The sequence below is a fragment of the Phyllostomus discolor genome, chromosome 9 (assembly GCF_004126475.2).
Source record: "Phyllostomus discolor isolate MPI-MPIP mPhyDis1 chromosome 9, mPhyDis1.pri.v3, whole genome shotgun sequence".
NCBI lineage: Eukaryota > Metazoa > Chordata > Mammalia > Chiroptera > Phyllostomidae > Phyllostomus > Phyllostomus discolor.
In genome coordinates this window covers 88,679,234-88,749,017 of record NC_040911.2, presented here as the reverse complement: position 1 = coordinate 88,749,017, position 69,784 = coordinate 88,679,234, and the positions used below count along the sequence as shown (strand labels likewise).

At 57.2% G+C, this 69,784-nt stretch overlaps 1 protein-coding gene and 2 pseudogenes across 4 annotated transcripts; 1 reads left to right on the top strand and 2 right to left on the bottom strand.

The window, feature by feature from the left end:
* Nucleotides 1-14,635: 14,635 nt before the first annotated feature.
* Nucleotides 14,636-69,525, bottom strand: SRC (SRC proto-oncogene, non-receptor tyrosine kinase). 4 transcript variants are annotated; one of them, XM_036009810.1, is made up of 16 exons: nucleotides 69,281-69,417; nucleotides 48,240-48,304; nucleotides 35,703-35,873; nucleotides 34,437-34,697; nucleotides 32,522-32,621; nucleotides 31,506-31,523; nucleotides 26,006-26,038; nucleotides 25,034-25,132; nucleotides 24,749-24,852; nucleotides 22,678-22,827; nucleotides 20,960-21,115; nucleotides 19,285-19,464; nucleotides 18,279-18,355; nucleotides 17,428-17,581; nucleotides 17,184-17,315; nucleotides 14,638-16,896 (listed from the first exon to the last, which is right to left on the bottom strand). In XM_036009810.1, the coding sequence occupies exons 4-16, from the start codon at nucleotides 34,687-34,689 to the stop codon at nucleotides 16,688-16,690; spliced, it is 1,665 nt and encodes a 554-aa protein (XP_035865703.1). In that variant the 5' UTR covers nucleotides 34,690-34,697; nucleotides 35,703-35,873; nucleotides 48,240-48,304; nucleotides 69,281-69,417; the 3' UTR covers nucleotides 14,638-16,687. The 4 variants fall into 4 exon arrangements, with proteins under 4 accessions (XP_028380052.1, XP_035865703.1, XP_028380051.1 ...); XM_028524250.2 differs by lacking the exon at nucleotides 26,006-26,038; XM_028524251.2 differs by lacking the exons at nucleotides 26,006-26,038; nucleotides 31,506-31,523 and having other exon boundaries at nucleotides 14,636-16,896; nucleotides 69,281-69,525.
* LOC114506116 lies at nucleotides 41,719-42,083 on the top strand (annotated as a pseudogene).
* On the bottom strand, nucleotides 48,311-52,740 carry LOC114506115 (annotated as a pseudogene).
* Nucleotides 69,526-69,784: the final 259 nt, after the last annotated feature.

Below are 69,784 nucleotides of genomic sequence, written 5' to 3'. Positions count from 1 at the left end.
GGGCATGTTCTCCCACAGACACACACACGCCGGGTCCGTCGCCTTCGGAACGGGTTTTATGAATGAATGGGTGAAAGCGAACGTGCGTGGGAGCCCCCGGGGGGGAGCAGGGCCCGTGCAGGCAGAGGCGGGCGCCCGGACACGGGGCAGTGGGAGACAGACCAGGGCGCTGGTGGCAGGGACGGAGAGGAGCAGGCTGTGCAAGACGAAGAAGGAGGCAGGAGAGGGTTTGGGAGGACGCGCACGGGTGCATGCCCGCGCTCTAGAATCCAGCCCACCCCCTGGCACGCTGCCAGTGTCCCCTCCTCTTGGGAGTGAGACCAGCGGGGGACGTCCAGTGCCCTCTCCCTGCTTCTCTGTGTTTTCTACGTGTCATACCGTAAAGATGGATGTGTCACCTTTGGGGTCAGGGGGAAAGAAAAGTGGCACAGAGAGTGGAGATGAAGCCACAGACAGCAAGGTAGGGAGTGATCAGACACTCTTGCACACGCACTTGCACACATGCACACTCGTGGGCCCTGGGGCTGAGGGGAGACTTGGGGAGGCGGGAGGCGGGGGAAGTGGGCTGACGGAGGCACAGAGCCCCGGGCCTCCAAACACACCCCGCCCCTCCGGGAAAGCGGACCCCGACGAAGCCTGGGAGCCCTTTTGGGTCCCCTGCCTGCACGGCCCCCAGGGGCAGGGCAGGGCGCCGCGGGGAGCCTACTGCAATGTTGAATGGCACATTGGGGCTGACTCAGAGGCCGGGCCAAGGTGGGGTCTCCCAGAGGAGGCTCCCAGGGTCCGGGAGCTCAAAGCAGGGCCCTAGAGGTGGAAGGGGACTTCGCCAAGCGGGTGCGCAGGGGAGGAATGTGGGCCTCCTCACCAGGCAGGGATGAGGCTCGAGGACAAAGGTCTGGAGAAGCAGAAGTGCATGAGACAGACAGACAGACAGACAGGGAGAGAAGCAGAGCCTGAGTGGAGAGCCTGGGAGGCTCTGGAAGGTGGCCATGTTGTTTGTACAACAGACGTTGTCCGGGTTAGGGTTTGGGGAGGGAGTTGACCTGTGATGGCGAGCAGAAGCCTTGGGAGCACAGACCACGCCATGGAGACTCCCTCCTTCCAGGGAGGGACGGGGCGGCCTGACTCCGGAGGGAGAGTGGAGGGGGGATCGGGAACTGCTCAGGGGAGAGTCCAGGCATCTTCTTGGCAGTTCTCTGTGCGGGGAAAGGACCAGGCTAACCTGGGCAACCAGGGGAATGATCCAGGTCCCCAGCTCGGGAATCCTGGGGACCAGGTCGCAGGAAGGGCTTAATGGGGTGTGCCAGATATGGGGGTGTGAGGATCCCTCAGCATGACACCCAGGAGGGGGCGAGGCCACAGCTGGGGGTACCAGTGGGAAGACAAGGCCCCCAGGTAGTACCCCCAGGAGCCCCAGCAGGTTAGGGGCAGGCAGAGAGACCCGAGTGTGGAGATACACAGAGACGCACAGACACATGGAGGCGGAGGAAGGGGGAGAAGACAGCCCGAGAGAGGAGGAGGGAGAGAGGGAAATACGTGGCATGGGACACGGAGTCAGACAGGGGCACATCTGGAAAAATCGAGGAGGAAGGAGAGGGAGGCCAAGAGAAGGAGAAAGAGCAGCGAGTAGCGGGAGCAGAGATGGAGGCAGAGACAGTGATGGGGAGAGAGGGTCAGAGAGCCGGAGAGCCAGAGACCGCAAGAGGGAAGGGGAGTAGGGAGCAGCAAGCAAAGGGGGGCACCCCCCACTCCCCTTCCTCTCCGGCTCGCCCGGAGCCAGGGCAGATCTCAGCTCCTCCTGGAGACAGAGAATGGGCCAAGGGAGGGGCGGAGGGAGAGAGCCACACGCGTGCGCACGCCCCAGCGAAGGAGACGCTTGAGGAGCACCGACCGACGAGAGGGTTAAGTGCCAGTGACTCAGAATGAGCACAAAAGCAAGAACCCATGGAGAGGGTCCAGGCAGGGGGCCCTGGCTCTCTCTCATTGTGTGTGTGTGCAGCGCACTCAGAGAATGGCAATGACCTTTGGGGCTGGAGCAGAGAGAAAGCCAAGAATATAATGTGGTGGGACAGTCAGCTGGACAGACAGGCACAAACACACACACAAGGCAAAGCACGTGATGCTCAAAGGGGCATGAAGCCACCTACTGCTCCAGAGAGAGGGGGTGCGACAGACACCAGATGGACAAAAGCCGCCCTCACACAGGGTGAGAGAAAACCAGGGCAGGAGGGTCTCAGAGGAGGAAGGGAGACAAGGGAGGGGACGAGGAGACCACAGGGCCAGGCCACCCAGCCCCTCACCCACAAGCCCCTCTCCCTCCGTGCCTGGAGGGAGGAGCCATCCCCGGGCGCAGGTAACCCTGGAGCAGGGACTGGGCTTAACAGGGAAAGGGGGCTGAGGCCTGGAGGTGGCGGGGACCGGGGGTGTGACCACAGCAGGTAGGACAGATGTGGCCAGACGTGTTGGAGAGGGTGATCTGGGTGGAAGCAGGGATGGCCGGCCAGTCCAGGGGCAACAGGAGGGAGGCTGGCAAAGGGGAAACCGGCAGTGAGATCAAAGAGGTGGCCATAGTAGGCAGCTCAGGAGGGAGGAAGAAAGATCCAGCTTTGGGCACCAAGGCACACAACTGGCGCGGGGTGGCCCAACTGTCCCGGGAATAGGAGGGCCAGTGGAGGGGAAGTCCAGCCTTCCCAAGACAGGGGGTTACCCTTTAAGACTCAAAAGGGAGCACCATGGACGAAGAGTGGTCTAGCCACACAGTGGAATACTATTCAGCCAGGAAAAAGAGCGGGCCCAGGCATGTGCTCCAACGTGAATGAACCTCAGAAACTGCATGCTAAGCGAAAGCCAGACTCAAAGGGTCGCATGACCTCTGACACCATTTACACGAAATATCCAGAACAGACAAATCCACAGAGACGGGAAGCAGACTGGTAGTTGCCGGGGACAGGAAGGGCTCAGGGGAAACGGGGACTAGCTACTCAGTATGTATGGGGCTTTTATTTGGGGGTGGTAAAAAAAGTTTTAGAACTAGATAGAGGCTGCATAACATTGTGCATGTACTAAATGCCACCCAATCGTTTACTTTAAAATAGCTAATTTACTTTATATGAATTTCATCTCAATAAAAACAAATTTTTAATTAAGAAAAAGTAGGAGTTCGCCAAGCAGGCAAGTGAGGAAAGGGAGCTCCAAGTGCAGGGACCGGCACATGCGAAGGTGCGGAGGTTTGAAGGCAGGTGGTGAGGGAGGGGTGTGGGTCATCGGGGAGGGGCTGGGAAGCAAGGGAAAAGGAGGCCAGAGGAAGGTGGGCTTGAACGTGGGAGGAGGTGGAGCCTGGGGGGCCACAAGGTGGGAGCATGCGTGGCCAGTGCCGCCATGCAGGGTGGTCACGGGCGCTATGTGGAGAACGGGTGACAGGGTAAGACCAGAGACAGAGGGACCGGAAGGAGGCAGGCACCTGAGCCACTCAGGTGGGGGCCACTGGTGAGGTGGAGGGGAACAGTTGTGGGGGGAGCAGATGGGGAAGGGCAGGGTGAAATCAGGCGACCGGGTAGGCAAAGAGGTACCCCCTGCACCCTGGCCAGGCGGGACTTAGAAAATAGCTGGATCACTCAGCAGACAGGTACCAGGTGCCTCCTACCTCCCGGGCGCTGCTCTAGAAGCTGCGGACACGGCGCTGAGCAGAGAGACTCTCCTTGCCCTCCTGGGGCCGACAGCAAAGTGGCAGAGAGGGTGGCGTGAGAGACCAAAAGTAACCAGTAAATCGATGTAAGTGGTGATGGCCGCGAGTGACAGGTGCTCTGCAGACAAACACAGCAGGGGAGGTGGTAGGAGGGACACGGAAGGTGCTGCTTTAGACTGAGTGGTCCGGAAGGCCTCTTTGAAGAGGAGACTTTGCAGCAGAGGCCGGAAAGGGCTGAGCGAGCACACAGATCTCTGGGAAGAGCACCCCGAGCAGAGGGGGCAGCCATGCAAAGGCCCGGAGAGGAGAGCAACGCGTCCCATTAAAGGAGAGGCCGAGGGCAGGGTGGCTGGGGCGGAGGGAGTGGCGGGTGGGGGCCAGAGGGGAGGGCCTGCTGTGGACGGGTGCCGAGTGCTTTTTCTGTTCTCCACTGGGCACTCCTGGAGGGAGATGGACCCCCGTGGGGACAGGGCGGTGGAAGGAAGAGACAAGGCCTACCAAAACCCCAGCCGTGCCCTGCCCCTCTCCGGGGTTTGTTGATCGAAGGCCGAGTAAACCCCGAAAGTTTCTCCAGCGCACCCACTCAGCAGCAGAGAGGCCACAGGAGGGGCCGAGTGAGGAGCTCACAGGCGCACACAGACGCAGGCCTGACGCAGGAAGGACAGAGAAGAAAGCTCGAGAAGGGCTCAGAGGGAGAGAGGGAGGGGGCCAGGGAGAGCGGGAGCAGCGAGGCGAGACCCCCACACTGCCTGATGACGCACTCGCCCGCGCAGGGAGAGGGGTCCCTGGTCAGGGCGCCGCGCATGCGAGGTGTGACGGCTCGCCGCCTGATGGCAGGCTTGTGAGGCCGCCAGGCACAGGCAGGGATGTGAGGCCCCGACAAAGCCCCCAGGAAAGGGTACGACGCGGAGAGGGGGGTGGGGGGAGGAGACACGTGAGCTGGAGGGCAAGGGGCAGGGGATGTGTGGCCACGAGACAGACAGGGAGCCCCCAGAGAGAGAAGGACACTGGGACAAAATCACCCAGACAGACCCCTGCACTCAGGGAGACACAGCCGGAGACACTGTGACCTTCACTACACGTGCAGAGCCAGCCAGGAGGCCCCCCAAAAAGCACAGACATCCCCACAGACGCTCATCACCGCGCAGACAGACACACAGAGACACACAGACAGATGGCTGCCGCAGAGCAGGAGACGTGCAGACACCAGCTGACGCTCCCATTCACACAGACAGAACCAGAAACCCAGGTAAGGACATGCAGACTGTCAGGTACGCACAGGCGCACACAGTGGGCACAGAGAGAAACAGACACCCACACACGTAAAAGCATGGACACATCCACGGACACACAGACAGACAAGAGGACCAGGGGCTCACACACACTGGTGCACAGGGACAGAAGGACGAGCCTCAAACCAGCTGACAGGGACAGACGCACGCAGACCCCCCCTCCGAGACAGATGGAAACACACGCCCCGACACGTGGAGAGCCGAGGGGCGGACCCAGGGGTCGGCGGAAGGGAGAGTATGAGGATGAGGAGAAGTATCTGAGGCCACGTGACACACCCAGCCCACCGGGCTCGGGGTCCCCGCTCCCCGCCAAGGTGCCAGGCCACAGAGACGTTTCTGCCCCTAAAGCCTGCCCCACAGGGGGAACGTGGTCACTGTGTATTGACTGAATGCACAACCAAGTTTGCCTGATGTAGGAGGGTCCCTCTGGAAGGTCAGGTGTGGGCTGGGGCACTGCAACAGGTGACAAGTGACAGGAAGCCAGTGGGGGGACTGGAGCATCAGCCAGGAGGGAAAGCAAGGCCCAGACCAGGGCAAGGTGCTGGGTGAGCAGGATGTGGGCAGGGAGGTTCAGGGGCCGCGGCCCGAGCCTGGGGTCCGTTCTGGTGCAGGAGGTGGGCAGACAGGGAGCTCTGCAGACTGGGGTGGTCCACGCAGAGGGCCGGGCGAGGCCCAGAGCGGGCGAGGGCTCTAGGCTCAGTGGGAAGAGGGGGGTTTGGACGCAAAGACAGCCCTGGGGATGGGGAGGGGAGAGGACAGGTGGGGGCTGCTGGGGGGGCGGTCCTGCAGGAAGAGAGAGGGACCTTGGTGGGTGGGTGGGTGGGTCTGGGGTTCAGCTCCGAGATCTCAGCCAGAGACCCCCGTGGCAGCTGGTTGTCTGGGGAGCAGAGAGAGTTGGAAGAGGGGTACAGGAGGTGTGAGGGCAGGAGGAGGGGGACCAGACCAGGGCTGCAGCTGAGGGGGACCGAGCTCTCAGGACCTCTCAGAGAAAGCGAAGGAAGGGAGGAGGAGAGGGGGAGAGAGGGAGAAATAGAGCCAGGCTCCCCTGGAAAAATCTAGATGGAGCCCCCAGGAGCGGGAGGGAGAGGGAAGGAGGCAGAGGTGGGGGAGGCAGGGAGTGAGCGGGAGGTGGTGGGCGAGCGGGACATGCGCGTGTGCTCGGGTGCACGCACACACACACACACACACACACACACACACGCTCCTGCAGGGCCGCGCAGAATAGAGGCGGAATTCAATAATGACTCAGAGACAGAGCAGAGGGAGCAGGAGAGAAGCGGCCGGGGAGGGAGGGAGGGAAAGAGGGGAGAGAAGCACACCCTGAGGGTCCTGGGAGGTACTTAGTAACTGTTGCCTGAACAAGGGGACAAAGACAGGCAACTCCCAGACGGGGCGCAACCACTGAGAAACTTCCAGGACAGACAGACAGTCGCACGTGTGCACGGTGGGAATGAAAACCATGTCGACAGTTGGAGTTTAAACACTGAAAGGAAACGGTAGTCGAGTCAGGGCAGCGGTTTCCTGGGGGGTGAGGCGGGGGGGCTGAGCAAGGTGGCCATGGGGGGCCAGGATGGCCTGTTCTGGCTCAGGGACATGGATGCACAGGTGCAGAGGTGTGCATTCTACGGCATGTAAGTTACTCAATTTTTTTTTAATGAGAGGGAGAGGATAAGAGAGGAAAGAAAGGTGGACGACGTGACAGACTGGGGGACAGGAAGGGACAGACACACACACACACCATGACCAGGTAAGAACAAACCCTGACAAAGTCTAATGAAAAAGGAAATAAAAAGGCAATGAGACAGAAAAGGTAATAAAAAGGACAATGAGAGAGACCCCAGGGGAGACCTGAATTGGGAGGGTGTCCACGGGACAAGAGGGAAATCTCCAGTCCTGGCCCTTGACCTGGGGGTGGGGGCTGGTGGGGGCTCCTGGGGCAGGTGGCCTGGCCAGGGCAACCTGTTGGAGGTGGGGTGAAGCAGGCACATGGGGGGAGAAGGGGCGGGGAAGGTGCTGAGTCTGGGGTGGGCCTAGAGGGGTGCAGGGGGGAGGTGAAGGCTGGGCACGCCCGCCAAGAGGCCCCCTGCAGCGGCATACATGGGGGGAGGGGGGGAGGGGGAGAGACAACAGTGGACCCTGGAAGGGGCGGGTAGAAAAGGGCCCAGAAATAACTCTTGGGCAGACAGATACACGGATGGATGGATAGAAGGATGGACAGACGGACAGACTAACAGAGCTTAGCCACGGAGTGAAAGCAGGCACTGGACAGACCTCAGAAATGGATGTGGAGGGAGACACTGGGAGAAGCGGGGAGAGACGGGTGCCAGAGCGTCTGGAAAAACCAAGATGGAGCCAGAGAGGAGGTGAGCAGGGGGCACGAGTGAGAGGAGGTTTGTCTCACACACTCACACTCACACTCACACACACACACGAGGTGTTCGATGGGTGTCAACTGAAACTGCCCCCAGAGGGGGAGCAGAGGACCAGCTAAAGGGGCAGAGGCAACGCACTGACAGCTTGCCACCCGGCGTCCCCCCCACGCACACCGCCTCTCCCATGAGCACCACACGCAGAGCCGCGGCAGGTGTCCGAGACTCGGGGCGCTGACCAAATGCAAGTGTCTCCAAATGAACACAGAGGCCTTGAACCCTGCAGAGAAGGGGGCCAGGCAGGGGCCTCCTCTGTCCCTGTCTGCCTCTTGGTGTGTCACACACACACACACACACACACACACACACACCCCTCAGCCAGCAGGAGCAGCTGCTGCTAGGACGACTGTTCTAGGAAAAGCTGATGGAGTGAAAGGAAACAAAACCCCCAGCCCATGGCAGTGACCCCCGGAGCGGGGCGGGGGGTGGGGTGGCAGCTGCCTACCCTGGAAACCCACAGGCCGGCAGAGACTGGGAGGGCCGCGGCTTGGGGACAGCCAGGAGCCAGACCCCGGCTCGGCCACACAGACACACGCACACGCCTGACAGGCCCTGTACACCTGTTGGCGGGGGCCGGGGGGACAGACGCACACACGCATGCACAAGCACACCTATGACAGCTGTCACATCCTGATGGGGAAAAAACTAATTAATGTCAGCCTAATGTCAGGCGACGTTAGGCTAACACTTAGAGGCAGAGAGAGACGAGAGAGGATGAAACAAAAGGGGGAAGGCAGAAGGACACAGAGAGGAAGGAGTCGGCACAGAGAGAGAGGAGGAGAGAGGCGGTGGGGGCCGGGGCAGAGGTGCCGGGCACAATGCCGGAGGCTCACGTGTGAGCAGACGTGTGAGCAGAGTGAGCCCGAGAGAGGGGTTCCGAAAGAGAAAACCGAGGCCAGGCTGAGCAGCGGGGAGGTGGGGCGTGGGGGGGAACCGTGCGCCCCTGCCGCCCTGGGCCCCCCTCTGAAGAAAAGCCCACTGGGACTTTCAGACAGAACAAACAAATGAAAGAGCGATGCCCTGGGGGTGGGAGGGACCCTCTGCTCAGCCCCTGCAGGATTCAGGCGACAGGGAGGGAGCCGGCGAGGGACCAACCATGCACCACACACACCACACCACACACACCACACATAAATCACATACGACACATACACACACCCCACACACACCCACATGCCACATCCACACCGTGTATGTACCACACACGCACGCACTCACAGGAACTAACTCAGCAAGGCCAGAGCACACGGAGATGTAGATCCGCCCCGGAGGGAAGGGGAAGGCAAGAGAGAGACACGGGAGGTAAACAGGAAAGGCAGGAGCCTTTCGCGTGCCTCTCTCGCCCTCTCCCGGTGTCTGTCTGTATGTTTGTCTGTCTCTCAGGCTCCCTCACACCAATCTCGACCCCTAGAAGAGGGGAGGAGGAGGAGGCAGAGAGAGAGAGGGGCATTGACTTCATGGCAGCTGACCCGGGCCCTGCCCAGCTCCCCCCTCAGGGCCTCGCACGGCTGTCCCGCTGCCAGGGGTGCCCCTTCGCCCCCTTCCACTCCTGTGACTCCCACTCACTCCCAGGCCTCCCTCAGCTCCTCATTAGGGGAGCTTCCCTGACCCTCTGTCCAAGCTCGGGGCCCTGTCTATACACCCCTGGGACCGTGGGCCTTTCTGCATCTGCTCTGTCTGTCTGTCCTTCTAGACAGTCAGCATGAGTCCAGGGCTGCTGCTGCCCAGCAGATTTCCTCGCCGCTGACCCCTCAGCCCCCACCCAGGGCCGGGCGCACAGCGGGTGCTCGATGGAAACCTGCTGAAGGAAGGAGTGAGCGAGCCGGGGAGCGGCAGCGAGCTCACGCAGGGACTGACAGCCAAGATGGAGAGTGTCTCGGAACAGAAAAGCAGAAAGTGAAAGAGGGGGCAGACAGGGGAAGGGAGAGGCCCGGAGGGGGATGGGAAGACAGGGGCAGGCACATCTGGAATAATCGAGGGGAAGGCCTGGCGGGTGGGGGAACACACACGGGCGGACGGACAAGAACAGCTGCTCTGTAATGAGTGTTTTCAGGGGAGTCTGAAGGCCTGAGGGACAGAACGAAGCTCCGACCCGTCCCCAGCCACAGCAGGGTGCAGGGCCGCAGGGAGCACAGTCCACGCTGCAAGTTCAACCAGCCCGCAGATGCACGAGCACGGAAGGCCTAGGGGACAGACAGGAGCCAAGACCCCTGTTCCCCGGCAGACACAGACACTGGCTGCTGGTCAGGGGAAGTGAATGCACAAATGAGTGCACTCGTGAGCAAGGGACCCCGGAGAGAGGGACGAACCTGCCAGGGTGAGAGGGGTGGACAGGGACCGTGGTGGGGAAGGGCCTGGCACACATATCGTCTGGCTTTGATGCACTAGAACAGAAGTCAAGGGCAAACCACCACAGGGGGCGGGATGGAGCAATGGAAAAATGCAGAGAGGTAGAAGGCACAGAGGATGCTCCGCCCTACATGGAACAGCATTGGCCCAGGCCTGGCACAGAAGAGCGGCTCAGTAAATCAACAGCCCACAGTACATTTAGGGGGCCATGAAACTGTTTTAATGCACAGGTGGCAAACACAAGGCCTGGGAATCCGGCCCTCCACCTTGTTTCCACCCGGCGGCAGTGCCAAGCTCCTTGCCCCTAGCTAAGGAGTAGTTACATTTATACAGTCCTAAGATTACATTTGACCCTTTGAAGGCAACTACAAGGCTGATGTGGCTGCCGGTGAAAATGAGTTCAACACCCGTTTTAATAGATAAGATTAAATATACCAATATTGTCATGAAATACAATTTTTAATAGTGTTTATAGAGGAAGGGGCCCACAAAGGCAAAGCTAACTGGGGCCCACAAAAATCATAACCGGGTCCCGGTTGGGTGTCTAGCATGGGACTGGGCAACTCAAGGCTAAGTTTAGGATAGACCCTCATGCAGGGGGTGCCAGAGCCAAGGAAACCCGGGGAAGGGGCAATCAGGAAGCCTTCTCAGAGGAGGTGAGATTCCCAGGCTGAAGACAGAAGAAGCAATGCCGGCAAGGCCTCCATCAGGGAATCAGCATGCCATGGGTAGCTGTGTCCAGCCTGGAAAGTCCTGGAACAGCAGGAGGAGGGGGCTTCCTCCACCAGAGACAGAGGGCTGTGAGCAGGGCTGGGGCCAGGGGTGAGGAAATGAAGGGCCCCAGAGGAGTGAGGGTGAGTGACGGCTGAGCCTCCCAGGACAGGTGGCCCCGTGCTGGCGGCCAGATGGAGGGTGGGAACGACAAAAGGTGAGTTGAGTCTGTGGGGCTGAGGGTACGGTGTCCAGGGGATGGTCACCAGGGAAACCACCCATGAGGGGGGCCTTGAGACCAAGGCTGGAGGGAGTGAGATGGGCCAAGATGAGTGAACAGAAAGTCTCCCCAGAGGCCAAGGCCAATTCCAGGAGCCCTGGGAAGGGGGAAGCGGGTGGGTGAGAGGTTCTGGGCAGACGCACGCACTCGCCAGGGCACACGCACAGGAGGGCAGCAGGAAAGGCCGGAAGGGGAAGGAGGAGGATATTGAACGAGGCTGCAGGGAAGCAGGCGCGGGAAGGGCAGAAGGACAGACACACAGACACGCGGGCACACACACGCTCGCTCTCCCCTGGGGACGGGCAATCAGAGAACGAGATGGGACATTGAATGAGACCACAGCAAAGGGGGGACAGTGAGGGGGCCGGGCAGAGGCAGACACAGATGAAAGCACAGGCAGAGCCTGGCAGGGCACACAGACCCAGGGACCCCTGGGTCACCCTCTGAGGGAGGCACAGATCGGGGCACTGGGTGGGAAGACCATGGGAGGGTGGACAGAGGAGGCTGGGGGGAGCAAGAGCAGGAAGAACAGACGCCCCTTCCCCACCCCCAAACGCCCCGTCTGAGCCCCCTCCCCCGGCTGTTCCACCTCTAGCTCTGTGTTTGTTCCTGTTTTTCTCTGTGCAAACCGAAGTGTTTTGGAGCCCCCAAGAGAAGAATGGGCAAGAAGACAGAGATGAAAGAAAATGCGGACAACGCATTCCATTGTGTGTGACTGTGTGCGCGCACCTCCGTGCGCTCGAATGCGCCTCCAGCACAAGGTCTGGGGCAGAATTCTACGGGAAAGAGCAGGAGGGGGGGAGAGGAGCAGAGGACGAAGGGAGAGGTGGGCGGCAGCAGGGGGTGCAGCCTGGAAGGCGGGGGAGCAGGGACCTGCATGTGCAGGACGCACGGCCCAGGGCACACAGGGCGTGTGCCACACACTATTCTCGAACACACGTAACAGGTGCTGCACACACCGCACACACCGGAAGTGCAACAGTGGGAGGGCGCTCGATGAGTCGAGGGAGAAAGGGAGGGAGGGAAGGGGCCGAGAACGACAGACACACCCAGCACAGACACACGTGCAAACACGCGGACTCACACATCTACACGGACCCACGGCAGGACTGACTGGGCCCCGGGTCACTCTCCAACATGAGGTGGACACATGAACGTAGGAAAGAGTAAACAGGCCAGCCCTGACTGGTGTGGCTCCATTGGTGGGGCACCGTACCACAAAGCGAAGGGTTGCCGGTTTGATTCCCAGTCAGGGCACATGCCTGGGTTGCAGGTTCGGTCCCCGGTCGCAGTGTGCACGAGACGACCGGCCCATGTCTCTCCTGTGGATGTCTCTCTCCCTCTCTTTCTCCCTCTCTCCCCCTCTCCCTAAAAATAAATAAATAGAGAAAGAGAGATAAACAAATAAAATCAAGGAAGGAAGGAAGGAAGGAGCCAGCAGCCTGGAGTAAGAGGCACTACGTGTGGACCAGAGGCGAGAGAGACAGAGAGACAGAGACACGTTCGGAGACAGACAAGGAGGCGGAGGCAGACGTGCAGAGAACAGGTGACAGGACCAGGTGACAGGAACAGGCGCACACCCAGAAGCCCGTCCCGTGCTTCTAGATGGGAGGAATGGGGAAGGGAGGGCAAAGTATGGCCTCTTTTTGTGCTTTTCTGTATTTTTCCTACTCTGCTGTAAGGAATATTTTCCCCCCCTCGGGGTAAACATCTTATTTTCCCAAAAAGAAAAAAAAACTGCATGCAGAATAAGAGAAAACTGCTAAAATTAGCAAGAGAGGAGGAGGGGACATGGGGTCCCAGGTCTCCAATCCTCTGACGTGAGCTGGAAACCGGGAAGGGCTGAGTGAGGAGGAGCAGGCAGGGGTGAGGCAAAATGGCGCTCCCAGCAGAGTGGAGTCTCTTGCCTCTCCACAACCTGCCTCTCTCTTGGAGAGCCGAGCAAAAGCAAACTGAACAGAGGTCCAGAGTGAGGGAGTCAAAACCAGAGGAGTCGGAGACAAGAGGTGGACGAGACGGAGGGAGCTTTCCTGCCACTCCTCCCTTGTGGGCCGCACGTGGGCGCATCAGCGAGAACTGCCCCGTCCCTCCAGGTTCTCATTCTGGATGGCGAAGCGCCTGAACCACCGCCGCCACCCTGCAAGTTCCAGCGGGTCAGGGAAAGCTCCGAGAGGCAGTCGTGACCACTGAGATGGGTTTTGAAGGATGAATAGGAGTTTGCCAGGTTGCAGAGAGGACAGAAGCATTCCTAGTCGTGGAAACAGCCTGGGCGAAGGGTTGGAGGTGCAAGGGCCTCAGGGGGAGTCAGAGGCATCAAGACATTGATAAGGAAGAAAATCTGAAAGGGAGGGGGAGAGAGAACAGAGGAGATGGCAGTGAGGCACAGAGAAGAAGAAAGGAATGGTGAGAAACAGAAAGACACATATAGAAACGAAGACAGCAAGTCAGAGCACACAGAGACACGCAGAGGAAGACCAAGATGTTGGGGGAAAGGCAGGTTAAGGCAGGGAATAGAAAGAAACACAAAGAATCGTCAAGACAGTGGTCTTGAGCCACACAGATGAAAAGAGGGCGGGAGAGAGCTGGAGAGGAAAAGAGAAACAAAGAAAGACAGGATCGGAGAAGGGCCCACAGAGAGACACAGGGGGACAGCGGAGAGAAAGGGGGTGCAGGGCTTTTCCCGGGGGGGTGCCTCCAGCACACAGACCTGCTGGGGACATGGAGGCTGCGCAGGTGCATTCTGACCACCACGGAGACGCTGCTGAGTACTCCGCCCCTGCCAGGGCCAGGGTGCATCACCAGCAGGCTCGCAAGGGGACCCTGCCGGGAGCCTCCTGCTTGCCAGGTGCACTCTGAACCCGTGCAGGTCCACACGGACACACGCTGCCCCATGTTCATCCACGGAACCAGTCACACACATTGGAGCCCACAGCCCAGGAGCCCACAGGGTCAGGCTGGATGGATCTGGGTTTGTGTCCAGGCAACACACACAAATTCATGCATGCTCACTTTATACCCCGTTAATACCCAGGTACACACACACCCCAGAAGCCCACAGGCTGGCGCACTACCTGGACACGTGTGTGTGGAGACATGCAGACCCCGGGGGCAAACAGGCCCCTCTACACCCGTGTGAACACAAAAGCACACACATCCTAGGACATAACCCCCCACCCCCCACCGTGAACAAACAGAAGACCCCACCCCAAACTCCCACCCATGCTCCTTGGGAGCTCCTGTTCGTGCTCCCAAGTCATGAGCGCACCCATGGGGTCTCAGGCTTGTGAAGATGGTACCGAACAAAATAATATCCCGATTTTGAGATTCGTTTTTAATTAAAGTGTTATTACGGCCAGAGGTGACTCACAGATAGGTGTGTGATCTGATGGAAAGTAAACGTTTTCGTAGGGACTGTTGCAAACGACCTTCCCAGGTTGTGCCCATGGGTGGTGGGAGAGAAGGGAGGAGAGGAAGGAAGAGTCCTGGGTTTCTCTCCGGAGAGCCCAGGACTTTGGTTGGTCCCGCCCCACCTCCCACCCAGCCCGAGCTCCTGGGAAACACACAGCCACCTCTCCCCACGACCCCACCCCTCCCCCAGGCTGTCAACTGTCACCATCCACCCAGGGCATGAGTTTGAACTGCTTATACCTGAGGACGCCTGGGTTTCACCTGGTGCATCTCAGACACAACAAGCAAGGCTCCTGCCAAACACACTCACTCCCCGAATGCAGGCCCAGGTGTGCACACCGATCCTGTCACGCCCAGACCTGAAGCCCTCCAGGCCCCAGAGCTGCCCGCGCCACGTCCCCTCTGACCGCAGCCTGTCCTTACCTCCCACCCCCTTCCCTCGCCAGCACACAGTAGCTGCTCAATAAACCACTGGCGGAACTCTGAGGTCTGTTTGTGTTTAATCAGACAATATGCAAAGTATTTACAACCAATTCTGGCTCTCCCCCCTCCCCACCCAAGCCTGGGCCATGGAATGTGGGACCCCCAGGCCCTGCCCAGAGCTGGGCCCGCCCCCAACCTCTGCATAGTCATCTGAAATCTACAAAACACTATTTGTTTGTTTGTTTGTTTGTTTGTTTGTAAAAAAGGACAGTATCAGGACACCTTCTACAAAGGGCCTTGGGCAGTTGGGAGGGGATGTGAGAGCTCGCCGTGGCCCGCGAGCCCGGACGTCACTGGGACAGACAGGAGGGGACGGGGTCACAGACAAGGATGAGAGGGGAGTTGAAATTCCACGGGCAGGCACCGCTTGGCCTCCGTCCCTGCGGGCAGGGCCCGGCCGGCTCCAGAATCCCTGGCAGTGGGAATGTTATTGCTGTGAGGGGGGCTGCGGGGGGAGTGTTGGATGTGTGGGAGGGGCGGAGGAAGGGGCATTTTTACATGTTAAATATGGACACACATGGGGGAACACACACGTGCACACACACATACACACGGAGGCCCTTGGCCAGCTGCCCACCAACTGTCGGCCACCCCCTTGGAGGGGAGCACACTGAGGCCCAGGGAGCAGCCACCACACACCCTGAACAGCAGAGCTAGGGCCCACACACGGTCTCTTGCGCCCCGGGCTGTGCTCACTGTGTGATGCGAGGCCACAGGGTCTGGACAGGAGTGGACCAGGTGCAAGGTGGCCACGGCCACCTATGGAGGCAGACGCTGCAGCCAGGAGAAGAAGCGAAGTCCACCCGAGGTCACACAGCCAGTCCTGGTGCGTGGCGGTGGACACCCTCCTCTCCGCTCACCCCAGCCCACGCACTCCTTTCCCTGCTCCTGGGTTAAGGGGTGACACTTGGGGATGAGGGCAGGGGCCAGGCATTGAAATGACATAGGACAAACTGGGTGGATGACCTCGGGTTCCCTCCTATGGCCAGGGCCAGAGCTTCCCAACCACTTAGATCTTCTATTTTGCTTGATTGCCTCCAGAACCTGGGGACTCATCCCCTTTCATGGCTGGCTAGACCTAAAGGTCAAAATCCACCCACATTCTGATTGAAGTCTGCCTCTTACACCTGCACCTTCACCCCTCATTCCTAGCTCAGCCCCACCGATACCTCCACTCTCTCCCCCCCAAAGCAGCCCCACTGCACGGGAAATGGCAGCAGGATCTCTGCTGTCTCTAACCTATCCTCTGGCCCCTTGTCCCTTGGGCAGCCACAGTCTGTCCATGATGCCGCTGAGGACAATTTTGTTGGTTCCTGAGGAAGACAGAGGGAGCACCGGGTTCTGATCCCACCTCTACCCTGAACTGCTCTGTGGCGTTGGAAAAGTCACCTTTCTTCAGACTCCGTTTCCCCATGAGTCACAGGGGACATGGAATTGATTATCCCCAAGGGTCCCCTGGACCTAAGAAGGGCAGGGTTTGAGGGGGTGCCCAGCCCACCCACCATCGCTTCAGTCTAGGCCTCGGCCTGCCCTGCCTGGGAGCCATGGCAGAGGGGTCTGGCCCCAGCGGCCTCCACCAACAAGTGATTCAGAAATGGGTGGCCAGGGGCAGGGTATCGGGCAGGCTGGCAGCCAAGGGCCTATCGCTTTTCTTTGGAAAGGCTCTCCAGCCAGCTCTGGAGACAGAGCAGGGTGGCACGGAAGCGGGAAGGAGCCAATGTGTAGAGTAGGTGGAGGCTGGGAAAAGGGAGCCCTCGGCTCCAGCCCTTCTTCCTGGGTCCTCCTGCCGGGATGCGCAGAGCTCCGGGAGGGGCCCAAGGAGGAGGCGTGTGGCTGGAGCAGGAGCCAGGACACGGTGGCCGCGCCCTCAGGGCTGCCCCAGGCCCCGAGCCCTTCCGTGCCACAGAAGAGGGAGAGGCCTCACCACTGGCGACTCAGCCCCGTGGAGAGGATCAACAGCAGACAGGCAGAGGGAAGCGGCGCCCCGTCCTGGGGGCCACCCAGCCCCAGATCCAAGCCAAGAAGCCAGTCTGGCCCTGCAGCCTGCTCCCTATAGGTTCTCTCCAGGCTGGTACTGGGGCTCCGTGGACGTGAAATAGTCCTCCAGGAAGGCCTGCAGGTATTCGAAGGTGGGTCGCTCCTCCGGCTCCTTCCGCCAGCACTGGCACATGAGGTCGTGCAGGGACTCGGGACACTCGGGGGGACAGGGCATCCGGTAGCCCCGCTCCACCTGGTCCAGCACCTCACGGTTTACCATCCCTGTGGGCAGAGGGAGGAGTGAGAAGGCTGGCTCCGGAAAGGAAATCGGGGAGCGGGGAGCTGGTAGGGACAGCAGAGGGCTTCCCCCCAGGACAGGGTGGGGGTGAACAGTGGGTACACCCCTTCCCCAGGCTGGGAGCCCTGACCAGAGAAAGCCTAGAGTCAGAGGTTCAACTTCTTTGTTATGCAGACGGGGAAACTGATACCCGGGAGGGGCCTAGCTTGGCTAAGGTCACCAGGGCGGAGGGGTTCAGGGACCGAAGACAGGCCGTGGAGAAGCCTCTCACCGGGGTAGGGCACCCGCCCCTTTGTGGTGAGCTCCGTCAGCAGGATCCCGAAAGACCACACGTCTGACTTGATGGTGAACCGGCCGTAGAGTGCGGCTTCTGGAGCTGTCCACTTGATGGGGAATTTGGCGCCTGCAGAAGCAAGAGAGGTCAGTAGGTGCCTTTCCCATCCCCACTTGACAGATAAGGACACCGAGGCTCAGGGAAGCAGCAGGGCTGTCCGAGGTGGACAGTGCCCGCGCACCTTGCCGGGCCGTGTACTCGTTGTCCTCGATGAGCCGAGCCAGGCCGAAGTCGGCCACTTTGCACACGAGGTTCTCTCCCACCAGGATGTTGGCCGCACGCAGGTCCCGGTGGACGTAATTCATCCGCTCCACATACGCCATGCCTGAGGCGATCTGCAGGCAACACCCAGGGCTGGGGTCATCCCCATGACAGAGGGCCGACCCAGCACCCTGCCCTTCCCAGTTCTGCAGACAATGAAATTGGATTATAATCCAATTTCATATAATCCAATGGTATTGGCACCAAAAGGAAGGACCGGCACTCGGCAGGAGGGAACACAGGACAAAGGGCAAAGAGGAAAGGGGAGGCACAAGATGACATGCAGCCGGAGAAGTGAAGTGACAACGAAAAAGAGGCCTCAGATGCTCCAGAGACACAGAGGGGTGCCAGGTCGTGCCTGCTATCCCAAATGCCCGTTCTGAGCCTCAGTTTTCTCATTTGTCAGGTGGAATAATAGCCATCCCTACCTCTCCTGGTTGTGATAAGGATTAAGTGAAAAAAAAGGTTGTTGGGCCAAAATGTACTAGTACATGTTTGCTGAGTGAATAAATGACCTTCACATAGAAGAAAACTGAGGCTTGAAGACCCATAGCAAGTCCGTGAATCCTGCTGCCCCGTTAAGGGCTCTTCCCTCCACCCAGAACCACTGCTTGTAGCACTATAAGTGGTCCCAGTGATACGTGAGGCGAGATCGGTGAGCGTGAAGGCACCAAAGCAAGCTTCCAGGAGGGGGCACTCAAGAGGCCAGAACTGGCTGAGCCATGTGGGTCTCAGTGCTCAAAGCCAAGGGCGTAAAAGGGGCCGACTCACCTGAGCTGCCATGTCCACCAGTTGAGGCAGCCGCAGGTACTTGCCTGTCTCCCCCTTGAGAAAGTCCAGCAAACTCCCTGGGCAGAGAGAAAGCAGCTCTAGCGCCCACCCTGTCTCCCTGAGCCAGGAAGCAGCAATTCCCAGGTCCCGTCCAACTGCGGGGGTGCTGGCCTCACTTCAACCGGCACTGCAGAGTTTATGTGAACCCATGTCTGAAAAAAGCCTCACTCGACATTCGTCACTCAAAGGCAAGCAGAACGAGAAACCACGCGATATTCACCTCCAGGTGAACAGAAACGATGGTCCCTGCATCAGTGGAATACTACTCAGCAATAAAAAAGGAACAAACTGCTGATCACATACAAGAAGGGAGAACCTTGGATATAAAAGACTGTATAAATGAAGTTACGGAGTAAACAAATCTAGGATGACAGAAAGCATGCCAGGGGTTGCCTGGGTCTGGGGCTGGAAGGTACTGCCTGCACAGGGGAGCAGGGGCCTGTCGGGACAGATGGAGACCTCCTATGTCCTAATGGTGGTAAGAAACGTGCCAAGAGTCCAGCTGCTCAAACTCATTGCCCTGATGCTTAAGGTATGTGTTTCATAATATATAAACTATGCTTCCAAAAAGGAGAATTTTAAAAAGTAATTCATTAGTTTTAAAATTAAGTAAAAGTCAAGCTAGAGACTTGATGTGGCTCAGCTCAGATGATTGGAGGGAGTTCTCCTTCTGCCCCAAAATTCTGGGGCCATTTAGAAAGCCAGCATCATAGACAAGATGCATTGTGGGAAATCATTAAAAATGAAACGAAACAAGAAAGACAACCTTCGTTTTAACTTTCCATCAGCATGAGAAGTTGGCGCTAGTCCATGCCGCCTTTAAAGAGGCTCATTCTAGGTCTGGGGGGCAGGAAAGCACTCCCCACCCACTCTGTGGTGGGCACTGCCACTCAGAGGCCGCCCGGCCAGGGGCAGCCCCAGCCTGGCGCCGGTGACCAGGCCTCACCCTTGCTCATGTACTCCGTGACGATGTAGATGGGCTCCTCAGACACCACCGCGTACAGCTGCACCAGCTTCTCGTGCCTCAGTTTCTTCATGACCTGGGCCTCCTGCAGGAAGGCCTCTGGAGACATCGTGCCCGGCTTCAGGGTTTTGATGGCCACTCTGGTGGTGCCATTCCAGGTTCCTGTGTGGGGGAGGGGCAAAGGCTGCCTCAGTGGAGGCTCCCCATTCCCATCCCACCGGGACCCAGGATCTGCCGGGGGACCAATCTCAGCTCTGGCCTCCCTGGCCATTCTGAGCCTCAGGGCTCCCCCCTGTAAAATGGGCACAAGGACGGGACGCTGCTCCCGAGACTACCATGAGGATTAAAGGGGTCTCTGGCACGTGCTCAGGAAAGAGCAGCTGCCATCAGAACTAGGACTATTAGGAATGTCTCAAAAAGCAGCACATTGGCCTGGGGTGGGAGACCAAGGCTCCAACTCAACTGCTCTTTCCTGGGTGATCACGTTCCTTCCCAGCAGCCCAAAGAAGGTGCCTCAGGTGCTAGCAAATGAATGTACCGAGGCTGAGGCTTCTCGGATGAGTGGCCTGGGGCCCATTCCTCCCAGGCTCTGGGCCTCCACCTGAGGGTTGGGGCTCAAGCCCTCCGAGCACAGCCCGTCTGGGGATAGGCACCCGGCACTTCCCAAGGCTACCTGGAGCATCAGGGAAACAGAATAACCTCCCCCACTGGTACCCACATGCCCGAGCTGCATGTGAGTCCTGCAGCCGCAGAACAGCTGGCGTGTGGACTGCTACAGGCTGCGCTCACATCCTCACTTCGCCTGTGTGCCTAGGAGCTGGCTGCTCATCCCTCTCCCCTCTGCCCAGCTCAAAGCCAACACAACATGCCTCTTTTCCTGGTGTGGCCTGAACTCCAGCCTTCAGGCCTTTTCCCCCCCCACAGTGCCTTCCACCCGGGACCCTCCCTTCTATCCTCCATCATCTCTCCCTCTGAAGGGAGAAAAGCGGGGACGGCAGTGCCAAGGGAATACCTCGGCTTAGACGAACACCTCGAAGACAGGACACTGTGATCCCTGCCCTGGGGCCACAGGCTCACCCGACCCGCCTGCCTCCCCACACCCTCCGCAACTCCTGTGTCAGCAGAGACCAGCGGACGGGCGCCTGAGTTTTGTCAGGGCGGCGTGGTGCTTGTTTCCAAGAAGGGCCCTGTAGTTTCTCCAGGGTTAGACAGGGATTGTTAACAGGCCCGGAACATGCCAGGCCTGCCCTGGCCTGGACCCCCTCCACAGAATGGGGCTTCTCTCCCCAGTGCCACGAGCTAGCGTCAGAGCACATGCTGGGCTGGTGTTCTCGCACGGCCCCTCGGTGGGTCCTATTACCCCCTGCCCCATTTTACAGTTGGGAAGACCAAGGCTCAGAGTGAGCTAGGCCGCACCACCCGGCAGGTCACCGGGGAGATGCGATGCCCAGCCCCTCCGCAGAGGCGTGAAGGGGCTACACCCCACCTGTGCCAGCCACCACTGGGGGAGCTCCATGTTTAAAAGAGGACCCACAGTTTAACAGAAGCACAGGAGGCCCTGGGAGGTAAAGGGGAGGAGGGTGAAGGGGGCCTGGAGCTGCCAGACGGGGTGGACACCTGCCTGGTTCTGCCCCGAGGGGTAGGAGCAAGGACTTACCCATCCACACCTCTCCGAAGCAGCCCTGGCCCAGCTTGACCTCCAGCCGCAGCGACTCCCGGGGGATCTCCCAGGCGTCCTTGGCCAGGCCCTGAGTCTGCGGCTTGGATGTGGGGCACACAGTGGTGAGTCGGTGACACAGGCCGTCAGCATGCTCTGAAGATGGAGACAGGGAAATGGGGTTCGGGCCTGGGGTGCGTGCGCATGGACCTGCATGTTACATGCACACGCACTTTGGGGATACACAGGATGCCCTTGAGGCCGAGCACCCACACTGTGTGTGTGCCCCTCACCTCACACAGGGTCATGCTGCCTCATGCATCAGCTCACCGGCTCACTCACCCATTCATTCATTCGTCAGACTTTAAGGAGTGGCCAGCTAGGTGGGTGCCAGGGACCCAGTGGGGGACAAGTCCAGTGGAACCTTGGCCTCTGGCCCAGGGGGAGCTCAGCTTCCCATAATCAACTCCCAAAACCACATGTATGACAGAGTAGGGCTGTGCATGCAACAGCGGGTGGGCTGGATAGAGTCCTGGAAGCCTCCCCAGAGGAAGTGGTATTTGGGCTTGAATCTGCAGGAGGGTGAGTGGTTAACAAGGGAGCAGCACTCCAACCAGAAGGCACAGGGTCTCGGGTCTCGCGCCTGCGTAAAGGCCCTTAGGGAGGAACAGCTGCTGGGCGGGAGGAGCCGGAAGGAGGCTGGGGGGCTACCGGGAAGTGAATGGGGGAAGAGCGGCCTCAGGTTTAGACTACCCAAGGCCTCAGAGACCACACTGGGGTCCTTATCCTGAGAGTCCAGGATAACCCCCGGAGGGCTTTGATCTGGGGAAACAGGGTTCAGAATGAATGGCAGTGGTGGCTGAGGGGACGGAGAAGTGGCAGATCCTAGAGGGAGTCGGGGGCGCAGTTGACAGGGGGACGCGGAGGGTGGGAAGCAGTGTGCTCTCAGAACAGGCCGCCTCTGCACACAGAGGCCAGAGCTACACACCACGACCATACAGGCACCTACAGAGACCCGCCACCTGGGTTCACACGGGCCCGAGGCACTTCCGTCCGCCCAGGCAGCCCCCTGCACGCGGACTGAACAGCCACGCTGCAGCACGCAGGGGCTGCGCAGGTGAGCACCGCCAGCCCTTGCCCCCTCTGCCTCCCTCGGATCCAGCTCACACTCGAGTGTTCTCTCTCTCTCTCTCTCTCTCTCTCTCTCTCTCTCTGCAGCAATCTGGCTGCCCCCTCCTCCACTCCCAGTAACCAGTTCAGACCGGAACTAGGACTGCAGAGACAAATGACACCAGCCTGTGCCCCTCCCTTCCCTGCTCACTCCTCCAGGCAGCCCCCTCCTCACCAGCCAGCTGCAGAGGAGGAGAAAAAGGAGGAGGGGCAGTGGGGGGAGAGGGCTGAGGGGAAACAAGGAAGGGAGCACAGGGAGAAAAGAAGGAAAAGACAGGGGAGGGGGGAGGAAAGAGGGATTGGGGGAGAAGAGGAAAAAAAGAAGGGGCAGGGAGCAGAAGTGGGGAGGAGGGCAGCAGCCACACATCCTCAGCATAACTGGAGCCCCAAGCCCTTTTTGGCCCCAAAGCCCCCTCCTTAGGGTCTACAGCCGAGCCTGAGCTACCCCCTGCCAGTGCCCTCAAAGGTCCTAGCCCCAGGCCAGATGGCCAGCTCTGCCCTGGCCCAGCTGCCCATCCCCTGGAGGCCCCGGCTGGAGGGACACGCACTGGAGTAGTAGGCTACGAGCTGCTGCAGGCTGTTGAACTGGGTGCGAGAGGTGATGTAGAAGCCGCCGCTGTCCAGCTTGCGGATCTTATAGTGCTTCACATTGAGGCCCTTGGCGTTGTCGAAGTCGGACACTGAGAGGCAGTAGGCACCTGCAGGGAAGGGCCAGAGAGGAGCCGTGAGCACCACGCCGCTCAGTCGCCCCCACAGGCCACAGCACTGAGCGCAGTTCCGTCAGGCCCGGGAGCAGGGAAGGAAGCCCCATCCGCAGCCCCTGGCCCAGGGCAGTGCCAGGTGTGGACCGGCCCATCTCTGAGCACCCAGCTCTGGGGCAGCCACTGAGACGGAGCCCGGTCAGCAAAGGGGCACCTGGCCGGAAAGCTTCGCCATGCACCCTCGGCCCTGGCAAGACTTCGGAAGCCTGAGTGAGTGTCCCTACTGTGTGACCTGAACAAGTCGCTTGCCCTCACTGGGCTTCAGTTTCCTCCTCTGCACAATGGGGCTACTCCCAGGGCTGCTGGGAAGATTCAGTAACACTATACTTAAGAGGGCCTAGCATACAGTAGGTGTTCAATAAATGTTTGCTGGACGTGTAGGAATGCCCCCAAGTGGCTGTGTGTCCCCAGACACTGCTTCCCCTCTCTGGGTCTGCCCTCAGGAGCACTGTCCATGCCCAACCACCTCCTGAAGGCTCCAGGCCCAGGCAGGAGCGGGTGGTTGGCTGAGGCTGGGCCAGACAGGGGCAGGAGCCCAGGTGCCGGGTGTGACCTGCAGGTGCTAACACTCAGCTGGGCCAGCCATAATGGCCACCTCCCTGCTTTCTTTGAGCCCGGAAAAGCTTGGGGCTGGAAAAGCTTCCTCCTGCCCAGCAGGTTCGGCTAGGAGCCTCTGTTAACCTGAGCCCTAGAGACAGCGGCGCCAGGGAACAAGGCTGAGCCCCAGGGGCAGGGCAGTGGGGCAGAAGCTCCAGGGGACAGACAAAGCCCTTCCTGGGAGGCAGCACACAGGTGGCGTGCTGGAAGCCCAGGCCCCGTGGCCCACAGACCCTCTGGACAATCCTCAGGTAGGGGTTAAAACTCTGTGTAAAGAAGGGGGAAGGAGGCCCTGAGAGGGAAAGCAGCCAGGCGTTAGGTCACCAGCAGTCAGGCACCGAGCTGGGACTGGCACCAGCACGCAGGCCCCTAAAGCTGCCGGGGGCAACCGTGACTTGCTGCAGATGACCCAGGAGTTGGCACACGGCAGCCACAGGCCTGAGCCTGAAGCCAACCCGACGCTCCGGGCACACACGCAGGCCTGCCTGTGCCCGTGGTTGTGCACACTGAACATGCAACACTGAAGGTACATACTTCCCAGGCCCCCAGGCACAAAGACACACCCACAATAATTCACTCCCACACAGCAACACACAGGCAGGCCTACCCCCACATGCACACACGGGCCTGGACCCACACATGGCGTGCACAGTCACACGGCTGCTCATAAATGCACATGTGTGACATGCATGATCTGCTTTCCCATCTCCCGCTGAGCCCCAGGCCCGCAGGAAGTAGCCCAGCTTCGTTGCCATGGTGATGGGGTGCCTGCAACCCACTTGCAGAGGGGCTGGAGAGAAAGCGGTGATACGGGTGATACATACACATTCTCTTGCGGGGGGATGGGACAAAAGAACAGGGGCTAAGACTCGGGGGAAGGGCAAAGCCAGGTCCCAGGACCCAGTCCAGCCTCAGAGGCCCCTGGAGAAGGGGAAAAAGAGAGGCTCCTTGGATCAGCACCCACCCTGGGAATAAGCCTTTTGCTGTGTGGCCCTCAGTCTTCCTGACAACCTGTGCCCACTCCTCACATGAGCAAACTGAGGCCCGAGAGGCTAAGTGTCCTCTTTTGCTGCACCTCTGGCCACCCAGGCTAACTTAGTGCTCCTCAGATGCACCTCTCTGCCCTTGACCCTGCCATTTCTTCTGCCTGGAGGGTTCTCACCACCTCACTCCATACACCGAACTCCTATTCATTCTGCCACACCCAGCTCAAGCAACCCACAGAAAGATGGTCCCCATCGGCCTGCAGGAGTGCTCATACCTTTCGTGGTCTCGCTTTCTCGCACCAGGAAGGTACCCCTCGGGTTCTCTGCATTGAGCAGTAACCGTTCTGACTCCCGTCTCGTGATTTTGCCAAAGTACCACCTGGGGCGGGAGGGAGGAGGCTGGTGTTGGTGGCCCGGGTTCCTGCCCACACACAGTGCCTCTGCCGGGGATGCGGCCGGGGCCCTGGGCAGCCAGACCTCCCACCCCGGCCCCGGCCCTGGAGAGAAGCTCTGGACTGGCAGCGACGGTGAGCAAGCGGGAGGCCAGAGCCCATACTCACTCCTCAGCCTGGATGGAGTCGGAGGGCGCCACGTAGTTGCTGGGGATGTAGCCAGTCTGTCCCGTGCTGAGTGAGTGGGCCAGCCACCAGTCTCCCTCTCTGAGCGGGGGAGAGGGAGGGAACAAGGGAGAAGGGGGTCATCAGCAGCGGGCCCTGGTGCCTGCAGTCCTCAGGGGTGCTGTACCGGGAGCCCTGGAGGCCAGGCGGAGCGTGGGAGCCGTGGGACGGGGCACTCACAGCCTGCCAGGCCACGCCGGCCTGGAGCTCTTCCTCTCCCTGGCCCAAGGCCTGCTGGCCAAAGCTGACTCAGACGGCCTTTGTCCAGGGCTGTGGCAGGACTGACCTGGGTCGGCCCAAGGCCTGAATTCACAGGGACAGACTCCTGGGACGGGAAGTCACCTTGCTTCCCTTCAGAGAGTTCCAGCCGTCTGAAGATGCCCAGAGCTGCCATGGGAGTGAGGCAGAGGGCTCCTTGCCTCTGAGCAGAAAGCAAGTTTCAACGGGAGAGAAGGTTCCTGCCCAAGATGGATGTCAATCAGACCTTCAAAGCTTCCCCAAGCCCTGAGATTCGGAAGCCCGATCCTGGGAGCTCGTGAGACCTGGGTGGAGGTAGGGGTAGCCCTTTTGGGGCCCGGCGACACTCCGTGTGCCAACCCTGCAAACCAGAGCAGTGCTTGCCTCTGTCACAAATCACAGGTCACACCTAAAGCCTCCTTGGCTGAAAACTACAGGCCTCCACTTGCAGCGTGCCCATCTGTGGGGGAAACTGAGGCTAGAGGGGGCTGGGACTTGCCCAAAATCACACAGTGCATCATGTAGGAGGGTGGCTAAGGTGGCAGAGCCCCAGTGCCCAGGGCACTTTTGCACTAAGTGCCCCACCAGGAGGAAGAGGAGACAGGGGGCAGGGCAGGAGGCGCCCCCCGTGCCGTGGGGTTCCCCGGGCCTGGGTGGGAGCAGGGAGGGGGGAAGTACCTTTGCAGCCATCTGAATGTGAACCAGGTCTGGCTGGAGCGGGGGTCCAGAGACACAGAGGAGAGAGGAGAAAGCGAGAGCCCAACGGGAAAGAAGAGGCAGAGATGGGGGTGGTGAGAGGCGGAAAGAGTGAGGGACAGAGCAGGGCAGCCAGGCGGTGCTGGGGGTGGGGGTGGGGGTGGGGGCAGCCACAGAGGTTTCGCATCCAAAGCAACCAACGGGAATGGGGAGAGGGTCCATGAGGAGCGTGGGGGCCATGGGAAGGACTGCCTGGGAAATGGGGTCCAGTTCCACCCATTCCTCCAGTGTAGGTGGGGAGACTGAGGCCAGAGAAGCTAAGGCCTCCGCTCAAGGTCACACAGCCAGGCCCAGGCTCCTGGCTGCCAGGTAAGAAGGGCTGAGGGCTTGCTGAGCTTCCCAATCCTTTGGACCTCACCACGACCCTGAGAAGACACACAGCAAGCAAGATGTGCTCCCCTCCCCATCGCTGGGTCCAGAGAGGGAAAGGCACTTGCCAACAGCCACACAGCTTGGATTTGTACCTGCACCCCAGCTCCTGGCTCTTCGGAGCTCCCCCCGACCCATGTCCTTCAGCCCATTTGGAAGACGGAGAAGTTGAAACCAGGAGAGGATGGAGTTAGTGGAGCTCTCCAAGCACCTGGGGGAGTATAGGTGAGCACCCAGACTAGGGTGTAGCTGAGAGAGGGGGGTGGGGGGGCGAGGCTGAACCAGAAGGGGTCGGGTCCTCCCGGATGGACTGAGGTGAAGGCAGTGTGATAGGGGCTGGGCAGCAGAGGCTGCTGCGCTGTCACTGACACACTTTCAGGCAGGGACACAGTTCCTGCGAGTGTTTCCACAGGAGAGGGAGGGTAAGGGGGCGGGGCCACCTCAAGGATCAGAGCCCTCACATGCCTAGGACCTCCATCCACCTGCTGTTGTGCACCCACCCAGGGGTGTCTGTCCCATTCGACTTTCAAGGCCACCCTGAGAGGGAGGAAGGCAGGCCTCAGCCTCCCAGTTAGAAAACCATGGCTCAGAGATGTTGAGGGACCAGCCCAAGGACACACAGCACCCAGGCTGGAGTAACGCAGCACTGCTTTATAGAGTCGGGGAAACTAAGGCACAGGGAGGGGCTGAGACTTGCCCACAGCTACAAAGCAAGGAAACAGCTGAGATCTCCCAGTCCAAAGCCTTCCTTTCACTGGTGGGGGGAATGAGGCACAGAAGGGACAGGGATTTGCCCACAGCCGCCCAGCAAACCGCTGGCAGAGCAAGAGCGAGAACTGGGGCCCTGGTGCCCGCAGCCAGACGCAGCAGGCCTCTGGGACCCCTGCAGCCTCCCCAGGCCCTCAGGGGCCCGGAGACCCTGGGGGAAGCCAGGGGCAGTCAGAGGAGGAGGCCACGGGGCTGCCGGCAGGGGCCTGGGCCGAGATCTGGGTCAGAGGCTACAAAACGACGCAGCTTGACGAAGCCAGAGTCTGCAAGCTGACCAGCCTCTAGGGAGTCCCCAGCCACCAACTCAGAGTGGAGAACCGGCAGAGCCTGTGCCCAGCGGCCAGCCAAGCAGGGCCCCCAGAAGCCATGGGGGTTCGGTTCTGCAGGCGTGACCCAGACTTGGGCCAGCACAGGCGCCAGCTCCCCCAATGTCAGCTCTACATGAGTGTGGGCTCCCGCCCAGGTCTGGGAGTTTTGGTTCACCGGGGCAGGGAGGGTGGGGCACCGCAATCTCACTGAAGGACTCGAGGTCCGGCTCCGGCCTGGCCCCAGCTTGAGAGGCCTCTGAGAGCTTGAGAGCCCGAGTTGGCCACCCCAGGCACCCTGCCGGCTCACCGAGTGCAGGCTGTGCGACCTTGGCCCTGCCTCGGTTTCCTCATCCATAGGATGCGGATACCCATGCCTCCCTCGGCAGATGTAAAATCCCAGCACAGATCCTGGCACACAGTAGGTGCTCAATGTGTATGAACCTGGCACATAGTAGGAACTCAATGCGTAATATCTTGATTTGGCTAAAATAAAGAAAAACAATTGAATCTGCATCTCAATAGTGCCTCTCTCCCCGCTCTCTAAAACAAAATTTTTTTTTTAAACCAAAGCAGCTCAGTCCATCTCCAATAAAGATTTGCTGTGTGATCTTGGGCAAGTACCCTACCCTCTCTGGGTCTCAGTTTCCTCACCTATGAAAAGGAAATTATACTTTTCATTTCCTTTTTCACAGAATCTCCCTCGAGGCAATGTAATCAGTTGGTATCAAGCCAGCTTCAGCTTCAGGTCCACTAATTGCTACAATGATCATCTGAGCCTCACTTTACCCACCTGTGAGATGGAGCTACCAAGCACCATCTTCCCAAGACTAGGGTCTGGGAGATGCAAACCTGTCGCAGGTGGCAGCCAAGGGACGCCAACCCAAGTCAGCCTCGGAAGTGAAGGCAGGTTAATCTATAGGCACCTTCCCTGGGCCTCGTCCTTATCGGATGGGTAAGGAAAAGGGAGAAGGAAAAGAGTAGGACATTCCTTGCCTGACCCCTCTCCTTCCCACCGGTGGCCAGAGGAGTAAGCCCTGGACCGGATGTCCCTGAGCTGTGATGTTGCAATCCAATGGCTGTTCACAAGCTGTGTGACCTCAGGCTGCTGGCCTCGCCTGTCTGAGCTTCAGGACCCTCTTTTTGGACCCCAACCTTTGAACCGGCCCAGCAGGTGTGCAGACCAGGGTTGTGGCAGCTTTGGGATCTGGGGAGTTACACCCGTTTGGGTGCTTGCACACCGGTCCGAGAAGCATGTTGGGGATGGCAGGCAGGCTTGGGCAGCTCGGCATGGCCCACGCGGGCAGGTTTCCGAGCCCTGAGGCCTGGGCATGTAGCGCGTGGGAGAGGGCAGGGTGAGGCCAGGGCAGGTCGAGTAAGGAGGGCGGGAAGGTATCCCTTGCCCCACGGTGGGGAGTGACTGGGGCAAGGTGGCAGAGGTTAGTGCCTGCTGGAGAGCTGCTGCAAAGAAGCTGCTGGAATCTGGGTGGGAGGAAGGGGCAGTTCAGGGAGCAACCCAGAGTGAGACCCAGAAGGCCCCTGGAGACCCAGACACCAGGGCCAGGGCTCGGGAATGTCAGACCTCAGGCCCGGAGGGCTTTCTCAGGCCCGGGGCCGCAGACCCCCAGCGTGCCAGGACTCAGGGCTGTACGGCATGAAGATCCAGGGGCAGGGTCTCAAGCCTGCTGGGAAGACCCCGACCCAGCCAGCCCTGGCCAGACCCCAGCAGCAAACAGGCTCATCCCTTAGCTCTCCAGCGCCCCGACAACACCCAGCCCAGCTGCAGGTTAGTCTCAGCCAGTCCCTCCCTCACTGGGGCAATGCAGGGTCAGGGCAGGGGGCGCGGGGGCTAGACAATGATGAGCTCAAAGCAATACCGATGCAAGGGCATGTGAGTGGGGTGTGAGACCTGAACACCTCACATTCGGATGGCCCACCTTCCAATGAGCAATCCCCACCCCCTCTCCCCCCGCCCTGGCCCCCAGTCCCTTTATCTCTCCTCTTCCTCTAAGGCCAACTTCTCTGGCAAAGGGGTGACCGAGCACTGAGGTGAGAGGAGGGACTCTCAATTCACCCCTGCCCTCTGGTCAGGGCATTTCACTGCCACCCAGGGCTGCCCATGGACAGGACTCCATCCCTGCCGGCCCTCCTGGCAGCCCCAGGGCCGGCCAAACACCCCCCCGGGACAGAGGGAGTGAAGGGGTAGACAAAGGAGAAGTGAGGGCAGATCTTGAACTCTGGGCGTAAGTGGAAGAATCGGTTTCCAGAACCTTCCCTGAAGCCGCCCCTGCACTGGATCTGAGACCCAGCCCAACATGCCCTTCCCACGGTTGCTGGCTGCGACTCCCCCCAATATTTCTGAGCCTGCAACCTGATGCATCCTCCCCTGCAGGGGCCTTTGCTCCTCCTGGCTGCTCTGCACCCCCGCTGAGCCCACCCCCACAAGGGCTGGGGGCCATGCCTACCCCTCCCAGCTCTGCCACCAATAACTGTGGGACCTCGAGCAAGTCATTTCACCTCTCTGGGCCTCAGTTTCCTGGTTTATAAAATGGAGCAAAGATGGGTTTCCACTTCCCAGGGCTGTGGTGAAGTATAAATAAAATGATGCAACGCAAAGCGCTCAGCACGAAACCTGGCTCACACACAAAGCGCAATAAATGGTGGTGTTTTGTTGCTGTTCATTCATGTTGTCCACCCGCACCAGTGGGGCGCCCCCCGAGTGCTGAACACCAGGTGATGGGGGACCCAGACTGTGGCAGACCTGAGAGCAGCCCTCAGGGTGCTCCCATCCCAGCGTGAGGTGGGCAGATGCAGACAGCCCAGACCATGCGAGGACTGGACTGACACCAGGCCTCGGATGCGTGAGGGGGCGGGGCCCTGGGAAAGCCCCTCCCCCAGGGAGAGCACTTGGAGTCAGCTGCTGCCGGAGTTCCAGCCCTGGCTTTGCTGCTTGGTAGCTGTGTGACCTTGGGCAAGGGCCTGCACATCTCGGAGCCTCAGTTTCCTCAACTGTAAAAGGGAGAAATCCCCTCGCTGCACCACCACAGCCCTGGCAGGACTGCCGCTGAGCAAATTCGAGGGCAGAGGCTACGGACGCCTGGCACGGCGCCTGGCACCTCTCTCCCCTTTCGCCTCCCGGAGAAGGCAGCCCCCGGCTGGGTCTGGAGGGAGGAACAGGAGTGTGACGGGCAGAGATGGGACACAGGGCGTTTCAGGCAGAGGGATCAGCATGCACAAGGGCAGGGGGGCGTGAACAAGCGAGACACACTCAGAGAGGTTGGAGATGTCCAGCCTCCTTAGCCAGGCTTTCGAGGACACTCACAGACCCATTCTACTCTACCCTCTAGAACCTTCCTGCCCTTCCACACTGCCCCAAAGGCACCCAGCCCCTCCAGCGCTGCACCCTCTGCGAGGGACTGCCTTCCACCACCTCCACGTGCCACGTGACTCCACTGTTCTTCCTCCAAGACCTGCTTGAACCTCCCGGTCCCCGGGTCACCGCCAGAGGGGGGCACACAATAGAGGCCCAAACGCCTTGGCAGACCCTGGCCCCATCCTCCACCTGCTACTTGGCCTGGACTGGGGCAGGCTCCTGGCCACGCTCTGGCTCCAGGAAGGCATGGGCCAGGCCTTCTCCACCCAGACCCACTGGGCCCAGCCCTGGACCATGCATGCAGCTGACAGTCAACGTGGGCTGACGGGTCAAATGAAGGGCAGGTGGTGAGTTAGAAGGGTGGCCAGGAGGAGGGGTGGCGGGAAACGACAGGGGTGATGGGAGGACCCTCCCCATTCTCAGCCTGGGGGGAAGGTCAGGACCTGGTTAAACTGGCTGGGGGGGGGGGGTGACATAAGCCGGGGAGCTGGAGCGGGCAGCCAAGGGAGCCAGAGACCACAGGCAGGGACACGGCCACATGCGGACAGCAGCCCCACCCCCACCAGCGGAGCGCCCCGCCCAGCCCGCCCACGAAGTAGGTACACACCTGACATCCACCTTCCTCCTAAGGGCCAGCGAGAGAGAAGCAGAGAGAGGGAGAAGCTGAGAGGGCTGGAGGAAGCAAGCGCGGGCAGGAATGGGGGGAGGGGTCCCCAGGCTGCAGAGGTCGGGGGAGGGGGGACAGCAAGCGCTGCCAAAGGCAGCAATGCAGCAGCTGCAGGCTCCGCCCCACCCTGTTGGCACTTCTGCAAGAGCAAACCCCACCCAGCCCACCCTGACACCCTCCACCAGCCCCCACCCCTGGGCGTATGACTCCCCATGACAGGTGCTGCACCTTGCTCCCCCTGCGCTCCACATAGGGAAAGAAGGGGGGGCAGGAGGAGGACCCCCACCCCATGGCTGGAGTCCCACCCACCCCTCCCCCATCCGCAGAGGCCCCAGAGTCTGGCCCGGGTTCCCTTAGGCCAGCGTGGCTCTAGGGCAGCACTAGGGGCACCCCACCCCGAGGCTGGGGTCCCTGGAGGTGACCCAGACATCCACTGGGGAGTCCTGCCCTCCACACCCAGTCCTGCCATCTCACCCACACACCCAGTCCTGACACTCTCCCACTGGGGGCCCCACATGGGCTCCTCTCAGTGTGGGCTCCTCTCCCCACAGCTGGACGCTCTGGCTCACTCCGCTGCTCCAGGCTCTCTAGCCCCAGGTAACTAACGAGGGCACCTCTGTGGGCACCGCCCCAGTTTCAGGCTGTGCTTTTCGTCGTCCTGGGTCAGGGCCCAGTTCTGCCCTGACCACATGCCCCTTTGCAGCCTGGGGCCTGGGCTTCTGTGCCCTGTTGACCAGTTACTGAGCCCAGGTCCCTGTCCCAGGCACCCTCCCAGAGCCCCATACACCACCATGTGCCTCATCGTCACTCCCGCAGGCCCCGGGGCAGCTCCCTGGCCCTCAGCCAGCCTCGGTGCTTGGCCCTGCCTGCTGCCCTTCATGTTCAGAAGCAGCTCTGGCCCAAGACTGGGCCCAAGGGACGGGGTCTCCAGGGAAGGGAGGGAAGGGGGCACTCACGTGTTGTTGACGATCTGCAGCCTCTCCCCTTTCTTGAAGGACAGGTCGGTCTCCGTGCGGGACTCATAGTCATAGAGGGCCACAAAGGTGGTCACTCCACCTGCGGAGAGGGAGGGGCATATCAGAATGGCAGAGACCACTCTGGGGAGACGGGTGGACAGAAGGACGCTGTGCCCTGGGGGACTGGGGACGGGTCTCCCACAGGGCGTCACGGCCCAGCCCAGAGGCACAGTCACAGTCCCAGCAGTGGCCTCTGTGCACGTGCGATGCACCCATGTCCCTGAGCACCCCGGTAAGGGCGTGCAGGAGGCACGGGCAGCTGCTCACGCCTGACTGTCCCCCCGGGCTCTGGGTGATGCCGGCTTCTTGGGCCCGCGTCTGTCTTCCCCACACAACCAGACGCCCCCACTAGCGGGCATGTTTGTTTCGTCCCCAGAGCCTGACACACAGAAGGCGCTCCAGAAGCAACCAGGGCTGGGGGGGATGGACCAGTGAGTGGCGGAAGCCGCCCCACAGGAGGCTGCTCTGCTTCTCTCTCTGGGAGCTTCCGTGTGTCTGGGGAGAGCCCAGCAGCAGGCAGCTATCCCCTCAAAGTGGCCCTCTCTGTCCCCTGTTTTAATTACAACCTCCACCCCCCATCTGCCAAAACTCTCTCCCTGCCACTGTGTGCCTTCGCTCAGTCCCCACCTTCTCATACCCTGCATGGCTCACGAGCCTTGCTTTGCTTCTCTCCCCTGTGGGGGTCTTGTCTGCTCTGCACACCTGCTGCGTGCTCACACCGGAGCCCTGGCACACAGCAGAGATGCCGCAAATGCCTCCTGGACAAATGAATGTGTGTGTGTGTGGGTCTGCCGTCTCCCTTGGGTGTGTGTCTCTGTCCAGGGGGCCCATAAGCGTCATCCTTATGTCTCTGCGTGTTTCTGTGTTCTCACTGCACGTGTGTGTCATGCCCATGAGTCTGTGGGTATCTGTGAGTACATTTCCTGAGCACACATCTGCGTCCTGTGTCTTTGAAAGGCTTTGGACTACACGTGTGTCTTCATCCGGGATCATGTGTGCACACGTGCTTACATTTGTGTGCATCTGCGCTGCGCATGGGTCTGTGCCTAGGGCGTGCACGCCCCCGTGTCCCTGAGAGCGTCTCTGTGTGCGAGGTCCGTGTGTCTACGACAGAGTCCCCAGCTAAGCACACGTACATGTCTTGCATGGGTGTTTTTGCATGAGTTGCTGACTCTGTGTGTGTAGCCATGAGTGTGTGGCTCCATGTGATTGTGCTGGGTGAGGACATAAGTGTTTTGTGTGAATGTCCTGTGTCTGTGTGTCTCCAGGACCACTCCTGCCGCTTTCTAAGCATCCCTTGCCTGGGCTGCTATACCCCCAAAGTGCCAGCAGAGGGCGCAGGGGCGCACCTCAGCAACAGGAGGGCCTCTGCAGAGGAGTTTTGGTTCTTCCCCCCAACACCCCCATACACCACCTCCCCCACAACACCCTCGCCCTTCTCGGCCCCTTTTGCCACACACCAGCCACCTGTCCTGAGCCGTCTCTGGACTGACCAGAGCAAAGAGCAAAGCCTCCAACCTGGTCCCTGTGTTGCCCTGGGCAGCCCCCTGGACCTCTGGGTCTCAGTTTCCCCCTACAGTCCTTTACCTCTAGGCCCCTTTAAACTCTGCATCTGATGCACTGTGCACCACACTTTCCAGTTTATAAAGCTCTTCCCACCCACAGCCTCCAGGAAATTCCAGAGTCCCCAAAGCCAAGTAACCCATAGACCCTTCCCCTTTAGTGAGCAAAAGAGACAGCAGCCCCAAGAGGGGGTGTCGCTGCCCCAGGACACCCAGCCCTCCCAGCAGAGCAGCCAGGGCCCAGCCGGGAAGGACAAACGTGTCCTGGAACGCTCTCTCCCAGGCCCACTGACCAGCCAGGGGCCCCGCCCTCTGCGGGGAGGTGACTGTGTCTGAGGAGTTGAAGCCGCCGAACAGCTTGGGCTCAGCGGCCGCAGGGGAGAACGCCGTGTTGGGGCCTCGGTGGCCGTCGGCGGAGGCCGGCTTGCTGGGCGTCTGGGAGGTGGGGAAGGCACCCCCGCTGCCGCCACCATGGGTGTTCTCAGCAGGCTCCAGGCTTCGGCGCCGCTGGCTGGCATCCTTGGGCTTGCTCTTGTTGCTGCCCATGGTCCTGGCTGGAGAATAGAGAGGATTTGGGGGTGAAGGAGGAGGGACTCTGGGAGCAGGCAGGGCTGCCTGGGCCCCTTAGACAGCCTCCACCCCGACCCATTCTACAGATGGGGAATCTGGGGCCCAAAGAGGGGTACTAACCTCTTTGGGTAAGTTAGCCTTTCAGAGCCTCGGTTTCTTCATTCGTAAAATGGGAATAATCATGTCGCCCATAAAGCGCTTCCTTGGTACAGGACCAAGCGTAAAAGAAACCTCATAATCAGAAGCTCTAGCCTCTCCCACATCCCTCTGAGTCACTGTTTCTGACTCTTGTGGGCAGGGACAATATCTGAGTCATGTCTATATCCCAGGCACTTAGCACATAGGAGAGGGCTCACTGAGGGTTTGTTGAGTGAATACATGACTGACTGAAATTGTCTAATACCAGGGGGAGGGGTGTTAAAAGGTGCGACCAAATTAGGAATACAGCAAGCAGCTGAAAAGAGAGATGGGTGGGAGCTCAGCCCAGCCCCAGGGCCTTTGCACATACTGTTCCTTCTGCCTGCATGCTCCTCTGTGACCAGTTCACCAGGGTAACTCGTGCCTCCCTCAGTTGTCAGTTCATAAGTCACCTCCTTGGGAAGTGTTCCCCAAATCCTTTCACTGGTTTAAGTCCCTGTGACTTTTGTGCCTCTCCTTAGTAACACATGACCCAGTTTCCACTTAACTTGTATTTGTGCAATTATATGATCATTGTCATGGGCTTTTCATCTCTCTAGTACCTAGCACAGAGTGTGGCACACAGTAGGTGCTCAATAAACAGCTGAACGAAGAGATTTCTGAGCCAGAATCTGGCAGGTCCAGAGATCAGGAAGCACAGAACACCAAGCTGCAAACTCCCCAGTGATGCCCACTGCCCTGCCATGCCCTTCTGCCTCCCAATCCCCCACCCGTAGGTCCTCGCTGGCCCCGGCTCCCACCGCCCCTCCCCGCTCCCTCATCTTGGCAGCCCTGATGGGTCATCACCTCACCTGGTGGAAGGCAGGGGCTGTCCCAGAAGGACCTGGGAGGCAGCCTGAGGTCTCAACAAACACCAGGTGCGGAGTCAGGGGCCGTGGACTGGACAGAGGCCCTGTTCCACCTCTTCCCACTGCGTGACCCAAGGCAAGTCACTTCCGCTCTCTGGGCCTCAGCGTCCTCATCTGCAGAGCAGGGATAGAGCAAACTCTCAGGACCATGGTGAGGGTGTGATGAGAAAGAGAAGTCACCGTGACCGTGACTCGTGGGTCATGATCTGTCGGGCTCTGATGCTGGCGGGCCTGACAACAAGAGCTTCCAGACCTGACATCCCCTGCCACCCTCCCAAAGCAGGCTACGAGCATGAGCAGGGCTGGACGGGGCCCGGGCTGTTAAGGAGGAGCTCTGGAACCAGACTCTCCGGCTCAGAGGCCGGCTGTGCCCCCATCAGCTGTGTGACCTCAGGCAAATGACCTAACTTTTCTCTGCCCCTCGTTTCTTCCTCTGAATGGGCTGGGGCCACTGTGATAACCGAATGAGGCAAACTGAGAGAATGCTGGGAACCTGCCAAGTCAGCTATCACTGATCGTGTGTGACTCCGGACACGTGTCTGGGTGGGCTCTGGCTGTTCTCCGGGAGTGCAGCCGGCCCTGGAGTCAGTCCGGAATTTCCTCTGGGAGCCCTTGGATGGGGAAAAGCCCCCTTGACCGGGCGGGCCTCAGGCAGCACCGGTAGCCCGGCTCTGTGACCCCACTCCCTGTCTAAACCTCAGCCAGTCCCTGCGCCCTCTGGGCCTCCGCCTGCGGTGCTACACAATGGGGGTGTGGCCTGATGCTCCCTGGGGTCCATCCAGCTCAGAGAATGTAGGGCTGGGGAGGCCCTGGGGAGACCTGCTCAATGGCCCAAAGGATCACCAGGGCCTCCCGAGGGACCAGGGGGCCTGGGGACAGGAATGGACAATTTCTGTGGCGAGCCAATCCATTGAGGTCATGGTGCCCCTCGGCACTCCTATGGTTGGCGTCCTGGGGGACTCACGACCTGGTTCCCTGCATTCCCAGGCTTGCCGGAGGCTGAGTCCCAGCAGCCTACCCCCAGCTCACTTGCTCCCTGGCACAGCATTTACAGCGCCCACTGTGCAGCTGGCCTCTGTCAGTCACTGCAGCGGGACACAGAGAGGGGCTGGCCAGGCCCTGCCTCAGAGGGCTCATGCCCTGACAGGGGACTTGTTCATGGGACTTCGAGGCAAAATAAAAATTGTAAAAAATATATTAAATTTTTTTAAATGAGGAACTTAAGAGCCCAGATTTTCTTTACAATGAACTAAATTGTGAAGAGCGAGCCCCCTGTCACTGGAAGTAACCAAGAACAGGAGCTAGGGTACGTGGCTAATGTGCTGTGGAGGGAGAGGGAGAGTCAGCACTGGGCCTTGGAGGCTCTTCCAGCACCAGCTTGATATATGTTCCCTCTTGGAAAGGGGTGAAGGGAAAAGAGAGCCCCTGGCCCCCAAGCCTTACACTAACCAAGAAGACCACTCCCCACGGGAGCATCAGAAGAAGCATAAGAGGCCTTTCAAAGCCAGGTGAAGGTGGCCCCGGGCCCCTCATTGCCATGTTGGCTAGTTTGTGGGGTTTGGTTTCTTGTGGCGGGGGGGACCTTGTGGTTGATCTCAATTATACACATAGCAGGTGTCTGTGGAGAGGCAGGCAGGTGGAGGCGCAGAGCCGGCACCCTGGGGCAGACTCCCTGTGTTTGAATCCCTGTCCTGCCACCGTGGCATGGGGCCCCGAGCCTCAGGCTGCTCCTCTGTCACTGGAGGTCACAACGGCACCACGCCACGGGGCTGCGGGAGAGTCAGTGAGGCAAGTGCACAGCCAGTTTCTTCCTGGGGTCACATGCAGGTGGGGCTGTAAACTGGGGTCCATGGAGTGCCCTGGGCTGTAGGCTCCCTGCAGGCGGGGCCAGAGCCGATTCATCTCCATACACCCGGAGACCAGCAAGGCCCCTCCCTACAAGGTGACCGGGAAATATGTGCAGAATAGATAAAAGACTGAAGAGCGCAGACACCTATTTGCATCCTGCTTTGCTCCTGCAACTTCACGCTGTAGAGAACAAGTATCATTTCTGCAAGTATCATAGTCAAACCCTCCCAGAGCCCGGACCTTGTGCCGATCCCTGCTACAAGCACCTGGCAAATACTGACTCATCGCATCCCCACAATAATGTAGGAGGCAGACACTCATTGTGTCCCTATTTTACTGATGAGGAAACTGAGGCACAGAGAGGTTGAAGAACTTGCCTGAGATCACACAGCAAGGGTGTGACTGAAAAGAAATAGGAGCAGGAGAACGCAATGGCCGGCAAGAATCGGGACTTGCTCGTGGGGTCCTGTGGAGGAACTCACAGACCCCACTTGCTGCCCTCGGGACCCCGCTCATGGAACAGCCAGACACCCTTGGCAGGCAGCGCCCTGAGTGGGCAGGGCAGTCAGCCCCACTCCTAAAGAAAGCTGGAAGTTCCGGGCTTCTGACAAAGCAGAGAGGCTGAGGAAGGACAGGCACATTTGGGGTGGGGTCTGGTCCCTGCAGGGCCGCTACCAGGCTGTGGGACCTCAGGAGAGACTGTCCTCCTGGGCCTCTGTCCCCTTTCTCAGGGCAGGGCCCCATCTCAGGGCCCAAACGCCCAGTCACCGTGAGTTGCTCCTTTGAGAACGGCCAGCCCCACATCTCTCCCACCACTTGCACACTCCAAGGCAGAAATAGACCCTGGGGGCCCCAGGGGAAGTGGCAGGGGCTCCATACTGGGGTGCCTGAGGTTCCAAGAGGAAGAGGGCCCCTTCCTCTGGGGAGCTGCTCCCAACCACAAGCTCTAGACAGAGGGCCCAAGCTGTCGCTCCCAGGAGAGGTGTGAGGATGCAGCCCTACAGCGTGGCCCCCTCCGTGTCCCCAGCGCTTCATGCTCAGCGGGTCCCAACCTGACCTGGCATCTCTCCCTAAGGCTGGCCACGCCCCCCCCAACATTGCTGTCAGGGCTCATTTCCCATCCTCCCCCTATCTTTCTCAAATGCATCCTCTCCCACCCTATCTCCATCCCCACAGGCCAGGCCCCCCTCATCCTGGCAGGGGTGGGCCCTCCAGTGTACCCTCCTCCCAGCAAAAGCATCTCTGTAAACCACACAGACAACTCCGCAGAGTGGGAGCTGCTGCCCCCCTCGCCCACAGCACCCCCTGCAGAGAGCGCCTTGCTGGCTCTCAGCTCCCCCACCCACACTGCTCCAGGCACACAGATGCTCACAACATCCAGAAGAGGCCAGAAAAGACTGCTGTTTAGTCGTGCCATACCCACTCCCTCCTTCCTGACTCTGAAGAACATCACTTCCACCTCTTCTAAGGGTGGAAGGGAGGCCCGGAGCTTAGGAGTTAAGAATAAGGACTCCAGTCAGGCCTGGATTCCAGTCCTGGCTCTACTACTTACTAGCTAAATCTTCTTCGACAAATCACTCCACCTCTCAGTTTCCTCCTCTTTAAGGTACCCCCTTATCTATGGGGGTACTAAGAAACCTGACATCTAAGAATTAAGTGACAGAGTCTGTGTGCAGACGACACAGAATAAGTACTCAGTAAACAAGGCACAGTGTTGTTTTAACCATCACAGGCAATAAAAGCGACAACGTAAGAGGAAGCAGAAGTTGGGTAGCAGGGCCTTGAATGCCGAGCATAGAGCTGAGAACTCAACAAGCAGTTGAGCAATACTCAACTGTCCTGACAGCACAGTGAAGTGGGAACTAGAACTGCGCCCCTTTTATGGATGGGACTCAGGTTCAAAGAAGCCAGAACTTTGAGGAGAAGCCAGAAGCCTGAAGCCACACAGCAAGTGAGTGCAGCAGAAACAGGATGCTCAAGGTTCAGGAGATGGTGTCAGGATGCACCTCTGGTGGCCCAGTCAGTATGCTGACAGACCCCAGTGCCCCAGGCACCTCCCCTACCCCACCGCCATCACCACCCATGCAGCTGGGAGCATGGAAGGAAGGGAGGAAGAAGCATCATGAAGGACTCGAAAAGACAGGCCTATAGCCCCAGTGCCAGAATCAGAGGCCAGCTGGCCGCTTCCTAGCCATGCAGCCTGCAGAGGGCTTCAGTGTACCCTCATCCAGGAATCAGCATAACTGTTCCTAGGTCACTGGCCTTGTCGGGGGGGAAACATGAGCTACAAAGTGCCTGGTCCATAGGAGTTGCTCAATGGGTATCAGCTATTACCATCATTGTGTTGGAGTTTTTTCAGACCCCGCTCCCTTTTCTAATCACTCTTACGATTAGGCAGACTTCCAAAATTCCTACTATGTGCCAAGCCTTGTGCATGGCCCTAGAGGGATGGTCTGGAGGAGTTGCTGGGAGCCCAGGCCTACAAAAGCCACATTATAGGGGAAGAGTCCAGAAAAGACAAGCATGTCCACCAACTCACCTTACTCTAAGATACTTGTCAATGCAATGAGCTAAGAAAAAGAAATGGAAGAAATAAAATGGAATTAGAAAAGAGAAGGTATTATCATTTGCAGGTGTTATCAATGCAGATCTGGGAAATACAAGAGAATCTGCTGCAAAACTATTCGAGACAAAGCTAACTAAGTAAAGTGGTAGGAAAGTAAAAGGCAATATCCCAAAATCAACAATGTATTTATATACCAAGAGCAATCAGAAAATAAATGAAAGAAAGCCTAGCCCTATAAAAATATCAGTTCTTCCTAAATCAATCTAAACATTGATACCAATAAAACCCCTACAAGATTTTTTTAAACTAGGAAATTCAATTTTAAAGTTTATAAGTAAATGTATGTGAGTAGCCATGAAAATCCTAGAAAGAAGAGTAATGAGAGGGAAATAGCCCAACCAGAGAGTAAAAATTACTGTAAAATCACAGTACTTAAAACTGTGTGATGGCCGCACAAAAACAGACAAATCAAGGGAACAGTAAAGAGGGCCCCCAAAATTGGCCCAAAGACACAGGAATTTAACATATAATAAAAGCAGCATGTCATACCAGCAAGAAAAAGACAGGCTATTTTTAAAGTAGAGTCAGGACCAGTGATCTGCCATCAGGAGCCAATCAAGTTGGATCTCCGCCTCACCCCATATGCCTGTAAATTCCAGATCATTCTGAGTCCCACAAAAACAAAACCATAAAGCTCTAAAAAGGGGACAGGAGAATAAATTTTCTAATCTCAGAGTAGGAAGAGCATTTCCACACATGGTACAAAACATGAGAATCATTCTTAAAATGATAAATCAATCCATGCAAAAATCTAAAATGTCTGCATGGCTCAATAAATATCATAAATTCAAAAGACAAACAACAAACTAAGAAAAATATTTGTAATTTATACAATAAACAAGAGGTTTTTTGCCTTTATATTGAGCTCCTACAAAGTAAAAAAATAAATAACCACTGACAGCAAAAACCAAATGACTCTTAAACATATGACAACATGCTCGACCATACTTAGCAGGTTAATGCACATTAAAACTACACAGGCTACCCAACCACCTCAGACTACACATTCTTTCAAGTTCAAATGGTCCAGGATAGACCTTATGCTAAGCCATAAAACAAGCCTCAATAAATTCTGGAGTGAAATCATACACAGTATATTAATGACCACAAAGGAATGAATTAAGAAATTAATAACAAAGAAATTTGGGAAGTTATAAATATGTGAAAATTAATACATTCCTCAATAACCAATGAATCTAAAGAGAAATCACCAAAAAAAAGTAGAAAATACTTTGAGATGAACGAATATGAAGACACAACATATCAAAATGTATGGGATGCAATAAAAGAAAACTTAAGGGAAATTTATAGTTGTAAAAGCCTACTTGGAAAAAAGGAGAAAGTCTCAAATCAGTAATATACCCTTCCACTTTAAGACAATGGCAAAAGAATTAGAGTGTCATCCCCAGAAGCCAAGGTTGCATGTTCAATCCCAGGTCAGGACACATACAAGAATCAACCAAAGAGAATCTCCACCCTTGAACCATGGCCCAATTTGTCCATCACCTTGCACTGAAGGCCCCCACACTGGTAAACATTGCTGGACTTACTCAAAGTCTCAAAGGGCCACATTTTGGCCCTATGCCAAGGTTGAGCTGATTCCTCCAACCCCTGCTGAGATCCTACAGCTATTCAGAGCTTGTGAAAAGAGAGCCCACAGCGCTCAGACTGGTGGCTGCAAACAGCTCACTCTTGAGGAAGCTCTGCCGAATGGTCTGGTGGCCACTGAGGTGCAGACGTGGTTTTACGTCGGCGAGATCACAGGCAAGTGGGGTGTCGTTGGCTGTAATGTTCAAAGACCAGTCATCTGTTTTATTTTGGTTTATTATTTGAACATTCTTGGACCATGAGTGATCAGAATAGTATTTGAATTTAAAAAAAAAGATATGTTAAAAAAAGAATTAACCAAAGAATGTATAAAAAATGGAACAACAAAATCAGTATTTCTCTCTCTCTCTGTGTGTCTCTCTCTAAAATCTATCAATCAATCAATCAATAAAAGACACTGGCAAAAGAAGAGCAAACAAATCCTAAAGCAGGACTTCTGGCCAAGATGGAGGTGTAGGTAGATATGTTTTGCTTCCCCGCACAACCAAAAGAAGGACAACAACAAATTTAAAACCATAAAAAAACCAGAATTGCCAGAAAATCGAACTGTATGGAAGTCCCACAACCAAGGAGTCAAAGAAGAAACATTCATCCAGACTGATGTGCTGAGGCCAAGAAATACAGCCCAAATGAAAGAACAGATCAAAACTCCAGAAAAAGAACTAAGTGATGAGGAGATAGAATTCATCTGAATTCTATCAGATGCAGAGTTCACCACACTGGTAATCAGGATGCTCACAGAAATGATAGAGCACGGTTGCAAAATAGAAGAAGTGAAGGCTATGCAAAGTGAAATAAACAAAAATATACAAGGAACCAACAGTGACAGGAAGGAAACTGGGACTCAAACCAATGGCTTGGACCAGAAGGAAGAAATAGACATTCAACCAGAATAGAGTAAAGAAACAAGAATACAAAAAAAAAAAAAAATGAGGAGAAGTGTAGAAAACTCTGGGACAATTTTAAACGTTCTAATATCCGAATCATAGGAGTGCCAGAAGAGCCAGAAATTGAAAACTTATTTGAAAAAAATAATGAAGGAAAAATTCCCTGATCTGGCAAAGGAAATAGACTTCTAGGAAGTCCAGGAAGCTCAGAGAGTCCCAAACAAATTGGACCCAAGGAAGCACACACCAAGACACATCATAATCACATTACCCAAGATTAAAGATAAGGAGAGAATCTTAAAAGCAGCAAGAGAAAAGGAGACAGTTACCTACAAAGGAGTGCCCATAAGGCTATTAGCTGATTTCTCAAAAGAAACTTTGCAGGCCAAAAGGGGCTGGAAAGAAGGATTCAAAGTCATGAAAGGCAAAAACCTACATCCAAGATTGCTCTATCCAGCAAAGCTTTCATTTAGAATGGAAGGGCAGATAAAGTGCTTCCCAGATAAGGTCAAGTTAAAGGAGGTCATCATCACCAAGCCATTATTATATGAAATGTTAAAGGAACTTATCTAAGAAAAAGAAGATCATCAAAAATATGAACAGTAAAGTGACAACAAACTCACAACTATCAAAAACTGAATCTAAAAAACAAAAACAAACTAAGCAAACAACTGGAACAGGAACAGAATCACAGAAATGGAGATCCTTTCTGGAACGTTATCAATGGGGAGAACGAGGGGGACAGTAGGGGAAAAGGTACAGAGAATAAGAAGCATAATTGGTACAAAATAGACAGGAGGAGGTTAAGAACAGTATAGGAAATGTAGAAGCCAAAGAACTTACATGTACAACCCATGGACATGAGCTAAGGGGGGAGAATGCTGGTGGGAGGGGCAGTGCAGGAAGGAGTGGGATAAAGGGGAGAAAAAATGGGACAACTATAATAACATAATCAATAAAATATATTTTTAAAAAATCCCAAAGAAACAAAAAGGAAAAATTAAAGTAGAAATTAATGAAATATAGAAATAAAAAATCATAGAGAAAATCAACAAAACCAAAAAGGTTGTTCTTTGAAAAGATCAACAAAATGGACAGACTTTTATCTAGACCAACCAACAGAGAAGGAGATAAGACTCAAATTACTAAAACCAGGAATGAAAGAGAGGATAATGCTACCAACCTTACAGAAAAAAAGGCTGGAAGAGAGCGCCATGGACTCTCCACACCCACAAATTAGATTCCTTGGATGAAATGGACGAATTCCTACAAAAACACACACTACACCAAAACTAAGACAAGACAGAAAATCGAAGTTAAAACAAGAGATTGGATTCGTAGTTTTTAAACTTCTCACAAAGAGAAATCCAGGCGCAGATGGCTTCACTGGTGAATTATCCCAAACATTTAAAGAAGAAATAATACCACTTCTTCACTCAGGAACCCTTCCCACGGGTTCTATGAGGCCAGTAGTACCCTAATCCCCAAACCAGGCAAAGACAGCATGAGGAAACCACAGGCCACTCTCTCTTAGGAGCATAAGATGTAAGTATCTTCAACAAAATACCAGCAAACTGGATCCAGTAATATATAAAAAGAATTATACATCATAACCAAATGAAAATGACCCCAAGAATAGAAGGTTGGTTTAACTTCTGAAAAGCAATTAATGTAATAAAACCATACCAACAGAATAAAGGATAAAAAACATACATAATAATCTTGAGAGATGCAGAAAAAAGTATTTGACAAACCCCAACACCCTTTCATGACAAAAACACTCAACAAACTAGAAATACACGGGATCTCCTCAACCTGATTACGGGCATCTATGAACAACCCACATCTAACATCAGACTTAATGGTGAAGCACTGAAGGGCTCCCATAAGGCCAGGAACAAGACAAGAACGTCCACTCTCACCACATTTATTCAGCACTGCACTGGAGGCTCCAGCCAGGGCAATAAGGAAAGAATATGAAATAAGAGATGTCCAGATTAGAAAGAAAGAAGTAAAACTATCTCTATTTGCAGATGACATGATCTTCTCTAGAAATAAATTTCTAAGGATTCCACTAAAAAAATTATTACAACTAATAAACAAGTTTAGCAAGTTACAAGATCAATATATAAAAACAAATTGTTTTTCTATATGCTAGCAATAAACAATCCAAAAATAAAATCAAGAAAGCTATTTACAATACCAAAAGAATATGTAGGAATAAGGTTAACAAAACAAAGTACAAAACTTAAACTCTGAAAACTACAAAAATCGTTAAAAGAAAGTAAAGATCTAAATAAACAGAAAGACATCCCATGTTCATGGATTGGAAGATTAACCGTTACTAAGACGGCAAGAGTCCCCAAACTGATTCACACATTCAACACAATCCCTATCAAAATCCCAGCTAGGTACTCGGTAAAAACTGAAAAACTGATCCTAAAATTCATACAGAAAGTTAAGGAACTCAGGATAGCCAAAACTATCTTGAATGAAAAACAACACTTCTCAATTTGAAAACTTGCGGTGCCCTGGCCAGTGTGTCTTAGTTGGTTGGAACATTGTCCTGTAGACCAAAAGGCCGCAGGTTCAATTCCTGGTCAGGGCATATACCCAGGTTGAGAGTTGGATCCCCCATAGGGGCACATCCAAGAAGGCAATCAATCGATGTTTCTGTTTTTCTGTCTGTTTCTCTCTCCCTGCTCTTCTCCTCCCTCTCTCTAAAAGCAATTTTTAAAAAGTCCTCAGGTAAGAATTATAAATAAAAAAGATTATGTAGAAAAAAAAACTTCCAGTAATCAAGATTATGTGGCCCTGGCATGTGTGGCTCAGTGAACTGAGTGCCAGCCTACAAACCAAGACGTCAATGGTTTGAATCCTGGTCAGGGCACATGCCTGGGTTATGGGCCAGGTTCCCACTTGGGAGGTGTGCAAGAGGCAACCTATCAATGTTTCTCTCACACGTCAATGTTCCTCTTTCTCCCTCCCTTCCCCTCTTTCTAAAAATAAATAAATAAAATCTCTGAAAAAAAAAGACTGTGTGGTATTTGTAAGAACATAAGCACCCCTATGTTCATTGCAGCGTTATTTACAATCACCAAGATATGGAAGCAGCCCGAGCATCCATTAGTAGATGAGTGGCTAAACTATGGGACAGTTACACAGTGGAATTCTACTCGGCCGAATTCATTTCACTCATATGTAGAATCTAATGAACAACCTGAACTAACAAGCAAAACAGAGACCGACTCACGGAGACCAGGAAGACAGCCAGTGCAGGGCAGGGTGGGGAGTTGGGAGGGAAGGGGGTGGAGGGATTGAGAAGGGAAAAAGGACTAGGATGGACAGGACAACAGTGTGGTGACTGCTAGGGAGGGGGGCGTGGCGGGGGTATAAGGGGGCTAAATTGCAATGGAAAAAACACAATTTAAAAAAGTCCATGTGGTACTGGTATGAGGACAGACACATATCAATGGACAGAGTTTAGAGGTAGGAAGTAAACCTTCACATTTACAGTGATTTTTGACACGGGACCCTGTACGACTCCACTGGGAAAGAGCAGTCTTTTCAACAGACGGTGCAGGAACAACTGCACATCCACACGCAAAACAGGGAAGCGGGATCCTCCCTCAAACCCTACACCACGATTGACGCGAAATACATCACAAACCTAAGCATACCAGGTAAAACTTCTAAAATTCCTCCAAGAACATACAGGCATCAATGTCCCATCCTCGGAACACAATGGTTTCTTAGAGCACAAGCAACAAGAGGAAAGATAAACTGGACTTCATCAGCATCAAAAGCTTCTGTGTTCCAAACGACATCAGCAAGAAAGTAAAAAGAATCCACAGAGCCCTGACTGGTGTGGCTCAGCTGGTTGGGTGTTGTCCTGCAAACCAAAAGATAGGGGTTCGATTCCTGGTCAGGGCACACGGCTGGGTTGTGGGTTTGGTCCCTGGTCAGGACATGTAGGAGAGGCAACTGATCAATATGTTTCTCTCTCACATTGATGTTTCTCTCTGCCTCTTTCTCCCTCCCTTCCCCTCTCTCTAATAAATAAATAACTAAATAAAACCTATAAAAATAAAAAAGAATCTACAGAATGGGAGAAAATATTTGCAAACCGCGTATCTGATAAGGAACTTGTATCCAGAATTTATATAAGAACCCTTATAACTCAAAAACAAAAAGACAAATGACCTGATTAAAAACGAGCAAAGGATTCTAACAGACATTTCTCCAGAGAAGACATGCCAATGGCTAATGGCAGCATGAAAAGATGCTCAGTGTCATCCATCATTAGGGAAGTGCTGATCAAAACCACAGTGAGGTACCACGGCACACCCGCCGGGACGGCTACAGGGAAGACAGACAACAGGCTGTCGGCAAGGGTGTGGAGAAGCTGGGAACTTCACACGCTGCTGATGGGGATGCAAAGTGGTGTAGCCGCTCCAGAAAACAGTCTGGCGCTTCCTCCAACAGTTAAACACAGAGTTACCACCGGAGCCAGAAGGTAGGCTCCTAAGTCCATACCCGAGAGAAACAAAAAAAAGACAGCCGTAGAAAAACTTGCACACAAATGCTCACAGCGGCATCATTCATAATAAACAGAAAGTGGCACTATCCCCTATGTCCATGAATTGATGAATGGATAACCTTGAGGACGTTATGCTGAGTGGAAGAAGCCAGACACAGAAGACCACGTCAGCAACCACCTGGGTGGGGAGGGGGGCAAGACACAGTGTGCAGACGATGGGCTACAAGGCTGTGCACGTGACATCTGTATGGTTCTATTAACCAGTGTCACCCCAATAAATTCGATTTTAAAAATTTTAATTAATAAAAATATAAAGTTCATGGAAAAAAACCACACCAGAGTCCACAGTTCATCTATTAGATTGGTAAAGACCCCAAAATGCTATGGCAACCGTGTTGGTGAGAGTGCGGTGAACCAGACAGTGTGGCATGAGGGTCCATCAGCACGGCCTCCCCAACGGACAATCTGGCAAAACGTACATCAAAATTACAACTGCACCCACCCTAAGGACCTGCAACTTGGGCTTAATCCCAAGGGCATTCGCACCCATGAATGCTAAGCATACGGCTGGGGTTATTCATCGCAGAATTGTCTACAACAAGCAAAGACTGGAAACAACCCAAGTATCCCTCGCTAATTAAATGAAGCAGGTTCCCCATCCACACAACGAGTACTACGCAACCGTGAAGAAGAAGGAAGCGGCACAAAGTGGGCTCCCAGGTTCGCTGTCAAGGGGACACAGGTCTGCCATGTGCTACCATGTTTAAAAACTCCCTGACATAAATGCTTACATATGCCTGGATCTCCCTCAAAGATACAGCAGAAACGCCTCTAGGGGGATGCCTCTGGCAAGGACACCTGGGTGCAAGAGAGAGTTACTTTCCCCTGTCTTCTTGTATCCTGTTTGAATTATTTTTTTACTGTTGTATTAATGGATTTTCTTTCCTTTTTAAGAAAAAATACAGGCTTACCTGGTTTCAGATCCTGGCTCGCTCTCTCATAGTGGGGCAGTCACTTCCTTCTCTGAGCCCGAGTTCTGCAAAGGGAGGGGTAGTAAGAATGTAGACCTTGCAACGCTGTTGTGGAAGATTCAATAAGACATCGCAGGCCCAGGGCCCCCCACCGAGTGTGGCTCCTGGTAAGAGCACGGTCCTAGTTGGTTATTCGTATGGTATTACGTACACCAAGGGGCACTGTGACAAGGGCCACAAGACAGTCGCAGACCAAGTGTTCAGAATACCAGCAATTCCCTCCAACTGGGAGAAACTGGGAAGGCTTCCTGGAAGAGGCAGCCTCAAGGACAAAGAGTTCCACATGTAGAGAGAATGACTGGGTATGGTGCTCTGGGCCAAGGTCCTGGAAGTAGGTAAGCCCTGGGTATTAACTCAGTCATTGTGCACTGATTGGCTCCTTCAACAAACTTAGCTGAGCACCTACTATATGCCAAATATTATAGTGGGAGAGACCAACAAAAGACAGAATGGCTGGATCAGCCAAGGGAGGAACTACAGAGAGTGCTGTGATGGGGACAATGAGAACAGGGTCTAGGGCCTCTGCCAGGCCCAGGTGCTCACAGAGGAAACCAGGAAAAGGAGGCTCAGAGAGGGAGAGCTGCTGCCTGAGGTCACACAGCAGGTTTGCAACCTCCAAAAGCAGCCTCTCTGCTCTGCCCTCTCCTAGTCCCAAAGGCCAGAGACGAGAAAGCCCGTGGGGGTCCTCCCGATGTGCACCCAGCAAAAGGTAGGTACAGGTGCTCTCTAAACTGGGGGCCCACAAAGAGGAAGGACAATGGGTCCTCAGATGATAACAACGTCTCCCTGATGAGCAGAGGGACTCCTGTGTGCCAGGCACCCCGTGAGGAAGTGCACACCATGCACGAGCCCAGGTGACCCCACTGCAGCCCTGCATGGACAGCCCCCCTTGGCAGATGACAAAGGTGAGGCACACAGAGGTCGAGCTGCTTGCCTAAGGTCACCCAGTTCATAAGAGACACCACCACCCGGATTGTCCGGGCTTCAAAGCCTCGTGCCCCAGGGCCCATCCCCCAAGGGAGCCACCGGCAAGGCCTGTATCAGTGACCACACCCCACTCCAACGGCCCAGGTGCAGGGTGTTCTCAGCCAGTCCAGGAATGTCTCCTGATAACAAGGTCTCCCGGGGGTGGGAAGAGTGGCTGGTGGAGGTTGTGGCAGGAATGTATGGGGGTGGAGGAGGGAGGAGGCGGTGGGGATGGACACGGCCCCTCGGCAGCCATTGTTCTGCCTCTGGAGAGGGGAGGAGGAGGGCCCCATCGTGCACCTCCCTGAGCCAGGTGGGGAATGGCATCGCCAGATAAGTGTATAGCATCATGGTTGGGGGGTCCCTGCTGTGACCCATGGGAGGAGTCTGGGAAAGTCCACCGAAACCTCCTTCAGTACCGTAGAGTCGCCCACAGTCATTCCTGGGCAGTTGCAAAGGCCGACGAGGTCACCCGTGTGAAGCGCTAGACACACAGGCCATGCTTGGTAAATGGGCCCTTCCTATTGCTGCTCACAGCCCTATTCCCATTGTACCGTTCAGCTCCCCAGTTCCCACCAGGACCCTGCTACGCAGGGACAATCAGGCCCACCTTTCAGAGGAGGGGACAGAAGGAGGCTCAGGAAAGTCAAGTCAGGTGCCCAGGCCACCATCCACGACAGCAGGGACCTAGCTGGGAATCCCGGCCCTGCTGGCCCCAGGCCACTGTCAGCCCCTCTCCCCAAGGCCACTGGTCCCAGCAGGCTCTCGCTGGGTGTCCTTACACCAGGGACTGCTATGCAGGGCCCCTTGGCCAGTGCATTTTCCATATAGGGAAATGGAGGCCATACCAGGGAGAGTGGCCGGCCCAAGGCCACTGAGCCCAAGAAGAACCACTTACGGAGTGAACACAGGACCCCTCTAAACCTCCAAGGCTGAGTCCCCCACTGATGCCCCACCCTTCTTCACCACAGCCCTGTGGGGCAGGTACTGCCAGCACTGGCCCCGCCCACGAGGGGCAAGCTGGGGCCGGAGCCACACAGGAGAGGGCACTGCCCCATGGGCCCATTTCACAGCTGGGGGCTGCGTCCCTTTCCTGCCTGCCCTGTGACCTCCCACACTAGAAGGGATGCTCCCCACGGGAAAGGACCTTCACCTGATTCCCTTTTTCTTCCTTTAGACTCTCAAAAGAATTATTTCCTCAACTGGGGTGTTTTTTCTACAGGTGACTTTTGAGGGGTATTTTATTGACAGGTCAGAGGAAGAGTGAGGGGTAAGGGTCCCCCCTCCCATGCATCACCCAGGAGCACCCATCCCTCCGCAGGAAGCAGGAAGCCCAGGAGGCTGCTGGACTCCGGCAGTCTTGGAGGCAGGCAGGCATCCTGGCCTGCAGGCAGGCTGCGGGAGGGGACGACCTCCTGCTCCTGCCGCGTGTTGATATCCGTGCGCTGCTGGTACTCCAGGGTCTGCTGCGCAGGGTCGGCTGGAACGTCACTCGGCTGGGCTTCAGTGCTGCTGACCAGCGTGTGGATCTGTGCCAGCTGGGCTCCAAAGCGAGCCTCCGTGTCCGCCAGCGTGCCTTCCAGGGCAGCTTTCCCGCTGAGCAGGGACTGCAGCTCGATATCCAGCCCCTCCCTGCAGGCCGCGTTGCAGGTCAGTGACCTCCGTCTCGCTAATCTGCAGCTGCTCCATGTGGCCGGCGACTTCCCAGTTTAGCGCCTGGGTCTGACTGGTGAACCAGGCTTCGGCGTCCTTCCGGTTCTTCGCAGCCAGGACCTCACGCTGGCTTCTCTGGTCACTTGGGACCTTGGCTAGGTCAATGCCAGGAGCGGAATCCCCCTCCGCACTGATCTGGCCACTCAGCTGGCCTTTCAGGGCACTGAGTTCCTCCTTGTGGCTCTTCCTCAGGCAGGCCGCCTCCTCACTCGGGCTGGGGGTGTCCAGCCTCGGCCTGTGCACCGCACACAGTCCAGGATACGGCCCGACACAAAATCGTAAACTTACTTAAAATGTTACTTAGTTTTATTACTAAGGTTTATTACTTAGATATATACATTTTTCTATTTTAGTGATCTCAAACTTGGGACCTGCTCGACGATTTTAAAGATTATCAAAAGGGCCACTGTATAATTAGGGTTATGATATGAGGAACCGCACTGATCTTTCTTCTTTTGCTCATCAGTTTTTGTTCATCTTTCTGTATTTAACGTGTGGCCCAAGACAGCTGTTCTTCTTCCAAAGTGGCCCAGGGATGCCAAAAGGTCGGACACCCCTGCCTCAGGCCTTCTACCTGCATCTCCAGAGCGGCTCTGGCCAGGGTCAGCTCCCTGCGCAGGCCCTCAGTGTCAGCCTCCATGCTCACGCGCATGCAGGGCCTGCTGCATCTCGAACTTGGTTCAGAAGTCATCTGCAGCCAGACAGGCACTGTCAATCTGCAGGACACTCTTGGCATTCTCAGTGGTGACAAGAATCTTGTCCCACAGCTCCTCGATGGTCTGGCAGTAGTGGCCACAGTTGCAGCTGGCCCGGGCCCCTGCTTCCGGTACCAGTCACGGATCTTCACCTCCAGGTCCCCGTTGGCCACCACCAGAGCAAAAATCTTCTCCAGGTAGGAGGCCAGGCGGTCACTGAGGTTCTGCATGGTCACCTTCTCATTGCCCTGCAGAAGCTCGTCAGACCCAGCCAGGGCATCCACATAACTGCCACCACAGCCCCCAGAGGAGGACAAGGTGGGTGGAGGGCACTAACACACCACAGCCACACAAGCCCCGATGGATGTGGGGTGCATGGTAGGTGCCTCCCGCTCAGAAGCCCACGGTGCTGCCGCCCAGGCCCCATAGGAGGAGGCGGCCGATGACTGGTGATAGCTGTAGGAAGTCACAGCAAAAGAGGATGTGACGATACTATTGGAGGAGCTGTGGCCAGCAGGAGTCTACAGGTGGCTTTTAATATAGAAAAGACTCCTGCTCAAAGGGTGGGGGGTTGAATAATGACAGGAGTAATAGCTAATATCCATTTAGCATCTGCATTTCACAGGTGGGGAAAACTGGAGCACTGACGGGTTAAATGATGTGACTGAGGGGGGTGCCCACCCCCTAGCAGCTGAGTGACAAGTCCCTCCCACTCTGAGCATCTACCCAAAGAGGGGCCCCTGGAAGAAGCTTGAGGCTGGGCTTTTCTTGGTAGGGTCCAGGGCCAACTTAGCCCCCTTCCCCAGATTCAGCACTGTCCACTGCTCGGGTGCAGGCCAGTGGGGGGGAGAATGAGGCAGGCTGATGAGGGTGTTGAGACTCACACTTTTCCCCCTTGTGTCCTCCCACCTGGGCTGTATGCCACCCCTTCGATGCCCCCAGCAACCCCGGAGCAAGCCACGGCCACACTCATTTTACACTGAGGACAAGGGGGCTCCAGGGACTGCCACAGCCAGGCAGCAGAGGGTGAGGATGCCAACCCAGATCCCAGTGATGCCAAAGCCCATCCTCTCTCCACTGCATCTAACAAGGAGGCATGGGAAGGACAAGCCAGGAGGTGGGCACAGCACATGCAAAGGCCCTGAGGTGGGAAAGTCAGGTGTGCCGGGACTTAGCAAGTGAGAGATCCGGACTAAGTGGGTCCCAGCCTTACCAGATCGCTACTGGCCTTTGGAAGAGGCGTGAGGAGGTCTGAGAGGGGTGTGCCCAGCTCCAGGCCTCACCAAGGCAGAGGCCAGCCCTCCAGTGAGGGTGTGGGTGCTGGGGCTAAAGATAAGATCTTGGAGCACCAGGCTCCAAGTGAGGGGCTGAGATGGAGCTGGAAGAGGAGGTGCTGGCCCCAAACCTAGGGGCCAAGGCAGGCAGGTCTCGGGGACCCAGCCAGGTACCACCTGGTCTGGCCTGGCCTGATGAGGGCGGCCCACCACAGGGCTGGGTGGCAGGTCTCCACCAGGGTCACCGTGTGACCTTGGGCAGCTCATGCCTCCTCTCGGGCCTCGGCAGCTGCACCTGGACAGAGGTCCTGGCGTGCCAAGGACTCCTTAGCAGACCCCTAGTATCAGGGGGTGACCACAGGGAATAATGAGGTAACTAGTTTTGTTCCCTCCCAGCCTCCCCAAGGTCATCTCTCCTGGGTCCTCCCAGCTGCCGCACCCCCACTAACTGATGCCTGATGGGCCTTGGGGGGACAGTCACCAGCCGGCCCCTGCCCACAGTGCCTGCTGTTTCCTGCCAGACGCTCTGGCTGCGTCTCCGCCGTGAGAACACACAGTGCCCCCTCCTCCTCCCCCACACGCACACAGTAACTCCCTTCAGGGACACTGGTGGGCAGGAGCAGCTGGGGTCCAGGCCCCTCCGCACAATCAGCCCGAGCTCAACCTCCCCTCCCCCACACTGAAAGCCCACAGGGGCCCGGGATGTGCGACCTTGGGAAGAAGATCCAGCCTTCCCTCTATTCATCTGTGTAAGGGGGGTCGCTGGCAGATCTACGAGGAAGAGAGCATCTGAGCCTGAGGTTGGGGACAGTGGTCAGCAAGATGGCCAAAACCACTAAAGCTCCTGCCTGTCGCTCACAAGGTCAAAGCCAAGGTTGAAGGGGGAGTGCTGCGTGCTCTCTCCTCCCTACCTGTTGACCCTCCCTTCAACTCATAATCACCCTCCAGCCTCCAGATCTTGGCACATGCTAATCCCTCCCCCGAGTCGGTGTCCCCGCCACCCGAGAGCCCTGGTGCACCTGCTGCCAGACCCTGGGCAACGCCTGACCTTGCCTGCCCGCCAGCTGAGACGAGTGCCCCCTTTTTACAGGCTCACACAGCCCCCATCACCTGGGGATTAAGAGCAGAACTGCCTAGGTTCAAAACCCAGCTCTGGCCCTTTCTAGCTGTGTGGCCTTGGGACGTTATTTCTCTTCTCTGTGCCTCTGTTCCATAAAAATAATAACCTGCCTGCAAGGACTGTGGTGAGATGTAAATGAATGCATATTCGTGAAACACTGATAACAAAGCCCAGAGCCTCACAAGTGTTTCATACGAGTTTGCTGTCAATCCATAACAGTAGCGGCTGTTATTTTTTGAGTGTCTACTGTGTGCATGCCAAGCCCTGTGCTCAGCATCTTACCTGGATCTTCTGAGGAGCCTGGGAGGAGGGGTCTTTGTGAACCGCACTTGAATGGCAAAGAGAGGGAGGCCCAGACCCACCTCAAAATATATTGGGGGAGGAGGGGATTCTTGCTGGCATTAAGAAAGTATCGCTCATTTCTTTTAGATGGATTGCGGTTTGGGGGCTGGTTTCTGAACAGGAGCTCTTATCTTCCAGATTTACACATGAAATACGACATGTGGGATTTGCTTTAAAAGGACCCAGGATGGGCGGGTGGGGCAGACAGGCCATGGGTTGGTGGTGTTTGGGGCTCAGTGATGGGTTTGTGGGGGATCAGCACACTAATATGCCTTCATAATAAAGAGTTTTAAAAAGATGATTAAATGAAATAACACAAAAACAATGTTTGGTCCCCTTCTCCTCCCCACCCACTCCCCAGCCTGAGCAAATCAGTGTGGGCCCCGCCCTCACTGGGCTACTGCCACAACCCACCTGCCTCCGCCCTCACCCTGCCCCCCAGTCTGTCCTCCACGCGGCAGCCAGATGTGCTGGGAGCCCTCCACGGCCCCCATCTCTCTCAGGGTTAAAAGCCAACACCAGAATGTTCCAGAGGCCCTCCCTAGTTGGTCCCTCAATCTTTCTGCCCTTTTCTCCCTCCATCCTGCTCCTCGCTCCTTCTGTTCCCCTGGCCTCCTGGATTCCTACACGCCAGCCACCCCCGCCTTAGGGCCTCAGAACCAGCTCTCCCCTCTCCCCGAACTCCCTTCCCGCGAGGAGCAACGACAGTCCGCCTCCCCCCTTGGAGGGGAGCTTCTGGGAGGCGCCTCTCTTCTCAGCCCACCCTAGTGACGGTCCGTCCTCCTGCCCCAGCCAGCATTCCCACCCCTTCCCCGTCACGTTTGGTCTGTGGCACTTGTCACCCTCTCACAGGCCGAGTGCACAGGGTCCTCACTTGTCGTGTTTATGTCTCCCCGCCTAGAATGGCAGCTTTGCAAGAGCAGGAGCTCTTGTCTGGTTGGTTCTTTGCTGCACCTTCAGCCTCCAGAACAGGCGTGTCCAACCCACGGGCCACATGTGGCCCAGGATGGCTATGAATGCGGCCCGATGGCAAATCGTCAATTTCCTTAAAACGTTATCTGAGATTTTTGAGTGATTCAGTGTCGCAATGTATTTAATGGGTGGCCCAAGACAACTCTTCTTCTTCCAGTGTGGCCCAGAGATGCCACAAGGTGGGACGCCCCGCTCTAGGATGTCATCCGGCACACAGCAGTGCTCGGTACACATCTGTGGAAGGAGGGAGGGAGGAGTGGGTGGAGGGAAGGATAGAGGGATGGAGGGACGGGTCCCACCCACCCACAGAATGAGGACCAGGCCTCAGACCTGGGTCTGTCCAGCCCCACCTCAGCCTATGCCCCAACCACGGGGCTCGCCTGCCACTGCTGGCACGCCCAGCGGCAGAGCCCCTGACCGCCCTCACACACACAGAGCGGTGTGCCCATCTGCGATGACTCCAGGCCCCGAGCCCCGCCCGGCAGGAGCTGGGACCCAGACCGGGGACCAGGGGATGTTTGCTGAATGAGCGAGGACGAGTGACGAGCCAGCCGGGCCGTCTGTGCGCCAGAACGTGTCTGGTCCCATGTTCACGCTGCAAGCACGCTAGGGGCTGGCAGGCCTCAAACCGGCTCTGCCAGTGTGGCTGTGGTGGGGCAGGACGCTGCAGGCTCCGGCGGGCACTGGCAGAGAGATGGAGGGGAGTGCCAGGGACCAGACCCACAGCCTCTGGGGGCGGGGGCAAAAGCTAAGCAAGTGGACCATGGAGCTCCCACCAGTTCCAGCCCCTGAAACCTCTTAGGTGTCTTCCGGGACACCAGGAATGGGACTCCCTTCCAGCCTTCAAGTCCTGGTCTGCACGGTAGAGGGCACGATCCCTTCCCACCAGGACCCAGCCATGGCCTGGAAGCCTTATAGGGCAGGGCAGGGCCCAGAAGTGGGGGCGCTGGAGCGGCACCAAGCAGCAGGAGGCCTGCTGAAAAACCCTGCTCTGTCCCGAGTGCTACGTAGCCTTGAGCCAACCCTGTGCCCTTTTGGACTCAGTTTCCCCATGTGGAAGGTGGTGTTCCAGGGGCCTTCAAACCCAAGGTGCTCAGTTATCTACAAGAGGCCACTAGGCCTCTCCAGCCCTGCCCCAGAGCCCAGCTCCAGCGGTGGGCAGGGCCAGAGACCAGACTCACACTCGGGTCCTCCCTCGTCACAGAGACAACAGTAGTGCCTGCTGATCCCCAGACACTCGTAAGCCCAGCGTCAGGCTCGGCGCTTTGCACGCACTGCTGCATCTGGTCTTCCCTGTTGCACTGTGAGGTAGGGACCGTTACTCAGTTTTCTCATCTGTGAAATGGGAAGGATCCTGCCAGTTTCATCCAAGGCATACCATCGCTCAAAGCCGCAGGAGCTGGAGGAGGCGGTCCAGCCCTCGGGACAAAGTGGGGAAGCTGCGGGGCCTGTGTGCCTCTGGATGGGCCAGGGGCACAGGGAGATGCCATGAGCCTGAAGCCCACCGTGCTTGGTGGCGGGGCCTCGGCCCCTCGTTAGCAGCAGCCCCAGAGGAAGGATGGTCCTCCCGTCTCCCACGGAACCCAGTCCCAAGCCATGTCAGTCCCACCTCCAAACATATCCTGAATCCCCTTCCTCCTCTCCCACCATGGCCAACCTCTAGTCTAGGCCCAGCCTCTTCCTCCAGGCTGGCCACCTGGGTCAGAGAGCCTTTCTGAAATGTCAGTGTGAACCAGTCACTCCTGCTGAATTTGCCTCACAGCCCCCACGCTCCGACTAAGGACAAAGTCCCCCCAGGGGCCTCCAAGGTCATACAGTGAACTCTACCAGCCCCACCCCCTTCTCTCATTCTGCTTCCACACCAGCCACTTGCCCTTTGCCTGAGGACCCAGCACACCCCTGCCTCAGGGCCTTTGTACGTGCTGTTTCCTCCACCCAGGGCACACTTCCTCTGGGCATCTACACACCTAATCCCTCACGCCTACTCAGAGAGGCCTTGCCTGACCACCTGTTTAAATGGCCACACACCCAGGCAGCTCTGCTCTAAGAGTCTCCCCTTAAAAGCTACCTCCTCACTGAAAGCCTTTCTGGCCTCCCCCAGCCCAAGGGAGAAGCTTCAACTTCTCCTTCCCAGCACGAACACAGGTCTGACACATAACTCACTGTATGAGTACGTGTCTGATGAGGACAGGGGCCACTTCTGTCGTGCCCACAGATGAATACTTTGTAGTGGGTGTAATATTCAACATAGTTAACAGCTGGGACGCTTGGGCACCATCTGGTCAGAATGGACACTGGCCAAGAACACAGGGCCTTAGCATGGAGTACTTGGTAATGAATGAATGAATGAACAAATGGATGGATGAGTGGGTTGTGGTGGACAGGTAGGTGGGTCAGTGGGTGGATGGATGGACATATGGGTGGTAGATGAATGGGTGGACGGTAGATAGATAGGTGGTGGTGGATGGATGGATGGGTGAATGGATGGATGGGTAGATGGATGGGTAGATGGATGGGTGGGTGGGTAGATGGATGGGTGGGTGGGTAGGTAGATGGATGGATGGGTGAATGGATGGATGGATGGATGGATGGATGGATGGATGGATGGGTGGGTAGATGGATGGGTGGGTGGGTAGGTGGGTAGATGGATAAAGAACGGGGCACACAATGGCCTGAGACTTTCCAGAGATGCTCGTGGCCCTGAGAAGGTGACCCCGAGAAGGAAATGGCCTTCCCAAGTTCACCAGCCCGGCTCGGCCCGAGCAGCGGCGGCCAGCCTGGCCACTCCTCCTGCACAACCCAACTCTCATTTCCCATCCTCTCAGTCCTTCCCCCGGGGAAACTGGGTGAGGAGGAGGGGCAGGCGGCCCTCTAGTCCCAAAGGGGGAACTAGGAGGGGGGCTTCCAGGCTCCATCTGTCCCACCACAAAGGGGCTTTGTCCTCAGTGCTGAGAGCCTGGGGCAGACAGGAAGCCACCCTCAGCTGCGCGGCAAGTCCCAGAACCCCCAATAAGCTGCACCGATAGTTCCAAAGCCCAATCACAGGAGCTGGCATGGTACTGGGCACAGCCCTCTGAAATCTCAACAGTCCTCCCTGGGAGCCCTAGGACCAAGGCTCTGGGGTGACCCCACTTCTGCAGATGGGGAACCCAACGCTCAGAAGGGCAAAGTTACTTGTCCAAGATCTCCCAGTAGCAAAGAACAAACCTGGGATTCAAATCCAGGCCCATCTGGCACCAGAGTCTTCAACTATAGCTCTCAACTCAACTCACCTTGCCTGGATTCAAACCCTCTGGGTTCGAGAGGGTAGAGGGGCCTTCCTGGAGGCAGGAGTGGGCAACCGTGCCCAGCCCTTCACCCTAACAGGGGGACACCTGCCCTGGCGAGGTCACCTAACAAGGGGAAGAGGCTGAGCCCGAACCCAGCGCTCCTGCCCCACACCCAGCCCACATCCCAGGCGCTTTTGGAATCCGCCAGCCAAGCCCCAACAAGTCCCCAGCACTTCCTGCCAGGCCAGGAATCTGCAGGGGAAAAAATATACCGACAGACACACCACACACCAGCAGGGAGGGGCAGCCCACCCTCACCCCGCTGTTCGCCCTGCAACCCCAGACCTGCCATGTGTCTGGCTGGCTAGCACCCACCTTCTTCCCAGACCCATCTGTGCACTCTCCATGCAGCCGCCACAGCCACCTCACCGAAGCCACACTGCCAGTGGGGCGGCTACCCTGCCCACGGTGCCAGACAAATCAGTCCTACCTGGGAGTCTCTCCTCACTGCCCCGGAACAGCTTGTAGACTCCCCGCAGGCCCTCAGGGCCCTCGAGGCCCTCGGCCGGTGGGCACTGGTCACCTCTCAAGTCAAATCCCTGCCACTCCTCCCACAGGAGCTGCTCCTGCCATGCCTTCAGGCCCTTGCTCAAACTCCACCTCCCCTCAGAGAATCATCCCATCCTTCCAGGTACGTCACAAGTACCACTTCCTCCAGGAAGCCTTCCCTGACCCACTCCCTCCAAATCCCCAGACCAGCCCCTACTTTCTGCCCCAAGTGGGGGTCCTTTTTGTAAAAAAAAAAATCCTATTCTTTCTTTAACAAAGATTTCTTTCTTTCTTTCTTTCTTTCTTTCTTTCTTTCTTTCTTTCTTTCTTCATTTATTTATTTTTAGAGAGGGGGAAGGGAAGGAGAAAGAGAGGGAGAAAAACAGCAGTGTGTGGTTGCCTCTCACTCCCCAAGGGGGACCCAGCCCTCGACCCAGGCACGGGCCCCAACCGGGAATTGAACCAGCAACCCTCTGGTTTCCGGCCAGCACTCAATCCACCGAGCTACACCAGCCAGAGCCCAAGTGGGGGTTCTTGATCCCTCCATGGGCTGCCATCACTTGGCAACAGTAATTGAGCATCTGAGCCCAGTCTGATCCTTCCCTCTGTCCTCTCTCCACACCTTCAGCAGGGGCCTCAGCAGGAGGCCTGGCCGGCTCCCAACAGCCCCGGCAAGGGCTGCAGTCCTTGCCTGATCAACCTAGTCATCTCCTAGCTGCACCGCCCCCTCCCCAGGCTGTGCCTGCTCATTCCAGACTACTTCCCACCTCCAGATCTTCGCCCTGCAGCCCGTTCTCCCGGCAAGCCCTCACTCTTTTTTTCTCCTGAGCTCCAGTTCACCTTTTAAGTCTCAGGCCAGATATCACCTCCTCTGGGACGCCCTTCTGGCACTGTAATGGACTGCCACAGTTCATATGGCATCTGCCCATGGCAGGGCAATGATTAGCGTCGGTGTCAGGCTCCCCACAGGGCAGGCTGCTCCCGGAGTGCACCTCTGGGATCCCCAGTACCCAGCAGAAGGACCAGACATCACCAGCGGGTCATCGCGAGTGCAGCCGCCAACTCCCTGCCCAGAGAACCCAGGGGCAGAGGCCAGGATCGGCTGCCCGCGGCAGTACCGAGTCCTGCTTCGCCCACAGACCTAAGGTATGGGCAGAGTGGGGGGGCCTCTGCAAATGGCCAACTGGTAACCAAACCCACGTCGTTTCTAAAACTAGGGCACAGGAAAGAAACGGGAACAGCAGAATTGTCCCCAAATAGAACGGTGGCTCATCTGGTTCCAGGGCCTTCGGGAACACCTGGCGGGCGTGGGGGTGGGGACGGCAGGTGGCCACTCGCAAGGATAGAGAGGAAATCCACCGTTCGGAGGGCAGGGAGGGCGGCCTCACTGCCACCGGCACTGGGACCCTGACCGCTTCCCGCAGGGTCGGGCCACGTCCCGGAAGGTGCACGGTCCTCTCGCACTCACCTCCACCCAACCACAGGCGGCGCCCCAAACTGTCCCACCGCCAGGCCCCCGCTCACGTGGGTCCTCTGCCTGGACTGCTGGTCCCCTCCTTCCAGTCAGAACCCGGCCAGCCTCGTACCCTGACCACTGCCTGGCATCGGCAGGCGTGTGAGCAGAATGAGCTTATCGAGCCTTCCCAACCTCCCTCCGAGGGAAAGACTCCTGCGCCCATCTCACAGATGAGGAAACGGAGGCTCAAAAAGAGAGGCCACTGGCCCAAGGCACACAGCGGACGGAGGAGGCAGGTGGACCAGGTGATGTGGTCGGTCACCTACCTGGGTGCCAGCAGCCACAGGGCACCCAGAGGCCCGGCGGGGCCTAGTTCAGCCCCCAGCCAGGCCCAGACTCAGGGACTTGGAGACAAAGTACACGGGGCACGGTCCCACCCACCCGGGCATATCGGGAGCCACTAATTCCCTTCAGCCCCCACCCTAGGGCGCTACTGAGTGAGGAGCCACTGGTACGACGTGATGGAACCGTCTCCTTGACAAAATGCACAGATGAGAGAACTAGGTCCCGGGAGGGGACAGTCTCCCCATCTGGAAAGTCGGGTGTGTGTGCCCCAGGAACCTCTGGCTGTGACACCTACTGTGGCCTGGTAGCCCTTCTTCCCTTTCTCTGAATCTCAGTTTTCCTATCTGGAGAATAGGTTCGCCATTCCACTCCTCTTCGGGTTGATCGAATTATAATAAAATAACAACCACCACTTGAGAGAGCTTCCTGTACGCTGGCATTGCTGGGAGGGCCTTGCACCATACCTCGCTTGATTCCTAGGACAAGCCCACAGTGTGGAGACTGCCATTAAGCCCGTTTTTCAGATGGGGAGACTGAGGCACAGCAAAGTGAGCTGATTCACTAAGCCACACAGCTAATGGATGACAGCAGCTGGAGGTAGAGGAGAAGACCCCGAGGTTAGGAGCCGAAGTAGCTTACCTGACGTCACCTGGCCTTCACACTGCCCTGAGGGAAATGCCAAGAGGGGCTGGAAGCCTGGCCGGGGTCAGGCAGGAGGCACAGAAAGACTCAGCCCAGAGGAGGCGGGCAGGCCTGCAGTGCCGGGAAGGCTCTGGGTGCACATCTATGCCCCGGGTGACCTTGGGCAGGCCCCTTTGCTTCCTGAGCCTCAGTTTCCCCTTTGGTGACTTAGAGGCGGACTGCTGCCTTGTGGGGAGGCTGTGCTGTGAGGGTCGGCCCCAGGTGTTCAGTGACTAGTGAAGGGGCGGGGGAGGGTTGCGTCTGATCCCGCACTGGGAAGCGGTGCGGATGTGGGCACAGCCTGCCTCTTGAATGCCTACAAGGAACCCTCCCAGCTCTGCCGGTCTTCCAGGCTGCGTGAGCTCAAGCAACTCTGTTCACCTCTCTGAACCCCCAGACCCTCCTTTGCACAAGTAGAGGCTTCCTGAGACTGAGAGAGGGGCTCCTGCCTGTAGAGGCTGGGGGCTCACGGGGGTGGGAGCGGAAGGTTCGGTTCCATTTGTCCCAGCACAGAGGACACCTGGCAGGACCCTGACTTGGGGCCTCGGTTTCCTCATCTGCCTGGTGAAGGTTTTTATGACGGTTGTGTCTCCCTCTCAGCCCTGCTTGTGGATGCTCAGAGGTGACTATGGAAAATGCTTCGTGAACTCTAAAGTGTGGCACCCTTCAGAGTGAGGATTATCACCGCACTCCGCAGAGGCCAAGGAATGCTATAGCTGACCATCTCAGGCAGAGCGTGTTGCAGCCAGGAGGGAGGGCAGAGGAGGGGCAATGCGGGGGGCAGAGGAGGGCAGTACAGGCCCAGGTTGGGGCAGAGTGTAGTCGGTAATTGCTGGGAGCAGAGGCAGCTTAGCCGCTAGCAGGGCACTGAGAGGAAGGGCACACAGGCTGTGGGGTACCCAGAGGCAAAGACCTGGAGGCTAGGCATCCCAGGGCAAGCAGGAAGACAGCCAGAGTCCAGAAAGGCTAACGGGTCACCTGGGGGAGAGGGAAATGTGGGAGATGATGGGGGGCAGGGCACAGGGCAGAGCCCTGGCCCAGACCAGCAGCACCTCCAGGAGCCCTGGCTCTGGAGCCTGGGCCCGTCCTGGCCTCTCTCAGAGCCTCGGCTGCCTCCCAAGCCAAATGGGCGAAGATGCAAAGTACCCAGTGCTCAATCAGTGGCCCCTTCAGAGAGATGGGCACATGCAGTGCGGGGAGGCGATTGAAGGCTGGGGATGGAGGCACTGGGAGGCCTTGAAAAGTCACAGGGGCCCAGGGCTGAGGCAGCAGCTGGGCCCAGAGAGGCTAGATGGAGCTGGTGGCTTCCAATCCATGCAGCCACCAAACTTGTCTGTCTCTAGTTAACCTTCCCTCTGCCCCGCCCCCTGAAACAAGCCCGCCATGGACAGAGGTGTCCAGGCTCAGTCCTTGGGATCTGCTGGCCTGCAGAGGCCCAGCGCTTCCACCTTGTCGGGGGGTCACCTTCATAGTCACAGGCACTCAGGAATACTAAGCACTCACCGGGTACAGGCTCTGCAGCAGAGCAGACGCACGCACGCTCGCTCGTCTGGCCCTCTCACCACCTGGCAAAGCGGGTGCTGGTACCGTCACCCCCGCTTCACAAATGGGGAGACTAAGGCTCAGAGCAATCACTCTCCCACAACCAGACACAGCAAACAAGTGGCAGAGCCAGGATTCGAACCTAGATCCAACCAGCTCCCAAGGCCTTGCTAGTTCCAAACTCCTTTTATGCCACAACGATCCACTGAGCACCCTGATATGACATCCTGAGACCGGAGGGATCCCTGGAGATCGGAGTACTCCAGATCCAAGTGGGGATCCAGCAGCCAGAGCTGGAAGCCCCGAGAGTCAGGATACCTGCTCCTAGCACACACCCACCCTTACCTAGGGGACACATTTCAGCCGAGCTGGTGCGTGCTCAGTGGGGATCCGCTGTCACAAATCACCGAGAAGCTAGAAGTCTGGGCTCGCACTTCACCATGCTGGGTGACCACAGCCCCGGCCCTTGGCCTCTCTGAGCCTCTGTTTCCTCTTCTACGTAACAGGAACAAAAGTTCTCCCCACCCAACGGAACGGAATGGGTTACCTTGCTATGACTGGGCCGGGAGAGCACAATGCGAAGACACTGACATCAGACAGTAAAAGTCAAGGCCACAGACTTGCACAAAGCACAGAAGAAGATAATCAGCCCTGAATGTGGAAGCTGAGCTTCCCGACACCCAGCCCCCAGCTTCCATCCCCCAGCCCGGGAAGCGTGAGGGTTCAAAGGACCCATTGCCCAGTTTCTCAGCAGCCCCAGAGTGGGCATCCAAGAAGAGGACTCGGCCAGGCTGCCCCTGGAGAAGGCCACAGCTAGGGTCCCCACCACAGAGCCTCAGTGAGGGAAGGGTCCTCACCGTGCAGATGAGGAAACTGAGGAACAGAGCAGGGAGGGACTTGGCCAAGATCATCCAGTTCTCCTTCCCTCTGGCTCTCATTTCACTCTGGAATTTCTCTGGGTGGTTCCAGGGGGAAGGGAAGAGCTGGGGCCCAGGTTGGAGGGGAAATGGAGGTTCTGGCTTCCAGTGGTAGGATCCTCCCCAGCCACTGACCCCTTGCCTCCGCCCCACCCTGGCTGAACTGGGGGCAGGCGCAGGCTGGCTGGGTGTGGAGAGCCCAGGATCAAAAGGCAAGATATGTGCGTTTTCTCCCAGCTTTGAAAATGTGTCCTGGGTCTTTCTGGCCTCATTTCCCCCATGTGAAGAGAAGGTCAGAATAAATCAGGAATAACAGACTTATGGCACACACAGGATGCTCTTTAGTCCTCTGCCCAAGGCAGACATTACTAATCTATCACAGCACTCTGTCCCGTGAAGCCATGGCTGGATCTCCGAATGTTTCTCAACACAGCAATCCTGGCCTAAAGAATCTGAGCCCCAGGCTATCCCAATACTGGATATGTGAGCCCCCATGAGGGAGGGGAAGGGAGAAAAAAAGAAGTAACATTTCCTGAGTATCCAGTAGAATCAAGCTGCTGGGAGACGTTAGCTGATTTAATCTTCAGAGGGAGGGGGGCTGGGCTGAGGTTCAGGAAGGCTACGTAATTTGCCTTTGGGCATTCAGCTGGAACAGGGTCTTGAACACAGGGGAGGAGGTATCTACAGGACCACCCTCCCCCAGAACAGTGATGCAGGGCCCACCACCAGCCACTAAGGTACAGTCACTCCCTTCTCCCCTTGCTCATACTAGGTGCAAACCTCATGCCCATTACACAGGTTCAAAACTGAGTCACAGGAAGGGAGTGTCAGCTGCCAGAGGAAGGACCGGAGTGCGCGTCTGGTGCTTCCCCACCCCTAGGTACCCAGTTAATGCACTCAGTGCTTTGTTTCAGTCTTCCTGGGGCATCGTGGGAGCCGTGACTCATCCTATCCCACTTCAGAGATGAGGGAACTGAGGTGTCCGGAGGAAGTGCCTCCCTCTGGGGCTCAAGTGGAAACCAGAACAGCCTACCATGGAGATAAGGGGGTGGGGACCATGGGAGGGAAGTAGAGGGCTATGGGAACCCAAAGGGAGATAGAGGTGTGGGGGCCGCACGACAGGGGCAGGAAATGAGGCTCCATCAAATGGCCCGGAGCAGGGGGTGGAGGCGCTACACTGCGGCTGCAAGGCCTACAGGGACATGCAGGGCTCCTGGGGGCTCCCAGGTCCGGACTGGGAGTCCAGAGCCCTACAGCCTAGGTTCAGCCCTGTCGCTGGGCAACTGGGAGACACCAGTCAAGTGGCTTCTCCTCTCTGGGTCCACTGACATCTGGAAAATGGACCAACCTCATCTAAGGCAGGCTTTCAGGAAGCTGGGAAGAGCTAGACCCACCTCCCCAGCGCAGCCTCCTCACACAGAGAGGGCAGGGCAGAACTAAAGTCACCCAGCACGTGCGTGGCCTCGGCTGCCCACATCCTCTCCCGGGCCAGTCCTGCCCAGACCAGCACCCTCAGACCGCCAGAGCGGCCACTCAGAGCCTTCGTCACACGGCTGGTGAAGCCAGATCCACGGGGCCAGTGACCTGCCCCAGGTCCCATTTGCTGAGTGCCTACCGATGCCAGGCACTGGGCATGCAGCCCTCCATCAGCCCTCATGTGATGCGGAGGTATTTACTGTCCCCATTTTTAAGAAGGAAGCTATGTCTCAGACAGATATGATGAAGGACCCAAAGACTCACAGCAAGTGAAGATGGTCAGAACTTGAACCCTGACCCATCTGGCCCCTGAGCCCTTCCCACACCTTAGGTCTCCAGCTGATCCCTCCCTGCTCCCTGCCTCACTCCCAGCTTCCAGCCACCCTGCATTGCACTTTCCCTACCCCTGGCTCTGGCCCTCTTCTGCCTTCCTGCTAGTGAACTCCTACTCCACTTTCAAAGCCCAGCCTCCACTGCCTCCTCTGCCTCTTGACACCCGATCTAGGCCCCCAAGCCCACAGATCTAGTTCTACCAGATTCCTCAGCCAGCTCGGTACCCCTGGCCTCCGGCACGGAGTTGTCTGTACAGGGGTCACCAATAGGCCCCCTGTGTGCAACGAAGGCCAAACTCCTCCTCATGGCCCACCTGGCCCCACATGGTCCAGCCCTGCTGCCAACACCCCTCATCTCACCTCTCACCCAAGCCCCCCAACTCCGTCCTCCTGACTCACAGGCTTTCCCATTACTGCTCCTCAACAGCACATTCTCCTCTACCTCGGGGCCTTTGCACGTGCAGTCCCCGCTGGCCGGCAAGCCCTTCCCCTAGCTCCACGCCTGGCCAGCTCCTCCGAGCTTCCTTCAAGATTCCTCCTATCCCACACCTCCTTCTCGGAGCCCTTATCACATCTGTGATTATGTAGCCATTTATTTGGCAACTTGTTTGCTATCTGGCTCACCCTCTAGACCCAAATTTCTGGGAAGCCAGGGATCTGTTCACAGTTCCCCAGCAAGGAGTCACCCAGGCCAGCAACGCCAGGGGCTCTGGGAAGTATCTCAGCAGAAGGGAAGAGAGAGCACCCTGCCCCCTTCTCTGTTCTGTGAACAGCTGCTCCCCTCGGCACCACCTCCTGGAAGCCTCCTGATGCCTCCCGGCAGCTCCCACTGCTCAGCCTGAGTGGAAAGTTCCTAGTACAGCCCTGGCTGGCGTGGCTCAGTGGACTGGGTGCTGGCCTAGGAACCAAAAGGTCCCTGGTTCAATTCCCAGTCAGGGCACATGCCTGCATTGCAGGCCAGGTCCCCGGTAGGGGGCACGTGACAGGCAACCACACACTGATGTTTCTCTCCCTCTCTTTCTCCTTTCCCCTCTCTCTGGAAATAAATAAAATCTTTTTCAAAGATAAGTTCCCAGTGCTCGATGGACATGGGCGCTTGTATCTAGGCAGGTTTGGGTCAACAGGGCCAAGCGAGGGCCAGGGAGATTGGGGAGGGGGGGTCCTGTCAGCTGGTCACTGAGCTGTCATCTCCCCCCTGGCTCCCAAGGCACAATCAGGGAAGAAGCAAAGGCAGGAACTGAGTTAGGGAGAATCCGTGCTCCAGGAAGAGGCTAGGGTAGAGGAGGAGAAAGCTGGGGGTAGGGATGGAGATGGGGGTAGGGTGGGGGCATGGAGGAGGGCCTTCCTGGGAGAGGTGAGCCTTAAGCCAAGCCTTAAAGAGCAAGAGCAGATAAGCAGCTCCTAGAAGAGAGGGCACCCCTCGCAGGGACCTTTAGGAGCAAAGGCCCAGGGGCCACACAGGAGGGCCTGGGCAGCCAGGCGGGCGGGCGGGCAGGCAGCCAGGCAGCCGAGAGAGGTGACACACTATAAATCACTTCCCTGGATGGAAAGACCACATCACCGAGGCACACCACACCACCACATCGCCAAAACGGCCTCGTGGCTCCCATGCAGTCACTCATCAGCACGGTCTTTTCCGACCATGTGCCGGGACCTGCACTGAGGAAACTTGCCCCCCGCCCGACACTGGAGGGGTGCAAAGGCAGCCTGAATAGGGTCTCTGAGGTCTAGGTTCTAGTTCCAGCTTCAAACTGTGTGGCCTTGGTCAAGTCACTTCCCCTCCCTGCACCTCCATTTCTCCATCAGCAAAACGAGGATAAACAGGGGTCCCGAGGGTTCCTGAGATGCTCAGGAAACGTTAGCACCTGTCATTCTCATCGGCGCATTTTAAACTGCAGCCAGAGTCTGCACCAGCGGGTTGCCAAAGGCCACACAGCTGCTGGGCGGCAAGGCTGTGCTGGAGCCATTTCTCTCTGAAGGAGTTCCGAGGTGGCTTTTCCGGCGCCAATGCATCCTCTTCTGGAGATGAGCCCCACCAGGGCCAGCAACCTCACCGCCTACCCAGTGTAGGCAATTCATCCAGGGAAGCGCTCACTTATTAGGCACCTGCTACATGTGAAGCCCCTACATGCAGAAATACATACATTTTTTCCCTGAGGATTCCCGCTCCACATATGGGGACTCCGAGGACAGTCCCATGGCCCAAGTCACCCAGTGAGCTGAGAAGCCTTAGGTGTCTGTCTTGTCTCCCCGGCCAGGAGGCCGAGAAGACAGTCAGCACCAGGACCAGCCCGGCCCACTGCTGAAACCAAGTCTGATCTCCACGCACTGTGGCTGGGCCTGGACCCACCGCAGGTCACCCAGGGACCACTGTTCCGATTGTACAGAGTCCCTGAAGCTCAGAAAGCCTCACCCGGGCCACACATGCTCTGCCCACGCTCAAGTCGGCATGAAGGCCCCAGAGGTTAAACCGATGCCCCACAGGTGAGCTCCTTTTGTTCACCCCGCCCTTCCACCAGCCCCCTAGCCCCAGCAGGGCCCACCTGCCAGCTCCCAGCCCAGAGACGGAAGGCAGTTGTCTGACACACAGCAGGGACACCCACCCCCAACGCCCGTCCAGGCAGGCAGGTGGACCCAGCCTGGTGGTGAAAACCCAAAACTTTTGCCAACTTCTGAGCAGGTAGGCCGCTGGGCCTACCCAAGGGTGGGCCTGGGGGCTGTGGGCAGGAGGGACCAAGCACAGTGTGGGCCAGCCGCTTCCAGGCCGGCGGCACCAGGCCCTAGCCAAAGCCCCACGAGGACAGAGGTTCTGGTGCCCAGCCGCGCGTCCTCACACCAGTGCCCCCAGGCCCGGGTCCTGTGGGACCCCTCTCCACCTCCCCTCCCGGGCCAGGGGCACCAGGCCGGGCTGCCGCGGCCAGAGGTGGCGCCCGACTGGCTCAGATTTCAGATTTGGCCTAGACCCGGCCTGAGGGTTTGGGCCGGGCTGGCTACTCTCCGGGGGATCGTAGGGGATGGGCGAGCCGGAGGAGGTCCCCGCGTGGACAGGACCCCCGAGCCCCCCGCCCAGCCCCCTCCCCCTCCCCAGCATCACAACAAAAGGCCGCGCTGGGCAAAACCCCGTGCGCCCGCCCAGCACTCCGGGATCGCGGCTCGGTATCGCGGCTCGGGATCGCGGCTCGGCCCGGGGAACTGCGGGGTTGGAGAGCTGGACGGGAGCCCCTGCGGCCCCGCGACCTGACGCCAGGGTGGTCCCCCGGCCGGGGCTCCCCAACGCCACCCAGGACAGGGGGCCCGGGAGGGGCGGGGGCGGCGGGAGAGGGGGCGCTCACCTGGGCCGGCGGGCAAGCGGGCGCACCAACAGACAGGCGCACAGGAGGGCGGACCACGGGACAGCCAGGGGGTCGAGCAGACAGCGGCCAGGCCGCTCCGGCTCTCAGGCCGGAATGGATTCCGGGCGGGGAAAGACAGATCGAGAGAGAAAGGGAGGAGGAGGAGGAGGTGGTGGTGGTGGTGGAGGAGGAGGAGGAGGCGGCGGTGGCCCGGGGAGGGAGGGACGGGAGGGAGGGAGGGAGGGAGAGCACGAGCAGGGAGGAGGGGCCCGGCAGGCCTCCGGGAGGAGGAGGGAGGAGGAAGCGTGAGCGGGGACAGATTCCCCGTTGGTGACTCGGAAGGGACCCACGCAGCCCGACACTCGAGCCCGGGGTCCAGGCGTGCCAGGGATTGGGGGACGGAGGCACCGTGTGCAGGAGCCCCGCCCCCCACCTCTCCGGGTAAGCGAGCCATACCTGGGGGACCCCTATCCGTCCTCAAGCCGAAATGCACTTCCTAACTCC

Bases quoted from the DNA above. Each gene is read 5' to 3' on its own strand.
- SRC (XM_036009810.1), bottom strand. From the start codon at position 34,689: ATGGGCAGCAACAAGAGCAAGCCCAAGGATGCCAGCCAGCGGCGCCGA. The intron at 19,465-20,959 runs GTAAGTCCTTGC...TCCCCCACACAG, and splicing joins CTTCGGAGAGGTGTGGATGG to GAACCTGGAATGGCACCACC. The intron at 18,356-19,284 runs GTGAGGCCTGGT...CTCTCTGCCCAG, and splicing joins CACGGAGTACATGAGCAAGG to GGAGTTTGCTGGACTTTCTC.